Source organism: Pleurodeles waltl, chromosome 6 (assembly GCF_031143425.1).
Source record: "Pleurodeles waltl isolate 20211129_DDA chromosome 6, aPleWal1.hap1.20221129, whole genome shotgun sequence".
Taxonomy (NCBI): Eukaryota; Metazoa; Chordata; class Amphibia; order Caudata; family Salamandridae; genus Pleurodeles; species Pleurodeles waltl.
The window spans coordinates 1,060,591,124-1,060,663,212 of NC_090445.1; the positions used below are offsets into that span (position 1 = coordinate 1,060,591,124).

Genomic DNA, 72,089 nt, shown 5'->3' on the forward strand with positions numbered 1-72,089 from the left:
GCGTGGGCTGGTCCCAATGGCACGTATATCAGAGTTCAGGAAAAGTGGGGAAGGACGGACAATGCCTTAGTTAGGGCCTGATTTAGAGTTTGGCAGATGGGTTACTCCACCACAAATATGACAGATAACCCATCTGCCATTTTACAATCTCCATAGGCCATAATGGGATCATAATACAATGGATGGGATATCCGTCTCGTTTGTGATGAGTAACCCCCAGCGCCAAACTCCAAATCAGGCCCTTAATGTTTATTCCTCCAGATTGCAAGCTCCCATACTTATGGAGGCATCTTTCTCTGTACACATTTTAGGAGGGAATTTCAATGATGTCATGGCCTCCGACTTGGATAATTTTAGGGAAGTGGTAACATGGACCCATGGGTGGCTTTGGGGCTACATTGGGGCTCTCATACTTTTCCGGGGAGCATGCTTTTTTTTCTAGACTTGACTATGTCTTTGTGCCAGTGAGTGAAGTGGGGGTGGTCATCAGAGCAGAACATTTAGCACGGGGATTATCAGATCCTTCCCCGCTCTGGGTTTCCGTGGGGGGGGAGAGGCAATTAGGGGTTCAAGGGATGAAAGTTGAACGCCTGGGACCTGAGAGATGTAGATGTGGTGTGAGAAATACAAATTGACATGGAACTGTACTTCTCTGAAAACGTGGGCTCAGTGGAATCCGCCCTGGCACTCTGGGAGGCATATAAAGCAGTTCTTCAGAACCGACCACAGAAAATACACGCAAATATAAAAAGGCGCGAGGTGGAACAGATTGAGAAGCTAGAACACCAGTTGCAAACCCTGAAAGCTACACACTAGGGTCATCCTATACCGCAGATTCTCCTACAACATGAGGTGCTGAAAACAGAATACTAGGAACTAGCCCTGGTATAGGCGAGGCAGAATCAACTGGCCACCCATCACCATCTCTATGATACTGGTGATAAGATGGGCAAACTGCTGGTGTGGGTCAGCAAAAGAGAGTCAGAGCCTCGCTGGATGGGCACCATCATGGCAACCATGGGAGAGTCCTATACTACTGACACCCAAATAGTGGGGGAATTTGCCTGAAATGTGGAGTTCCACAGAGCGTGTTCGCTGGTGGGAGCTGCCCAAATCCAGGATTTTCTTGCAACATTGGCAATTCTGGTTCTCTCCATGGAAGACTGCGTGGATCTTGAAGGGGAAATAGACCTCTGCGAAGTACTGACTGCCATCATGATGCTTAAACCTGGGAAGACCCATGGGCCTAATGGTCTCATGGCTAAGTTTTTTAGGAGGTACGTGTGCACTTTAGGACCCCATCTCCTGAAACCGTTTCAGGAGGTGAGGGACCAAGGATGCTGCCACCGGACCTCCAGTGCAATATACAAGAAGGGCAAACCTGGAACCAGTTGTGATTCCTATTGCCCTATTTCCCTCTTAAATGTAGACACTAAGGTGCTGCCCATGATCCTGGTGACTAGGCTGATCAAAATTATAGCTAAACTGATACATGGAACCCAGTCAGTCTTCATGCCCCACAGATCAACTCCAACCTGTGATGGCTGCACAACTGGCTGGTAGAGGTGTGAGGTAGGGAGAGGCCCCATGTCTGTCTTTCGCTAGATGCGGAGAAAGCATTTTGTGGTATTCATCGACCTTATTTACGGCAAATGCTAGAGAAATTTAGTTTTGGTACTAGATAGAGGCAGTGAGTGGCATTACTATATCAAGCCCCAGCTGCCATGGTGACAGTGGATGGGGTCCTCTCGAAGATGTTCCCCATTGAGCGGGGGATAGGGAAAGGATGCCCCATGGTTATCCTCTCCTCTTTGTGGTCACGCTGGAACCATTATGATACATGATCTGTGCTCACCCTTCTATTCTGGGATTCAGAGTCTCGGAATCCAGCCCGTTGGAAGAGAAAATCTTTTTCTACACAGATGACATCTTCCTTTATGTCATGCAATGTCATACCACGATCCCAATAATATTCCAGACCATAGAGTCATTTGGTAGCTGCTCATGTTATAAAATAAATTGCTGGAAATCTGTGCTATTCCAGTCATATGGCCCCTCTGACACTGTTGCCTTGCTGGGTAGACTGCGACTTGAAACAGTGAGTTTCAAATACTTAGGTATTCATGTCATGTGTGATAAAGATTTATGTCTGGATTCAAACCTTCGGAAGGTGTACACTATCTTTCAGGGAGATGCAGAATGCTGGTATGGGGTGCTCCTGACTGCCACTATCTTTAAGATGACTACACTCCCCAAGCTATTATGTAGCCTTCAAAATATGTACTATACTATCCTAAGGGAGATGTTTAACAAAATAGACAGAGGCGTGAGGGTGCTACTGTAAAGTGGAAGGCCCCCGAGGGTGCACTGTGGACGCTCCAGCGGAAATCTTACATTAGGGCGATATCACTTCTGGATGTGCGGGCCTATTATTGGACTGCCCACCTGATATCCATTAATGACTGGATGTTTGCACCACAGGATAACCCAGCCTACATTTTGGAGAGCGCCCGCTACCGCCACGTTCTGCCCTACACTTTATATATGATGGTGCCATTTCAGGTAGGTTTCTGCCAGCAATGCAAGTGATGTTGGGAGTGTGGTTAAGAGTCCAAGACTATGGGTTTGGCGTCCAAGGAAACACCATTGTTAGAAAGGGGTATGATGAAAGAGTTGGGGAAATTACGAGTGTTTGAGCCCTGGAACTTGATCGGTAACTCTAAAATAGGTGATGAACAGGAAGATGGGGCCTTCATGCGCATCCCCTCTCAATGGCAGGAATGCCACCTTCACCAAAAACAGTACTTGAAATTTGTGCAACTCGGGCATGCATAGATGGCTGAGGGGTTAGATGTGGTAGACATACTTGACTATGCCCCACCTGAAGGTAGGTTGCATATGGAGGAATTAGGGAGTAAGGCCATCTCACACACTCACAAAATTATCAACAATACCATTCCTGAGATATTAGGGGCCTGATTTAGATCTCAGCAGAGGGAATACTCTGTCACAAACGTGACGGATATCCCGTCTGCTGTAGTACTATCCCTATAGGATATAAAGGGATTGTAATACAGCGGACGGGATAACCGTCACTTCTGTGATGGAGTATTTCCCTCCTCTGAGATCTAAATCAGGCCCTAGGTTAATTGTGACAGAAATGGGTAATGGATATTGAGGGGATTGATCACACTGATTGGGTGGCAGCATTAATGCAACCCCGGGAAGTAGCAATAAAGTCAAAGCTCTGACTAATGCAGTTTAAGGGGCTCCAGCGGATCTATTATGATCATGCCAGGCTGCATAGAATGGGGAGGGTGGCCTCCCTTGAGTGTTTGAGATGTATGGGGGCCAGAGACGACTTCTTGCACACACTTTGGAACTGTACCGTCATCCAGATTTATTGACCCAGAATTTCCATGAACAGGCTATCTTAGCGGTAGATATGCCAATTGACCTGACATATGTCCTTTTGGAAATACCAATGGAGATAGACGTCCCAAGAGCCCTACTCCTGTTCTGTGATCTGGGTTTTATTGTGGCGAAAAGAGATGTACCCAAATTTTGGGGTGGACATGAGGTTCCCATGCTGCTTGAATGGAATGCGGGTAGGGATATGTACATGGTCACTGAGTGAGTAACACTTATGAGATGGGAATGCCCCCGTAAATTTGGCAAAGTATGGGGACCCTGGCTATGCTACTATGATTTGGGGCCTGAGGCAGATGAAATTGACAATTTGCAACTGGGAAGCATGGATGCTTTGTCTGGTGTGCCTGGATAGAGATGCACCTCAGGATGAGTGCCCGGTGGTGTTTTTTTTCCTTGTTGTTGAGCACTCTATGTTGTGGTCACTGATGAGACAGCTGTCTTGGGATAATTTCCTCTCTCCTTCTCTCCACCAGGAAGGGCAGGGACACACCTTCCTGCACCACTGGGAAAGGGCATTAATGTAACATGTTTCATTGCTTCTGATGAAATGGACATTGCACACTCGCTACATTAAAATATATATCCTTTGGAAGCACTGTTTTGGATGATCTATGATGTTTTAATATTCTGTTATGTATGAAAAAGAAATAAAGATATATTATTAAAAGAGAATGCTCTTCTACAGCTTGCCAGGTAATGTGTTCTGCTTTCTTGAATCTGGAAATCCATGCCTCTAGAACTATTTGCTGCTTTCAACATCATGAAGCACATCTCTCTGATCAGCAGCCTGCAAGCTAGAGTGGTTAGTTAATTAGGGGTTTACCTTCTACTTCTTGGACCCCTAGCAATTGCAACACATTGGGAGATCTTTGTCCAGTCTGGTCAGCTTAGAAAACTTTGTTGCTCTTGAGGCCATACTGTCCCCTTCAACGTTGCATCTCTATATATGGAACCACTGGGGGACAGCCTTAGTAAATCTGGGGTCCAGTATCATCAATATGCTGATGATACCCAAGTTTATCACAAGATCTTGTCTACATAAGCTATCTCTCACCTCTGGAGACTGTACAGCAGTGGTTCCCAACCTTTTGACTCCTGAGGACCCCCAATAAATCATAACTGGAAGCCGGGGACCCCTAGCAATTTGTACGATTTAAATTTCAAACATTAAAACAGTAATTTGCAAAAAATATAACAAGTACACACCAAACAAATACTCAAATTACTATAGATAAAATTCTTTTATATTAAAAAAATATGCAAAAATCAAAACATTTTATTGGGAAGGTTGGTGCTGCATCTCTGCAACTACCTTTTCAATGTTTGGTTTTATTTAGGAAAAGTGAATCCTCAGGTCAGATTCTACATTTCCGGAGTGATTTCTGTTTTTATTTTTAACGTATGTAAGATCTGAGAAAGCTTTTTTCACATAACTAAGTGAATGGGAAAGGAAGTAAACCAGGAGGGCCTCTCAACTCTCCCTAGCCTTTCTGTCACATGTACTTGATTTGTTTTATAGCACCTCTCATACCACTGTAGGGTGTCAGGGCACTTTACAGGGGACTACAAGGTTTAGGGTTCACATGTCATCCACACTGGTAGGCATTTTCTACCACACTGGTAGGCATCTTCGTCTGGAGAAGCACAAACTTAGGATTCAAAACCCAGCACAGTGATTAGCGATGACATTAGCAATAAGAATGTATTTCTACACAAGCAAACCTTTTTTTGCAGCATAAGGAAAACAAAAGTCTAGGAAAAAATCAACGTTCTAATTTGTGCCATGCGGTTTGCATGCAGCTCTTTAATAGCAGTTCATAGCTCAATGTGCTAGATTACGATTAGGAACTGCACAGTAACGAAAGAATCTCGGGGACAAAAGCAGTAACCCACTGTGCCATGCACATAAAATACTGTTCTTTGCATGATACACGTTCTTTGCAGCAGGCATATTAACCATCTGCGCTACCTTTGAGTCAAAACTCCCACTAGACAAAACTCCCATCTCTCTCCAGCAGATACATTAATCACTTTAGTTAGCTTGACACTTTCCTTTTTGCAGTGCAAGGACCTTTGCAGTGCGCTTAAAACTGCTCAACAAAGGAAGTAATAAATATGAAAATACACACACTCTCAGAGTCCCCAGCTGATGAAGTGCCTTCCTCCCAGCCCAGGCCTGCGGACCCCCTGGGAATGTGTCACGGACCCCTGGGGGTCCCCGGACCACAGGTTGGGAACCACTGCTGTACAGAGTTTAATGGCTACTTTTAATCTAACCTCAACCCTCAAAAATGGGGTTCATACTAAACTCCCCCTTGACTGTGTTCTGAAACTCCCTACACCCTGTCAGGCCATGGCAACAACAATCCAAAAACAAGGTTTCCACGCTCTTATTCCGATTGCACAGGCTTATTCAGCTATGAATAATCATTAGTTGTATGTAGCTCAGTGGAACTTAAAGTTTTCAGGGAAGCAGTTAAAAATGTTTAACAGTATAATAAAAAGGTTCCAACAAAATAAATATCTTGCTGATGAGCGATGTATCATAATATAATTAGTGATTTTCACTACTTGCAGAAGTTAATTACAACTTCATGAGATCTGTACATACGGAGATCATGCTTACATTGTTCCTGAGCCTCATGTTAATCTAGGAGCCCATTATTCCCTCCAATATGAATAAGGGATCCTCTTGTTTACACCTCTGAATCTTAGACACAAGGGAGCATATTTACAAGAAATGACACACAGCTGTGCTAGCGCAGTTGTGCATCAAAAATGTAACGCTGGCAAACATCATTTCTTATCGCCATGCCTGTGCCGTATTTTCAAAACGGCACATCATGGCAGTAAGAAATAGCGTTAAAAAAATGACGCTAACCTTTGCGACATGTCGCAACAAAAATTATGCTAGCTCCGTAAAAGTGCCACTAGCATGATTTGCGGCACTTTTTATGCTAATCATGCTAGCATCACATTTTCCTTAAAAGCATTAAAAAAAACACCAGCAATGCCAAAGAGAAGCCACATGGTAGAAAAATTGAGACGTTAGAACAGGAGAGGGCCCAGAGAGACCCCAATCAGCTCAATACAAGCCAGGAGGGAAAGACAGACTCCCAGGACAAGGGGAAAAGAATGAGGAAGTGTTGTTTCAGTGAGGTGGAGAATCCGATCCTGATCACAGAGGTAACAGAGCACCAACACCAGCTCTTTGTCACCTCTAAAGTGCCAATAAGTAGAAAGGAGTTCATATTGCAGTCCATAGTTGATAAAGTCAACAGTGTGGCAGAGCTGAAGAACACTGTGACGGACTGTAAGAAGTGCTGGAATGATTACAAGTGCAGAACAATAGAGAAACTGGCCAGCAACCGAAAGGCAGCACTGCAGATTGGTGGTGGAAGTCCCTCACCCCAGGAGGAGCTGGATATGCAGGTGGAGATGGTGGCATTGGTCATTCCGGAGGAGTTGGTCACCGGAGTCCAGGGACAAGACACTGCGGCACATGATGAACAACAACCAACACAGGGTAAGTTGCAGTGGGGGGGGCAATGTAGTTGATAACCAATGGCACAAGGGCAAGGCACATAGAAGGCACTCTATGCATGCAAAAGGGCTGCATGGGGTCTCAATTATGGCAAAACACCAAACATATGTAATTCTGCACTGCCCCCCCCAACATATGCACAGACCACTTCACAACTGTCACACCACCCCTTCACCGTATCAACTGAACCATATGGCCATGTTGAACTCTCATTGGCCATCATGTACCAGGCCTATTGTGCAGGGTGGTCAGCAAGGGAAGGGACACACCTTCCTGCATCACTGGGAAAGGGCACTAATGTAACATGCACACAACATACAGGGCATTTCTGTCATTATCATCTGAGCTGTTGCAAAATTTGCTGTCATGTGCGTATGCAGGCACACCTTCACCATGCTGGAAGGGTGCCTGTGATTTGGGGATGATTATGTTGTGCTTCAAGGAACACCTTCCTGCACAACATCAGGCATAAGTGTTGTTTCTGTCTTTCTAAGGGTGATGCACAATGCAGCATATGGAGAAACATAACATTACTGGGCCAAACAAAGATTACACTCACCCCCATGTTACTACTACGCATACCCTGAGGTAGTGTATGAAACTGCATCATTCACATACATGAATATCTGGGAAAGCCTCAGAAGTTGGGTGGTTTACACATGTGTTTTGTGGGAACAGCCCCAGCAACACACATGGAATAACACCTGCATGCAGTGTGAGGTTTGAAAAGGGCACATAATACCAAGGCATAAAAAGTCATACAAGGTGCCTTCTTTGTTCTAGGAAATATGGACTGGCACTCTCATGCACAACAACACTCAGCCCGGCAACACAGGAACCCTTACACCCATGCTGCAAGGTGGCCTGTGCTGCAGGGATGAGTGTTGCTCTGCACGAAGGGACACCTTCCTGTACAATCCCATACACGAGGGTGGTTGCATCTTACTATGGGTGGTTCAGGAAACACCACACATTATAAGAGGTGACAAGGATAATGCAAGTGGATAGTTCTCACCCTTGCATCAACTGTTGCAACACATGTGGGTCGGCAGAAGATTGTGACACATACTAAAAGTGATAGATCAGTAACGCATGAAAGGGGTCCACATGCAGTAGCCCAAAAAAATAAAAACACACAGGATGGCTTAGATCAGACTAGGAAATGTGGACTGGCATATTGTGCCAATAGCGTGTTCCAAATAATTACACCCTGGTTGCACAATGTGCCACTAGGGGCCCATAAATAAGGGACCTGATGCGTGGCTCTGTGCCATGTAAGTGAGGTACCATGATTAACAATCTAATGACTCATGTGAACAGCTAACACAGATCAGCATTGACATATCTACATCTCCTTGCAGAGGATGATGCCATACCTCACGGCCAGCTGCCTGTCTCAGACTTTACCAATGATGGCGATGACCAGCTGCAAAGCATCAATTCTGACACTCTCCAGCAGATCCTGGGTGCCATCCAGACACCATCTTTGGTCACATGGAGGACACCAAGCGTTGCAGGGTCTCCAAATGAACCACCTAACAGACAACACACACCATCTGCCATCTCATCCACAGCCCTGGACTGAGAGGACCCAGACATCATCTTCCAAAATGCAGCAGTAGGAGCACAGTATGAGCTGGCACAGCAGGTGAAGATGGGGATGCAGACCATAGCGGGTAGTCTAGTGGGAGCCCATAGGTGCCTCAGTCTGAATAAGGACAACTCTGCTGCCAGCGGAGGCACCCACTCTCCATTACGTGGACTCAAGCAGGCCCTGGCTGACATAACTGGTGTCCTGAGGCAGAAGCTTGAACAATTTCCCACCCAAAGGGGCACCAGCATGATTGACAACAGGCTGTGGGCTATCCAAACTATTCTGGAGTCCATGCAGAGGATGCTTGGCTCCCTCAGTGATAACCTGGCTGCCTACCACCGTGATGTAGCTGCTGTGTTGCGAAACCAGCAGTATCTCCTTGCTGCAGTGATGCCTTTCATCTTTCCACTGATGGCAGCTGCTGGGACCTTTGAATCCACATTTCCAGCCCCTGATATGTGTGTGCCTCCCTCGACTTCAACACCAGCACCACCCCTGGCACAGGATTCACTGCACACATCAGAGGATGAAGATGTGGAACAAACATCATTCACCCGAAAAACCACCCGGTAGCTACAGTCTGTGCACATGGACAGTTTCTCTTTTGCTCTGTGCTGAAGATCATGCCAGTGTTACAACATATATCAACGTCCACTCTTCACTCTCCCAGTGTTGACCAATCACATATGTGAACCATCATTGCTGACAATTCCTATATATTGGCAATGTGATCTCCTCCTCACTAATGCACTCCTCTCCTACACATGTTTCATGACAGGTTGACCCCCCCGCCCCGGACTCTGTCTGGACTTCCATTGGTTTGGGATCTCTTGTGGGGTTAGTCTCCTGTGTACTGCACAGTACCACCAATATCATAATTTCACATCCTAATCAATTTACTCTAAACATCAGTTGTCTTGAATCGGTGTCTGAGGCAGGAAATGTGTGTACTTTATGCATTGTGTGAACTCTATACATTGAGGGGCCTTATGTACCGAAACAAATTGGGCAGCATGGTGCTGCAAGCAATATAACTGTACTGAACTGCGTCATAACTAAAACGCAGGTAAGTACTGTATGCAATAGGATAATGTCCGGCCATGTTTTTCTCTAGAGCTACTGCAGATACAGCTGTCTAGTGCTTGTGCAGGCACACTTTCACCATAATGCAAAGGTGTCTGTGTTGCAGGGATTGGATGTTTATGTGCAGGAAATCTTCCTCCGTGCACATATGCAAACAGTAAAAGCTCCTTGCTCCCTACTATGTAAGTGGTAAAATGAAGCACACAAAATATAAGCAAAAACCAGGCGAAAGATTAATCTATCTGCCTGTTGTGCCATGAAAACCACACCGCTGGGCTGACGTCATTGTTTTGGCACTCCCTCAGGTATACATTCCATTGTAAATCTGAGGCAGTACCATATGCAATGGGTGTTGCATGGCTAAGCTCACAGCAACCCCCATAGCTTGTCCCTCTTCCAAAGAAATCTGCTTTGGGGGGAGCCATGTATACAATGCAGTGTTCAACCACCCAAAGTGGCTTTATGCCACCTTGAAAATATGTGAAAATTGTCTGGAGTTGCAGATGTGACAGCATTGCCAACCTGAGAGGAAATTGACCATAAGGGATGCACCTAGTCACACATGTAAACTAACTACAACTTGCAAAGGCATGCGCCTAACATGACCTGTGCATACATGCTACCTCCTAAATAGTAAATCAGAATGGAGACCATATATCAGGAATAGTAAAATGATTTATTCAACTCCAAAACTAAGCCTAAAATTCCTAAACTACCTAAACTAACCTATACTACACTATTGTAGCCTAACTTATTCTTAAACCTAACTTAATTTATGTCTACTTATTCTAAATATATTATGCCACATGATAAACATCAACCCCACGCCCCCCTTAATATATATCTAACAACAAGGATAACAGTAACTAAAGGTAAGGATTGACTAACTAAACATATGACCTAAACAATTATATATTTGTAGTAAAGTTTTGTAAAATATTTCTTTTTTTTTTTTTTTTTTTTTTTTTTTTTTAGTATGCATACCCTAAACATTACCCGCCTCCCCAACCAAAAAAATAAAAGAGATATTCTACACACCCGACCCCTGAGAAAAAACTATCACTAAGTACTACAAACTAATCTACACTATGGTAAGTTACCAAATCCTAACTAACTAATTAACCCAGCTATATTCATTCACATTTCCAAATGGAAGGGACGTGCTCAGTCTGTGTCCAAGTGTGCCCTTAGTGCTTCATACTGTGTGCTTTCAGTTTGCATAGCAAAAAAAAAATCTGCCCATACTGGTGCTCCAACCAGGCAATACGGTACTTTTGATCAGCCAACTCAGTGTGAAACTCCTGCACGTAGTGCTGCAATTGTAGTCGTCACTGGACTAGTTGATGGAGCCCAGGTCGAAAGTCCTGCCTCAGGAGAAGTGGCACTGCCTGTAGTCACAGGCCTTGCTGCTGCGTAGGTGGCGGATGTTCCCTCCACTGCCCCGCCCCCATTTGATGGAAGGCCTTCCAGGCCCCTGAAGCATGCCCTTAATACTTGTTCAATGTGACGGTACCTCTCTGCCCTCTTTACAAATTGATTCCTCTGTAATGCATTCATATTTGCAGCTGCAACATGATTTGGAAATATCAGCCAATTGTATATTTTGGCAAGTGAACAACACATGTGCAGTGAATACACCATCTGCAGTTGTAACACATTGGCCAGCACAAATCACCATAAAATCCTGAAGAGCATGTCCTAAACCACATCTACACAGGGATCTTGGGATAGCACTGGCTAATGCTGCACATTGTGTGTCATTTGTTTTTACATCACATCCTGGACAACATCTGGATCAGCACGAGTAGATGATGCTGTGGTTTATGGTATGACATATGTCAATGTAGCAAGGTTATCCCGCTGGCCAAACATACATGATAAGATATGCGAGGATGACATAGGTTAGAAATGTTGCAAACTATGACTTAGATATTGAGGTGTCACACCACAATGGTGGTTGAAATGTGGGTATATCAAGTGTGGCATGTTGACAACTGGCCTACTAACTTTAGGTGACTGTGCACATGGTAATGCATCACACCATAAGCTGAGTTACTTAGTGCTACCTGTGACACACAGATTAGTTACATGTACAGTCAATAACATCTTGCAAACCTGCACATGTGTTGGGCCCTTAACTTCGGCCACATGTCCATACTGTCATCACTGTTAATGGACTCATGTACCATGTCCAATATTTCCTTGACCTTTGCTACACATGTTGCCACCAGTGCAATCATTTCATGGGATGCACATCCTACACACAACTGCAACCAAACAGTACATATCCTGGTTTAGCCTACTATGTTTGTGATAGAATACATGCACTTGGTACATGGTATTGCATCCAACATACAACTGCACACACAACACTTGCACGACACATTACACATACAGGATGCTACTCAATGGTTGCATCAAGGTAATCGAAGCTTGTCACCTCTCCGATAGTGTATGGTTGGGATCCACCTGCAAGAGGGAACATGAGACATGGCACTGTGAGTGTTGCACAATGAACACTATGGACAACTATTGCACATCAGACATCATCTGCCAATAACACTTGTATACCTATGTTGATTAATACTTAATAATGACATCATACTTGTCTCAGTGACAAACATTGGTAGGACAGGCTGACATGTACACATATGTGCTAGAGCCTAATATAAATGTCACAGCCACATTGTTAAGTAATTGCAGAAGACTTCCTACTGCAACATTTTTCAAAAATTGGTATTTGTGATGTCACTCTGCACATACATGATTCAAAGGACACACTCAGCTATGACTGCCTTTACACCTGTGTAATTTTTTACGTCAAATGTACATGACTATGCAACATACAACAGAAGTTAGGCACTTAGTGGACATGGACACATCTTCCTGGTAACCATGTACACAGTTGTGTCAGCGTTGGTGTACATCAGAATTTAGGGCCAGATGTAGGTAACATTTTGCATGGTGCAAACTACAAAAATCACAGTTTGCGCCATGCAAAATGCGCATCGCGATGCTCATTCACATTTTGCGAGTTGGTACAGACTCGCAAAATGTGAATGCGACTCGCAAATAGGAAGGGATGTCCCCTTCCTATTTGCGACTCACACCGCAATGCTAAATTGCTTTGTGACCGCAAACGCGGTCGCAAAGCAATTCGCAGTTACCACCAGTGTCACACTGGTGGTAACCAATTCGCAAAAGGGAAGGGGTCCCAAGGGAAGGGGTCCCTATGGGACCCCTTCCCCTTTGTGAATGTTGCCAAAAATGTTTTTTCAGAGCAGGCAGTGGTCCAATGGACAACTGCCTACTCTGAAAAAACGAAACCAAATGGTTTCGTTATTATTTTGTATTGCAACTCGTTTTCCTTTAAGGAAAACGGGCTGCAATACAAAAAAAAAACTGTTTTATTTAAAAAGGAGTCACAGACATGGAGGTCTGCTGTCTCCAGCAGACCACCATCCCTGTGAGTGCAGGAAATCGCTATGGGGTCGCAAAATGCGACCCACCTCATTAATATTAATGAGGTGGGTCTTTGCGACCCCATAACAATTCGCAGACGGTATCTGAGACACCGTTCTGCATCCGAATTTGCGATTCGGAAATTGCTACATCTGGCCCTTAGTCTCAAAACCTAGTGGACAAGGACAGGACTAAGCATTTTGTCTTCTTAATGGTGCAGTGTTGCCATTGCCTTGGTTGATTTTTTTGCGCCAACACAATATTTACAACCCTGCTCTTTGCTTAACTTTGTAAAGGAGGCCCTATGGTCAACAGACATGTACCTGCAATTCTAAAACAAGAGTCAACCACAAAGTTTGTGTACTCACCCACAGTTTCTTCAACCTCAATCCCAATATGGTCCAGAAGGTCCTGCTCCCCACTCAATATCTGCCCAGTGATTTTTGAGTTACTGGGTAGTCTGCTCCACCTTGAAGATCCAGTTCATCTGGGAGAGGACCTTCCCCTACCGCAGCTTCCTCGCCTTGGTGTTGTAGTCCTGGATCACTCGGCCACCCATGTCCACCATGATGGGCAGGTAATGGAGCACCAGCCAGATGAACCCGCCTAACTCTTCAGCTCTGAGGTGACGTGCTCTTTCCCTCCCTGACATACTGTCACAGGCACCCACTGTACCCTGAACCCAAAACAAAAAAATCACCCAAACAACCCCCAACTAGCCCAACTTACTATGCTACCCTGGAGACAGACACCCAACAATACAATAACAAAACAATACAAATGTCTAATAGACAGGACAATACAGAGGTCAGGGACACAAATTGGACACCAGACAGCATAAAAGCCACATCAAACACCACTCTTTGACACAGCACTCAAAAACACCTTATCTCACCAAGACAGACAAAAAGACAGTGGAAATAAAATAAATTGAAAGTAATTTTGCAGTTCCTGGTGTGCATAGTAGATCCATTACCTCACTTCTTTGTGATAATTTGTCACGTTTTTGATGATGCGCCATTTTGTTTGGTGCTGCGCGCCTCTGCATGTTTCTTAATGTCCCATGGCAACATGACATTAGGCAGCTCCAACGCATCGCATGGTATGCATCATTTTTGGTAGACGCAATGCCATCAAAAAACACGCATAGCAGCAAAGAGACTATTTTTTTGATGCAAAGCACGTTAAAAATACTAAAATGTATGGTGTCCTAGGGAAAATATATTTTTTTACATGTCATCAGTCCTGTGTAGTGTTGCGTTACCTGTGGGTAATTCAGATCAACACCCTGCTCTCTTTCCATGTGTTTAAGGTATGTCTTGTAAGTGTACATGTGTGATGGTACATGCCTTACAAGGACCATACAATACATGGGCCACATTTCCCATGAGTCATGTCAATGGCAACTTCATAGGGTGGCCTTATGTGCCAACAATGGGAAACATTTAAAAGGCCCTTGCACACCTTTGTGCATCCGTAGTGTCATACAATTTTACCCTACCATGGCACTAAACAGATATTCACAATAAGCCATATATGTACAAAGTGGCACAATGCTAGCATTGCGCCACTTTGGAAACCCATTGCGACACATCATACCTGTGGAAAGCATGATGTGTGCAAGATGAGCATACCCCTGCAGGGAGGCCCAATAGCTATTACACTGGGGAATTTACAAGATGTCCTTGCACCATTCTTGCATCATTTTCAACGGATGCTCACGGCAGGCGTTAGGCTGACACTAGTGCTATGTCCTATGGGTGTTCCTGAGCTTTTATCGCCTAGTGCAACAGTTTTTGGTGCCAGTCCAGCAAAGCACCACAACTGAGCCAATTTGTTTAGCACAGTTGTGCTAATGAGTGCCATGGAGTACTGTATTGTGAATACAGTGCTACCATGGTGTTGTTAGGGGATTCCAGGGCAAACTACTAAAACTTGCGCATCATAGCCAATTCTTCAGTTTCTTGTGAATATGCCTCTATGTGTAGTCACCTGAGACTACTAATCAGTTGACACCTAGGCTTTCCATGGACTAGCCATGGAATGTGGCCCTTACACCCACATGTAGGACTGCACACAAGTAAGGCTATATGTGCTTTGTCCCAATGTACAGACAGCAGGCTGTTACGCAAGGGGTGGTGGTTTTTAAATTGTATGGTGATAGCAAATATGGTGATCTAATTGAGGAGCCACTTGCTTGACAGGAGCTTCACTATTTCATACCTTCCTGTCTTCCCATGTGTACAATACGTTTTCTGTAAGTGTACGTATGTGGGGGTACATGCAATCTTGGGATCTGACTACACAGATTAGACATTTCCACAGTTTGTGTAGTCACACAGCTTATGATAACCTATTTATTCGACATGTTCACACACATAATACCCTTGCTAAGTATATTTCCTGGGATGCATCTGAATTTCCCTAGATTGTGGCCAGCTTACCCACCCCTATGACAGTGCATCTGTGGAACAGTCTAATGTGTGTCCAAAGTAGCAATCTTACACACAAGGGAGGGAGACTGAGGCATATAGGTATGCCATACTAGCCTCAGTTTGTATCACCCACACATCTATTGCATGGCACTCCTAAATTTGTAACCTAGAATTCTTCTCTTGAAAGAAATCTCTCTTGTTCTGATCCTTCCTATTCTGGGAATTCCAGAAATCCCAAAGATTTGGGCGAGGTGAGCTCACTCACTTAGGGGCATATTTATACTCTGTTTGCGCCGAATGTGCGTCAAAAATGTTGACGCACATTAGGCCCAAACCTTGCCCCATATTTAAACTATGACGCCCGACCCCGCGGATGTCAAAAAACCTCTGTGTGCGTCATTTTTTGGATGCAGGAAACCGTCTTGCCTTAATGACACGCAGGGTAGGCGTTCCTGTCCAAAAAATGACTTTAAGGCCTGTGCGCCTTGTTTATACTCCTGCGTCATTTTGAGGCACAGGAGGGGGCGGGCCTTAAAAAACAGCGCACAGGCTGATGTGCGCCGTTTTTTAACGCCTGGGTGAGGGCAGGCGTTAAGGGACCTGTGGGTTTACTTCCATGGTCTCAGACCATGGAAGCAGTCCACAGGTGCCCTTCCCTGCCCCCAGGGACACCCCCTGCCACCCCGCCCACCCCTGGAGTACACCCATGGATGGGGGGACCCATCCCAGGTAAGTACAGGTAAGTTGAGGTAAGTATTATTATTATTTTTTTAAGTGGCATAGGGGGGCCTAATGTAGGCCTCCCCTACATGCCACTGTGCCCAATGGCCATGCCCAGGGGACAGAAGTTCCCTGGGCATGGACGTTGGGCAAGGGGGCATGACTCCTGTCTTTGCTAAGACAGGAGTCATTTCAATGGGGGTTGTGCGTCATAAAATGGCGCAAGTCCGGTTTGAGCCATGATGTTTGACTCAAACCTGACTTGCACCATTTTTTGACGCACAACCGCCACGCCGGCTAACATCAATCTTTAAATATGGTGCCCGCATGGCGCGTAGGAATGGCGTTAGCCGGCGGTGCTGGTTTGCGTCAAATTGTATGAATCTGGGCCTTAATGTGACACGCTTCATCATCGGCCACCTCGTCCCACCCTGGTAAGATAATACTACCAGGGCGGGCTCAACCTCAAGTGGGGCTATCTTGAGGGAGTTCTTAGATATTATCTAACTGGACTAGAGACCAAGGTCCAGATGAAAACGTAAAAATATCTAGGGATAAACCACTAAAGTGTCCTTTTATTAAGGTGGTATCCTTGCTATTATTAAAACAACTCCATCAAGAAGCTTAAATACGGGTTCTAGTGGATATTATATCCATGTTTACCCCTTTGAATCCCCTTCTATCACACACTGTGCATGGCAGAGTTGCAATCAGACAGGGGTTGCAGGCTACACATCGGTGCACACTGAAGTGCAGGTTCGAAATCTTCTTCTTGAACACCAAAAATTGTTGTTCTTTGCCGATAGATGTACTCCCTCATCCTGTGCTTCCTTTCTAGTTGCTGTGGTGGTGATGGTGAGTGATGCGGTGGTGATGGCATAGCTGGTGGCATCGTCGCTGGCGTTGTCTGCGGGTTCCAAGTTGGATCAGTAACAGGTCCATTGTGTCCTGTAGGTTCTGTAGGTTGCCAGAGTGTTTTGTGTGTTCTCCTTATATACCTATGCCTGTACGTCATTTTAATGCCTGGTCTGACACCAGGTGTTAAAGTGTTAACTTAAATGCGAACTAGGGTAATTTCTTCTTAGCATGTGTCTTTTTTCATGAGGCATGTATATATGATACTAGCAGGCTAGGGTAATTTTTTGTGAGAGAACGCCTACCTTGCTTAACATTGTCGGTAAACGATGCAAGGTGAGACTGCGATCTTAAAAAATTATGCAAGCCTTGTAAAAGTGGCGCTAGACATGTCTAGTGCCACTTTGTAAATATGGCGCTGGGTTAGCACCACCGTTGTGCCAAGAAAAATGTCGCAGTGGTGGCACAAAATCCTTATAAATATGTCCCAAGGTTTCTCGGAAAGGGGGCTAGTAGACTTACTCTCAAGTGATTGTATTAAGATACACTAGTTCTTAGGATGGCTTTGATGATGAGAATGTATCTAAGGGGCTCCTGACTCATAGACGTAGGGATGCCGTCCTAAAATTAGCAGATCTGCAACTGGCAAAGCATTTGATGCAAATGAACAGCTATTTCCATGCTGATTAACTTCTGAACTTGGTGATCAAGGTTCAGCAACTTCCAGGTTTATCCATTTTGGATACCAGAAAAGTGGATAGTAGGTTCACAGCCTCTTTGAATAAAAGTAATGTGTCTAAGCAGCTACTGGTAATGTTTTGCTGCAGTGCTAAATTAGTGCTGATGTTAGCTCGTGGTTGGCAACAGTGCTCATTCCTGAGGGCCGAGGCTTACTTTTCATCAGTAGAAGTTAACCAAGTGCAAAAGAGAGAAAAGTGGAAAAGGGAGAAAGGAGGAGGAAGAGACTGATAGGAAAACAGTGAGAATGGAAGAAAGCACTGATGAAAAAGAACCCGTAAAGTTGAGATAAAGAGACAGGAACTGTAAGGTGACAGAAGATAAGTCCAAGAGGTGGCAACACATTTAAGCAACCCTGTATATTGCCAACAAACTTTCTGACGGGTTCCTAAGTAATACTTTCCACTGTGCTCCTATTTTCCATGTATTCTTTTTTAAACAAATTCAGCACTGGTTGTGTGTGATGTTGTGTGTCCCCAGTGAAAGAATTGTGCCATCTTTTTCTAGGTAAGGAAGTGGAGTGTAACTAATCTATGGGTATCCTCTCAATGGATATTTCCATTCGAAAAAGGAGATAACTATTGATTTACATAACATGGCCCTGATGAAGCGAATTCTTCTGCAAAACGTGTTGTTTTTTTTAATGATGGAAAGGGAGTATACTTACGAATTTATGAAATGAAGATGGAATTTGAAGCTTTTTAACTTGAAACTACCAATAAAGCATCTCCAGAAAATGTTCAAGTGTGAAACTGTCTACAAGATAATAACTGATAAATAATATTGATTGTATGAACTTTGATTTATTCTTGGTTGTCATATCTAATTACCTCCAATAATAGAGCTCTATATAGTCATTAATATTGCCTAGTCCCTTGTTATTTGTAACTAATTTACTCATAAACATTCCTTTGTTATGATAATGGAATGTTGCCTATCTTGTTTCATGGCCTCTCCCCATGCTCAATATTAGTAATAAATAGCATAATACACTGTATACCTCTGCATATACACACATTTAAGCATTGATTCAAAGATATGTCCAAAGGCTAAGTAGGTGGCAGGTGTCAAAACGCATATGGAAATCGGCCAACAAGGATTGAATTAAGGCCCATATTTATACTCTGTTTGCGCCGGATTTGCATCATTTTTTTTTTACGCAAATTCGCACAAACTTAACTCCATATTTATACTTTGGTGCTAGACCCATCCAGCGCCAAAGTTATGGAGTTTGAGTAATTTTTTGGACGTGGAAACCTACCTTGTGCTAATGACATGCAAGGTAGGCGTTTCCGTGCAAAAAATGACTCTAAGGCATGTGTGCCTTATTTATCCTCCGGCATCAAAATGACGCACAGGAGGAGGTAGGCCTTAAAACATGGCGCCCAGACGGATTTGCGGCGTTTTTTAACACTTGGGTCAGGGCAGGCATTAAGGGACCTGTGGGCTCATTTCCATGGTGGGAGACCATGGAAGCAGTCCACAGGTGCCCTTCCCTGCACCCAGGGACACCCCCTGCCACCCTAGCCCACCCCTGGAGGACACCCATGGATGGGGGGACCTATCCGGGGTGAGTGCAGGTAAGTGTATTTTTTTTTTTTTTTAAGTGGCATAGGGGACCTAACTTGGGCCCCCCTACATGCCACTGTGCCCAGTGGCCATGCCCAGGGGACAAAAGTCCCATGGGCATGGCCATTGGGCAGGGGGGCATGACTCCTGTCCTTGCTAAGACAGGAGTCATTTCCATGGGGGTTGTGGGTCAAACAATGGCGCAAGTCAGGTTAAAGCCAATATTTTTTACTCTAACCTGACTTGCACCATTCTTTGGCGCACAACCCCCAATCTTCCCTTCACCTCCGCTGCCCGGTTACTGTCATTTATTTTGACGCTAACCAGGCCGCAGCGCCGGCTAACATCAATCCATAAATAAGGTGCCTGGCTGGTGCGTTGGAATGGCGTTAGCCGGCGGTAAACTTTTTTACGCAAATCTGCTCTGGTGCTGATCTGCGTCAAAAAGTATAAATATGGGCCTAAGTATTTATTTAAAACATTGTACAAATGATTTCAGGTACACAGTTGAGATGTTTTTTTCAAGTCAGACGATTTACAAAAGGCTCAAAGGCCGCTTGTAAAGGTGAATTTCCCTCTTATTGGACTAGAACAGCTCCAAAGGTTCTTGTACCACCTGTTGTTTTCCACACCCATTTTCCATCTGGTGGACTTAAGCCAACTCTGTGGCAAGGTGGCCCTGCCTCCACACGCTCGAACAGATGTACCAGGTGTCCCATTTCCCGCAAATCAAGGTGGCCTTGTGGCAGCTTATGGACAAGCATACCTACCTGTTAAAAATTACCACTGTTTTATCAAAGTGTAAACAGAATTTGTATTGCAATTCACCTTTCTGCCAAGCTTAAAACTTATGACAGGATTATGACACGATTCAGTGAATTACCAATAGAGAGCAGGTGCAGTTCTCGGAGGATAGTAATGAATCAGCCTTAAAAATTAATTCACATGAAAAATATATTGGCAATAGTGTTTTGGTTTCGAGTCTACAGTCCCTGCGTGTGTGCACAATGGTGTGTTAAAAGCTTATAACACATGCTAGTAGGTTAATAGTTTCTAGGTGCAGCACATCGGTCTTTGGTATTTATATTATTGGTAAACTTTAGGAGTGCTACCGACCTCTGGCCAATTGAATATGTGGCTTTTCTCTACGTGAGTACTGATAAATCAATATTTGATACTAGGAAAATGCAACCAGAATGTTGGCCTCTTTAAAGAGTAAATCATCTCGGTTTTTAGAGTGGAGAGGTGTGTTGATGTTTTTCAGTCCTTGGCTTTTTCCTAGACGAATCACATCTAATGGGCTAAATATAAACTGCTATATGCCTTAGTGATGTGGAGGAATTCTTTTTAGAAAGCAAATCTCACATGTCTACTCTAACATTTCAGAAATAAGAACGAGAATAAAATTAAAGGGTTGATCTGATGGAAGCAGCTAACTCTAAAGATACCCAATCATTTTGTTGCATCCCAGCACCTTGGAGCCTGATTATACCCTGCCAAACAAAACTGACATTCGCTTTGTCCCTGGGATCCGGAGTCAACTTTTTTCTTTCTATAATGTGAGGAATGAGAGCAAGCCAGAGGGTGCACATAACAACTGGTTCGCCTCTTGGGTCACTATTGGCATTGCTGTCAGGATGGGGCGAGGGTTGGGGGGCGTTGAATCTTTCTAAATTCAGGTTGAAAACTGCCACTTGAAAAACACGCTTCGCAATGCACTGATTTACATCTAATGTGCTAAGGTGAAACACTTTTGCCTGTTAAAGAATTACACTTTTTTGAACTTCAAATGGACTCATTTTACATGTTTGTTGAAGGATGGCTTTAAAATGAAGATGCTCTTAAAGTTAAGTGACACAGGACATCTTCTATGTATATGTTTTTTACTTCAGTTTCCCTGCAAATACATGCTTGCTTGATATATTTAATATCTTTAGGAATGGGAATACTTTGTAAAGAAAACATCGCAGTGCTGCTGTCTAACATGTGTCGCATGTAAAGGTCAGGAGGGCCGCATGCCAAACTTTGAGGATCACTTCTCAAGGGTCTGAAATTTGGGGGTACACAAATAATAACAAACTAACTTTCTCAGATAATTGGTTCCTAAAACCCTCCACTCTCGTGCCTGCTCTGCTCCAATGTTGGTCGAGTTGGATGTTCAGTCCATGGAGTTGTATGATATTTAGACCCAGATTTCTATCTTTCATAGAACGGACGCCACGTGAAAAATTGTAACACTGCATTGCACATAGGGGTGGAAAATAATGTGGCACCAGAGTTATTAAGAGTCGTCTGGCATCATTGGCGGCACACGTGCTAAATCTGGCTGTTCTGCATAGTACTCAGCCTGACGCTGTTGGGCAAAGTCGAGCCGGCATTGTCTAGCTAGGATTTACCCTCCAGTACAACCTCCTAGGTGTAGACAGCAGCACAGGGGTCAGACATGTAAGATGTCTGCTTACAGCTAACACAGACCTGTTAAAGATGGATATGCCAGCCGATATATCACTTGATGCCTCCCTTGTTCTAAAATATTGGGATCTGCAGCAAAGCTAGATCACGCTATCTTAGTAGCTCTGACTTAGTGCCAAACCCGAAGGCTTTGTGCTGAACCTTTTCTGTCCTTCAAGTTGTTTGACTTTTGAGCAGATCCTTCTTTTGCTACCACAGATGTCAGATTGACAAACCTGAGATGATTTCTAAGCTCTTATGCCCAATATAACAACTCCAGTGGTAAAATGGGTTTTTCAAGCTTTTAAAAATTGGAAATTTGCAATTACCAAATTGCCTTTCGCATGTTCAAGTCTGACACTTACTCCCTCCTAATATTTGACATTTCCCGATGCATTCATTCTGCTTGGCATGCTTGGTGCAGATGCTAATAGTTTGCAATTTGAGATTGTATATTTTCAAATGTTTCATTGGCAGAGCTGAAATTGTTGTACTTAGTGCAACCTTATGCGCAGTATTGATGAATTTTTCTAGTGATGTCGTGCAACACTGTATTACTGGCCATTGATTTAATGTTTTATCATGCAATGAATGTACTGTTTTCACAACATGTACGTTTTTGGGGCAATTCTGTCTTCTGTCTAGTAGGTGATAGAAGGCTCCTGTCTCCATGGACATCCACTCGGCCTCTGGAATGGTCTCCTGTGGGTCAGATGGAAATTCAACTTGTATGGCAACTCAGTGTTTGGCATCCTTAGTGCAATCACAGATGTGGCACTGTATTACCTTATTTACCATTAAGCACCGTAGTGCCTTTTTTGCCATTCAGCTATTGATTCTGTGACATCATCACATGGATGTAACACTACAGTGCAGTCTGTTTTCAATGCATTTGTTATTCTTCCATGATTTGCTCATATGTGGATAGTGTTGAAAATCCGTCTGTGTGCGGGCCTGATCTTTGACCTCCATGGCATGATTGCATTTAAATTGCACTGCCGGTCAGTCTCGATGTCCATTTGACTCATGGCCTGGCTTTATGGTTTTATTTAGGTACCACTGCTGATCAGACCCCAGGGTCATCTGATCCTTGGCTTCCTATTGAATCAGTAGTCTCTCTTGAGGATGATGGTAGATTCAGTCTCCAGTTCCTTTCCATTGACTGGCCTCATTGGGGCTACCACCAGACTTGATAAAGTGAAGAGATCTAACGCCATCAATTAGATTTGAAAAGAATAAATACAATGTAAGCTCAGTGCTGTAACCTCAAAAGATTGACATCTATCCTTTTAACACGTCTTACCATCCATCCCTCGTTACCCTATGCTCCTGACACTACTACAAATGTATTTTTAAATATGAAACAGGAGTACCCCCAAATCTTGCAAGAATCTCTCTTTCTTCCATAATTAAAAAACAAAAAAACTATTTGTTTTATTGCGCATTTAGGAACCAAATAAACAAAACAGTTGATCAAAACCCAGTGGTTACATCTCAGCTTGTGCCCCTTTTCTCTCCTCCCTCACCCGCGACAAGTCACATTGGCTGATATACATTGTCTAACAGTTGCCCTCCACCCTACTCTTGTTTCTGGTGTTCCATAATTTGTCTCACCATCCTACTCAGTAATCAAGTCAATGCCTGTGGTAATCATGGAATATTGTAACGTTCTCGCCATAATCCCCCATTTTTTATTTTAGATGGCAGCGTCTAGATTTGTATATCGCCTCTTTAGTTAATAAGCTATAATCCATCCCCCACAGCCACTTCATCTTCGGTGGTGCCTCCTTGCACCTCCAGTAACCCACAATATCCCATTTTACCAGCATGCACTTGATTCCAACCAAAATCTTTTGTACCCTGTTCCTGTCTCACCCAGGGAACACACTAACATCGCTAGTTGGGTCTCTACTCTACAGCGTGTCCCACCACTGTTGCTAGCACGTGAAATATCCAGTCTTCAATAGGTCCATAATATCCAGCATTTCCACCCTATAGGCATTAGCATGTCCCTGGTATCGCCACATCTGGGGCATTCGGGGCAACCCGCAAGACCCATTGTCCACAATCTTGCTGGGGTGTGGTACATCCTGTGGAAATATTTGACCTGAATCAAGCATAGGGGTACTGCAATTACAAGCTCCTGAGCTGTCATTTTAGCCTCTGTCTACTACTCTTCCTCCAGAGGCCCCGAAGTCAGATTCCCATTGCTCCTGTATCCTAAGCAGTGGGTCTGGGGTGTTGCAGACCAGGGACCTACATAAACTGGACATTTCTTTCCCTCCTATAGCTGCCATCCTTAGTTTAGTTTCGAGAGGGCTGTACTCCGGCACTGTCTAAACCTGCTGTGTAAATTTGTCCAGTGCATGCCAGAACTGTAGGTAGAGGAAGAATTGTGATTCATGCAGATCGGATTTGCCTGTTAGTTGTTCATATGACAACATATGATCAGACCAGACCGCTAGGCATCCCCCAGTTTGGAGATTCCTGGCATATCCTATTTTCTGAACCCTATGAGTTTCATTGACTTGGAAAGCAAAGTGCCTGACCACATTGGTATCTCTCTGGTAAGCACCTTGTGCCACTTAATATGATGCAACTAAGGATGAGGACAGCTGCGATCTCCAGAAGGTCAAGGGGTAGTGCCTGCTCATACAGCCAGGACCTAGGGGCCTTCCCCGAAAGAGCAGTATGTTTGAGACTCATGCTCTGGTCACTCTGGTCCCCAAAACTCCAGTCATTGATGAGGAGCAACTGGGATGCCCAGTAGTATAGTTCCATGTCCAGCGCCCCCAGACCTCCATCATAGGGGGGTTGGATGCACTTCATGTGGGAGACTCTTGGTGCCGATCTACCCACACATAGGAATTAATGCCAGCCTATAGCTCACCAATCCAATTAAAAGAGTAGTTGTGTTGGGTATAGAGCAGATGTAGGAGTGCCACCACTTTGAAGAGAGCTATATGTCTCAGCATGTTCAGGGGAAGAGTGCTCAACTTGGTCGGTTGTCCCTTGACATTCCGGAGCAAAGGGATAATGTTACTTTCCCGACATGCCCTAAGGTTTTTGTTGACATGCATCCCCAAATATTTGAATGACCCATTTATGTGCCAGAGATTTTGGTCTTCTGGTAGTATCTCCAGGAAGGCACCAACCACTGGGATTATGGCCGATTTCTCCCAGTTAACTCTTAGGCCAGAGGCCTTCCCATATATCTCCAGCATTCACATCAGTTGAGGGATCAATTTTGGAATGCGATCTTCAGTGCCTCCCTCCCACTGAATTTCCCACACTTGGGTATCCCTCCTAATCCATTCTGACAGCAGTTCCATTACCAGGGCAAATAGAAGGGGTGAGATGGGACAACCCTGCTGGGTGCCTCTACTTTTGCTGAGTTGTCAGGACATTGAGACGTTGACTGGGACTCTCGCCCAGAGATCCATGTATAATAGTTTCACATAAGCTCGGAATATTGAGCCAAAGTGAATTCTCTCCAATACTGCATGGAGGAAAGACCATTCAACAGAGTTGAAGGACTTTTCAAAGTCCAGTTGCATGAGGGCTGTGGGATCGGAGACCAAGTTTAGGTGGGTCAAGACCGCGTGCAGCCGCCTGATGCAACGTCTGGTGCCCTTGGTGGTCATAAAACAGTTTTGGTCATAATGTATCAGGGACCATATCTTTGTGACCAGATGGTTTGCCAAGGTCTTTGCAAGCAGCTTGACCTCCATAGTGAGGAATAAGATTGGTCTGTATGATGTGCACTCCATGGGCGGCCTCTCCAGTTTGGGAATGACCACCATGGCAGCACCCCAGTTCCCAGATATCCAAAGGGAGCGGTGTCTAGCTTACAAACATCCTGATCATCATGAGAAGATGGAGGATTAAGGTCGAGGCATACTGTTGCATGAACTTTGCAGGGAGGCCGTTCAAACCTGGTGCCTTCCAGGTTTCATTCCTTGCAAGGCAGCAAAGTGCTCATTCTCAGTAAGAGATCTATCTTGGTCAACCCTGGCCTCTGAGGACAGCCGTGGCACCACTAGATCTTCAGCTATGGGATTGTGCTGCTCAGTCTAACCTGGTAGGGTCCATCTATATAGATGACCATAGTAAAGTGCTAAGGCACTGGCTTTTTCAGTTTCCTCTATAATTTCAAGAGTAATTTTTGCACTAGCTGTTTAAAACAGGGTGTAAGAAAATCTATATTTTTGCTGTGTTTAAGGCATTTACTTGCTATGGGCTTTTGTTGCTTTGACCTCTGAAGTGACTGTGACCTGCTGAGCTGATCTCAACCAGGTGTGCACTATTTAAATGGACATTTGTATTTCCAAATAGCCATAGCTGTCAGACGGGTGTATAATTTGTCAAAAGGAGGACATATTTCCCCAATTTCACCTAAAAAGTATCAGGTGATTGTATTTTTTTTTCCTAGCAGCCTGCTGCATGACATGTTGACTATTGTTAAGGGCGTGTAATCTTTCAGTCAGTAACGTTTGACAGGCAAGTGCTATCAAAACAAAATATGCAGTGTATGAATAATCTAACGTTCGATTTTTATTGCTTATAAGGTTTCTAATAGTTTGAGTGTATGGCATATATTCTGGGCCATTCCAGAGAGCTGACATGTGGGGAATTTGGCATTCTGTAGACCCCTATATCACCTCTCCTATTTCAGAAAGGGGCTTAACTGAGCCTTACAGGAGCTACCGGAGGCCTTGGCCCACTGGTGATTCAAGGAGGACATTTCATTTGAAGTTAGTGGGCTAAAATGATGTGGCTAGGATGGAGTTTGGAGAAAGGAAAGAGCACCACATAGCTGAGACAGGGAATTTCCATATTGTTTACAGAATGTGTGTAACTCTAGGACAATGTTGATGCCACAAAGCATGCTTTCAGGTTCCAGATATGTGAGCGTCCGCTATCCATAAGAAACGTAAATGTTCAGTAACAAGTCAACACAACAAAACACTTTATAGAAGGCCTACAAAAAGGGAGTCTCATCCAAAATGGTCAGTGGCTGACAGATTGCCTCAGTGTTAGAATCATCGTAACCCAATCAAGTGCATTTAATAAATTATTTTAATGCCCTCTAACTCAGATGTGAGCCAAAGAAGCAACAAATAGCATATGTGTACTGGTGGCTGGCACATGATTAAATATGTAAATTGTCTCACCAAAGCTTTTCAAGAAGGATCACATCTTGGAAACCCTTCCATTATGCATTGTTGCGAGGTGAGCATTTTCAACATTGGGAAAACCCTGGACTTGATAAGCACGGAACAGCTAGCTCCTGCCAAAATGGCGAAGTAAAAAGCAGTAAGCAGAAATCGTAGTTCCTAGAACTACTAAATCTAAAACTGATCGGTAGAGTATTGAAAAAAGAACACTGCAATTCGAAACACTTCAATGAAACTGCCATCCAAATTCAAAACGCTGCATAATGAAAGAAGATTGTGGGAGAGGAAAAAAGTACATTATGGCCCTCAACACGAGAGGCCCGGTTAACGTCAGTATGAGCGGTAACTCCTGTTACTGCACAAATCAAAAATATGGGTTTTCTGATAAATATCAGCAGGTCAAACCTACCGAAAGTTATTGTGGGAAAAATTACAATTCTTTTATCACAACATATGGATTTTGGTGTGTTCTTCCCCCAAAATTCACAATTTGGGGATATTTATTGCACCTGATCAATTCCAGCTCAGTGTAGTCATATTTATCAGGCATGATTCATATTGCATCAATTAGGGGGCCACTAGTAATGAGGGCTATGTAGAAGATATTAGAACTCCCCTGGACAAATTTGAATAACTCACCCAGATTTTCTGAACTTCAGACACAACATGACTAAGCTGGCTTTTAATACAAACTGGTACTGATCTTAAACACAAAAGCATAGAAAATAAGAAATAGCATTAGAAAGACCCCTATTACAGTAGGGACCCGTGTACATTGGCAAAGTCCTATCTCATATCAACTCACGTAACATAGTAGATAGAAGACCACAAAACAATCTCAAACCAAAGCCTCGTCTGCAACATCAAATCCTGTTGATGATTTGATTACTGACCCACTGCCCGTTCTTGACTATCAAAGACATTTATTCTGATAAAAACCATAAATTCATCATGTGACGTTACACAATAATGAACAATAATAGAAATAAAGGGCCAGTCGTAAAAAATGTGTCCACTATTTTTGCTCTGGTAGTTTCCATATTATAAGATAAGATCCCTTTACCAATGCCATATAATCTTAATTCATTGTCTTATGTCTTCTTCACCCCATGATCAGTTGCTGCTAATAAAAAGTAATTCACAGCAGTTATCACAATGGGGGACTACTGCATGAGTGAAAATAAAGTAAGCAGCTCTACAAGTCCTGAAACCCCAAGTTTGCATTAGGGATTTGGTGCTTTGTGGGCATCATTGTACCAATATCAAGTTTGACATATTGTGCTAAAAAAAAATCACAGCAAAAATATAGATGACTAAAACATCAGCAATATCATGATATATATATATAATATATATATATATATATGTATAGATTTTAATATACATAACCTTAACCTTGACAGTATAAGTAGATTCAAGGAACACAGATGATAAATTCAGATTATAAAATCTATCCTTACCAATATAGCCACACATTTTTTGTTATTGCCATTTTTCTATGATATTCTTTCAGCACGATTTTTCTGTAGTGGATATTTGACATACAATCTTAACCTAGGACTTAGACTTCTGTAAGAGGTCTCCAGGTGAACTACAGCAAAGATTGGAGATTTACGTGGAAAATTAAATAAAGCAAATTTTCATTGCTTAGTGGAACCTCGGAGTCCAAGTGGTAATAATGCAATTTCTCTGATTCCTTAGCTACCTTACTGGACAGTAGTGGTAAATCCGAGGACCAGATTTTCCTGTTCCATTAACAGCATACTGGTAGTGCAACCCTACCTTAAGACAAAACAAATAACAAAATCATTTTTCACTTGCAGAAGATATAATCCAATACCTGAATTCACTTCAAATGTTGTACAACGTTTAACTTAATCAATTTCACTGGTTCTTTGGTATCTTGACTGTATATTTATTACTGGTTTTAATTTCCCTCAGCACAGTATCTGGATCGGAGAATGATTTACCTCAACCTACACTTTATAATAGTGCCTTATCAGAAATGTCACCACGGCGAGGAAAATTCTTTTCAATAAAAACTTGCTGTAGTCATGTATATCCCCAACATAAAATTTGGTGAGGGCAGTGGGAGCATCCAAGAAAAAGACTGATCTATTTGCAACCATCAGTTCACATGCAAGAATTTCAGAAAGAGACTTCTAAAATGGACTAATTCTTAGGACTGATAATCCCAATAGAGCAGGTACCCAGAGTTACCAATCCCATCAGGAATACAAGATATGGTGTTTCATAAGTGAAATCTCAGTGTGAAACAATGGGAAAACGATGGGAAACAGTATGGAAACTGTGAGGATGTCAACTTGAGTGCAATACCTCATGGACTGAGTCACTAATTACATAGAAGCTGCTAAAAAAACAATTGCCGGAGACACATTCACGAGGCTTATCCTGCCAAACCCATTGGCAATCTTCCATACAAATGGCAAAATAGTGGTGTTGTATGGCCTGCCAACCCACATAGTCTAAAGGGGGCTAGCAAATCAAATAGGGAGGGTTTGAAAATCCATGGGGAACCGCAAGTCTCTGTGCTGCTTCTCTTGTCATTAAGTGCTTCAAGTCTATAGACTATAATATTAATTTACATTTACAGGAATGATGTATATCATTTTGAAATTCGCCAAGCAACCTGGAAAAGATGTAACTGAGGGTTCTCCCCAGATCACAAAACAGTGAGTGGACTTGCTGGACTTAAGTGAGAATTGACTTGTGTACTTACACCTTTGTGTGTATAGAGTAGATTTCCAGGCTGTTCCAGCGAACTTATCATATGGCCTTCTGTGGATCATCACAGATCATGATGTTTGTACTCCTCCAACACTACTCACTAAACTTAAAGCGTCTTGGGAGCAGTCCAGACCCACCACAGTACTGTAACACTGGTTATACCGAGACTCCTGAGAGAAACTATAAAAAGTGGCACGAGGGCTAATGTAAAACCCAACCATGTAAAGCCAGCAGAAAAAGTATTTCACTGGCCACACTGCTTCACCTGCAAGGATACAGGAAACAAAGGGCCCAAACCACTGACATAACAATTGGAAATCTCTACATGCACCTGATCCAATTGCTTAACAGCAAACGTCAGAGATACAGTCAAAGAACAATGCAGACTTGTAATGATGTTCCTTCCTCCAGAACGAGGATTATGGTACACTATGACCGTCCATTGGTTGACTATTGTATAAACCATGGCTAACTATGCTATGCCCATGAACATTAAGCATCTTCTTGGCCACATTTCCAAGCCCAAGGCAAGAAGATAGAGAACCCACATTCCCAAGTCATCAAAAGCCCTAGAGTTCCACAGCCCCCTTAGATGCGAAATGGACAAGTCTGTATGTGATATGAGAGAGAGAGATAGCTCCGTTTAGGTGCTGGCAGAATGTAGGGGCACATTTACAAAGAAGTGGCAGAAAGCAGCACAGCAGTCAAAGTTGCTGCTGTGCTGAATCACTGGAAAGAGCAGAACTGTGCCATATCTTCAAAGAAATGTCACAATTCTGTACTCTCTCATGGGATTGAGCATTTGTGGCTGCCTAGTGCCAATGCAGGCGCCCTTGCGCCATAGTGCAAGGATGTCTGCTTTAAACTCATTATGGGTTTTGGGCAGGAAGGAGTACCTTTCTGCACAAAAGCTATCCTTTGAGGCTATTTTCTCTTTGTATGTGTACTGCAGAATAGAGGAAATAACAAAGAGAAGTAAAAATATTTTCTATAGTTACACCAGCGTCAGACAGGCACACCATTTTGGCGAACACCCATGTGTACAGCTCTTCGTAGATATGGATTTGCATCAAAATTAATGCATGCATGCTAAGGAACACCCAAGCACCAACCGTGGAACACCTCCTTGATACAAAGCAAGGGCACTGCTTACTTTTTTTTTTTAACAAAGCAATGCAACTCGTCATTTGCAATTGGTTTGTACATGCAAAAATCTGTTTTGAGTTGGGTCTGCATAAAAAAACTGACACAAAGGGAGAGCGTTACAAACATTTTGCGCTGGGTTAGTGTCACAAATGAGACGCTAACCAGCACAAAATGTTCTTTACTTATTTACTTTCCAGTGCAAAACTTGTTTTGCGCTGGAAAGTACCCTAAAAGTAACGCAAAGCAGCAGGAAGCAGTGATTTGCGTTACTTAGGGCCAAGGGGGCATTACATGGGTGGAACATGGGCGTTCCCATGCAACCGCCGATGCCTTTTAACGCAATACCCTATTTACAAAAAATAGTAGGTAGAGTTTCACGTCAAACATTACTGCCTTTTAAAAGCAGGTATTAAAAGGAGAAATTTTCCGACTTTGCATGTGTACTGCACTGTGAAGCACACATACAATGTGGGAAAAGTTTTAGGCCCAGATTTAAGAAGCTCTAGCGCCGCATTAGCATCTTTTTTAGGCTTAAAAAATCACAGCAACATATGAACAAGGTTGCCCGATGCATGCTTTGCGTCACTTTGTAACCCCCTTGGGCCACATTATGCCTGCGCCAGGTGTAATGTATGCAAGGGGGGCGTTCCTTTGTTAGTGGGGGCCGAATAAATGGCGCAAAGAAATCTAAAAGATTTCTTTTTGTCATTTTTCACGGCATTTTTAACACCTGCACAGAGCAGGAATTAAAAGGAGGAACACCATTGTTTATAACGGGCCTCAATTCGCTTTGCAGGATTAGCATCAACATTTTTGACACTTATCCTGCAAAGCGCCAAGCTAGCGTCAAATAATTTGACGCTAGTTCCCTAACTACCGCCATGGTACGCCGTATCTTAAATATGAGGCACACATGATGGCATTGGGGGCTGCTAAGGGGAGCAGGAAAAGTGGTGCTGCTCTGAATGCAGCACCACTTTTCTTAAATCTGCTCCTTAAAGTGTGTCTAAGCATAGTATTTTGTATTGGAGGGTACCCTTCCAGCACAACACCTATGCTAGACTCTTGCACAGGCCCTTGCACAATGGTGTGAAGGAGTGTGTGTCGCGCATGGCAGCTGAAATCAGAGCTGGCGCTCAAGAGAGGGTAGGAGAGAGCCATGCCTCTGTAGATATGACACTCTCCTGCTCCCTCCCTGTCATGCAGAGCAGCACAGCATTTTTTGCTGCTGCACTGCATGACTATTTGGTGAATCTGGGCCAAAATCTTTGTGAATCTTGGCTGTAGTCTCAAGGGTCATGTGCACTTCACCTTAACATCTGCCCCTTCGATTTCAGCTGATCTTCCATAGCAAAGAGCTGCTCTCTTAAGCTTTCTAGCCATGTTGTATTGAAGAATGGTGAAATGATACCAATGGAACCCCTGTCTTAGGAAAGAGGATGCAGCGATTTTAGAATATGGCATAAAGTGATGCAAACCCTCCATTGCTGTTTCTGTACTGGTGGGCCGTTGTTATAGGAAGAGGACTATGGATGGAAAGGGAGGGCTGTTGTGAAAGCCTTCGATCACAGATGGTCGGTGGACGTCACCGTGTCCTTGGCTCCTGGTCCCTGATATAGTCGTGTATTCCCACACCTGTTCCTCACTGTGCTTGAATCGCTTCCAGCACTGGTGATTGCGGACAGTATTTAAGAGCCTCAGCCTCAGTCACCAGCACACTTCTGGAGACACCATGCAGCTTCTGATTACAGTTCTTCTGGCCGCAGGCGGTGAGTAGACCAGGCTGATGGAGTTTAGGAACCATACCATGTGCTCCTACTTGTTTCCCACTTATATTTTCTCAAAGGAGAAAAATGCATGGTCAAGTAAATGGATCAAATGGATCTACTTCGAATTTCAAGCGAATTTCTACTGAAGGACAGGCTCAAAGTACTATTTTCATTTACAAATCAGGGATGTGCAATTTACACACTGACTGATTTGAGAATGGGAATGGAATATAATTGTTGGTGTGACCTGTGTATCACATTGGAAATTTTCCCTTTTGGGGCAGGCACAAAAGAACTGCCTGATGAATGTTTATTAGGTATGTTTTAATTTCCGATCCTCTGTCATTGGCTGCGATTGCAGGGATGGAGGCCTGCATTAAACAGCAGACTTCGTCCCTGCATAAGCATTCCCAAATGGGAATCCTTTTTTAAAGCAGTATGCGTTTACTGGAGGATCAGGCACTGCTTTAAAGAAAAATGTGGAAAGACACTACGAGAAGCTGGCAGAGGTCAGCCTCAGGCTGTGACACGGTTCCCAAAGAGGAAGCTGCCCCAGTGCATCATTTCCCCCTTTGAAATCAGTTACAATCCAAATGCAGAGGTCAGTGATCGCTCAAGGGTCTGCAATCGCTTTTGCGGTCACAAACCATCGCTGCATCTCATTTCAGATCACAAACAGGAGAGGATGACCCTCCTGTTTGCTATTCGTAGAGTATCTCACATTTTACAAGTTGAAAAAAATGATCTGACTCACAAAAAAGCTTCGATACATTGTAAGATGGGGTTTGTCTTTATATGCCTCCTATTTTTGCACAGGGCAAAGCAATGCAGCGATTTGTGTTGTGATGCTTTACTCCAGATGTATGGAGCCACTCAGGGTCACACAATGCAGCCTTGCGTGGCTTCATGAATCTCTATTTTAAGTTTCACGAGCATAGCACAACGTGGCTCATAAATATGCCCGTATGTTTTACACTGGTCTTTGCACATGGTGAGCACCAGCACTCTTTTTTCACACTCGAGAGTGAAACATAGAAAAGGGACAAAGGCAGTGGAAGAGAAAGAAAGGAAAACAGAGACAAAGCAGAAGTGAAAAACAAAAAAATAAGAAAGAACAGGTGGGGTGATGGAACAATGAGGCATGAGTTGGTATCAAGACAAGGCAGCCTTGATATTCAGGAGTGAGGATGACGAACTCTGAACCCTTGCTTTTATTCATTTATTATTATTTTAACGAATGATGCACCTCTGTCATGCAGATGCCAGTTAATTATCTGCAATGAAGACAGTCCATTACATACACATGGTGGACCATGAGTAGGGACACCCGGAAATCTGCAATATGCACAGACTCCTATGTGCATGCTCATCGATTAGGTGAACCCCTAAAGCTATAACAATCTGCAGAAATATATTGGCATTAATCAAAAATGCATAATTTTTGTTGTGTTGCATGCCTAATATAGGGAGAGGCACTATCGAAGGGAAAAGCGTGACTGAAACACTTCTTCAAAAGATAGGTTTTTTTTGGTCGGGAGCCTGAGAAGCTCGAATAATTCAAACATTCCTGACTCTTCAGGCTTCACATTTACTCTCCAGATCATCGCCCGCACTGCAGCCTTGGCTAAAAGTTTCTTTAATGATCCGTAGAGCTATACACCTCTAATATAAAATGAAATATACCAAAGAAAAACAAATTAAATAGTAGCAGAGTCGAGAACTGGTATTTGTTGACAAATGTTGGTACTGCTGTCATCAAGGGAGAAAATTAAAATACCCCGACTTGAACTATACCTCTAATCCAGGCTTCTCCAACGAGTTGCTTGAGAGTAACTGGTAGCTCTCCAGCTCCCTGTAAGTAGCTCTCCTATTTGCATCTCATAAAATAGAAGCTTCTGCCTGATTGAATCAATATATGTGTATCAAAACTGAAATGAAGGTTCTCAAGACCAGACTCTATGTATTTTCATAACTCATAAGCTGATGTTTGGATAAAAATGGTTGAATTTCCAAAATATATTTAAAGCACAGATTTGGGGGAAAACTGTGTGTCACTGGAGAGACAAGTTACTAATAATATTATCTTGGTGCCAGGTGCATTGCATCTATGGCCTTTATTACCCATGTACAGGCATTCCAAATTGATAAAGCTGTTTTATATTACTTCAGACAGTCCTCCTTAATGCGCTGAGGTGATCAATGTTGGCAGTCATGCACAGCTTACTCACCAAATTTGAATATAAGTAGATCTTATTATAAAAAAATGTTGGCGACCACTGCGTCTTATCACACCAAGCATGTGAGGTGAAAAAACTCTTTAGGAAAGTTACCTTCATCTTTTAATCTGTCACTCATCTATCGATACATCCATACACTCATTCAGTCCCTTGTATCCATGTATCCATCCTGCCACCCATCCATCCTTTCACTCTTCCCCATCTGTCCATTATTCATCATTCTATTCATTCGCTCTTTAACCGATCAATACTGTCACACTTCCAGAAGTCTCTTAAGCTTCCTTCTATCCATTCTTTCACCTTTTCATTCATTCATTCCTTCACCATTTCACCTTTCCATCCTACCTTTCAAACTTTCTTCGTTATTTCCTTTCACATTTCCTTCCTTTCACTCTTCTTTATTCTCTCCTTCGTTCTTCCATCTTTCTATCTACCCATCTCTGCTCATGCTCACTTTTTCTATTTGTCCCCCTCTCTTTGTTTTCCTATATTTTCATAAGTTCATCACTATTCATTTTCTATTTCCTTTGCTGTGTATATCAGCCCACCTACCACATTGCCCTGCCATGATGTTGCCAACAGTATTATTTGTGAGTATTTTGGGCCATATTTATGAAGGCCCTAGCGCCACCTTGTGCCACATTAGCATCAGTTTTTTAATGCTAATGTGGCGCCAGGCATAATGTATGCCAGGGGGCCGTTCCGGCGTTATGAGGCCCAGAAAAATGGCGCAGTGAATCTATGAGGTTCCACTGCGCCATTTTTAGTGTCATTTTAAACACCTGCCTAAAGCAGGCATTAAAATGAGGCTCCCATTGTTTTCAATTGGCCTCCTTTCTCTTTGCAGGATTAGTGTAAAAAATGTGGGTGCTAATTCTGCAGTGGCAAAATTTCTGATGCTAGTTCGCTAACGTGCACCAGCGTGCCCTGTATCTTAAATACTGTGCACACACGGTGGCATTAGGTGCCAGTAGAGGGGCACAGAAAAAGTGACGCATCAGCTCTGGTGCACCACTTTTTCATAAATATGGGCCTTTGTCTCTAGACCTGTTGAGAGTAGAAGCCCATAAACAGCTAGTTATTGTTTACTGGGATCCAGTTCATTAGCCCCTTGGGGCTTAGTCACATATCCTATTTAATCTTCTTAAGTAGGCTGTTCCTATGCCACCAGCAGCCATTCTGTACAAGAGAAAACTCGGAAAATGAAATGGCAACTTATATTGCCTTTTGAATCTAGATAGGTCAGCGGGTTAGTTGCTCATTGCTTCCTGTGCGGGTTTGAGTTCTGGTGTGGGGTGTTTTTTGGCTGTTTGATGGCTGTTTAATGGTCTGTTGGTCTACCTTAGGCATCCATTCTGAACCTTTTTATCTGAAATTCTGAAATATGAATTATGGTCCTATTTTTACTTTGTCATATTTGTTCTCGAAAGACTCCAAAACCTATATTATTATTATTCCTTGTCATTATTTATCGTCAATTCTCCCCGCTACAGTATTACAGTGGGGGTCGAAATCACGTAGTAATGTTTCAAGTTCGTCCCCGTTCTGAAGTGCAACTAAAATTGCATTTTTCTTCCTAAACAAATGTCTGGCGAATTTTGTGAGCGGCGTAAAACGCGAGGACAGTGCAGTTTGTGCCTACCATATCTAATCTCACCTGCCTGCACCTACATCGGGACTAATCCTGCTCTTGTAATGAGGTTTTATTGCACATTTGTAAATATTTCTCCCAGCTCTTCTTGAAATCTTCCTCCCGTGCCATAATAATGCATGTTTGTTTTTTCATTAATGCTAGGCTTGACAGCTGTGATATTCACACGTAAAATCAGTTTTTCTACATTTCCCTAAAGCACGATGTAATTTCTTGATATTTTATCAACGTACTTGGTAAAATATTACTTTAGGAAATTCCTTATTCTCAAACAATTAACATTTCTCGACTCGTTATGTTATGCTGTTTATTCAGGATTTGAAAGGAGACAATTCTTCTCACGCTAATGCGATATTTTGTTAAAATATCTTGCCAGCTTCCAGAGGACTATTTTGTAAGCCCTTACCGATGTCTTCAAAATATTTAATTTGATCTAGAAATTACCTGTACTTCCACTCTGTCAACAAAACACTCTCAGTGACCTCACCCATCGCGTTAACGTTTGCTCTTTCTCCACAGCCTACGGGTGCGGAGTGCCCACATACTCGCCCAATTCCAGGGTGGTGAACGGCGAGAATGCCAGACCCTACAGCTGGCCCTGGCAGGTAAGAGACCCCGCCAAGTAGTAGGCGACAAATACTATTTATAAAACTATACTGCTTCTTTCAAATTACTGCTGAAGACTTTAATATCCAGTTTTGAACCAGAGCATGGGCTGTACAACAATTAGGGTGCTCTTTCCATGTCTGCGCCACAGAACCCTATCAACATGTGTCTGGTGCAAAGATGACCCGTGAGATCATCACAAATCAAGGTGCACTCTCAGGGATGAACCCTAACAGGCTGTCCCTACACTAGTGAGAGCGCACCAGTGCCTGTCACTGCCTCAGAACCCGCCTCCTTTGGAGGGGTCGGGGGGGGAACCCCTATTTAGGTGATCATTGGAGATGGCTGCCCTTACCATTGGATGGATACCTGGGTGAACCTGGGACCACTATGCCCACTCCTAAAAGTTGTTCTCAGTGGGTGCACTAACTGTACACCACATCCTATGTGGCATACAGTCATTGTTTCTCCTGACTGCTTCTTTGCCAATGTGCCCTCATCCATAAAACATCACAGGTGTGCATTGGCAAAGGCATTCCCTCATTGGAATGGAGGCATGGACCATGTAAGAAAGGGAATGTCCACATGGGATCACACCAGTGCACATTTTGCTCAAGTATAATCTATAAGGGTCCACACAAGCACTTGCGGCACATTCTGTAATTCCAAAGTACTCTGTCGCACAAAAAGAGGCAAAAACAGTTATTGCAGCCCCAGAACACTTTGTATAGCACATCCCTATATGTTTCCCCATAGCACTGAAGACTTTTTCTTCTCTTACACTGCTATGCAGGAATGTCACAAAACACGAGGACATAAAAACATACAGCTTCATCACACAAAAACCTCGTGGCATTATTATAAGAATTTATTTGTCAGTTTGAAATTACAGAAAGTTATCGACCATTATTATAAGGCTTTTGGTTGGTTGTAACTTGTTAGTGCTTTTTATTTTACTAAGCAATAACCTCAGTTCATTTTTACCACTTCCAATTGCTTCACTGCAAGACTGTAGCGTATTTCACTGAAATCAATTGTGTAGTTTTGTGAAAAACAACACGTACATGTTTTTTTTATTTTTAGAGACTAAAATAGCTAAGAATCAACAGACATTAAATTAAACACATTTCCAATGGTAACACTAAACAAACTTGATCATAGGGGCTACCCACTACCCAACACCCTTAACACAATACCCCAAACACTTAACGCTTAACCCAGTGTCTTAAATCCCTTACCTTTCACCCTTTAGCTCTTTGACCGTAACCATAATCTTATAAAATAAACGCTGACCAGTTAACTTTGTATGCATAACCCTATACCATTAACCCTCCTACTGAGTACATGCAACCCTAAAACATCCTAAACCATTAACACTTTACACTAATCCCTTAATTCTATACCCCAAATCTTAAATCTCAAACCCATACTGTTTATGCCTTACAGCCTTAACCTCCAACCCTTAAGCCTTTAACCCTATACCCTCAACCCCAACCTGTAACCCTATACCCCAAACCTGTAATCTTATGTTCTAACCTTTAATCTTTAGCTCTGAAGCCTATAACCACAACCTCTAACCGTTAACTTTACTCCTATACTCTATACCCCATTCCTCAAACACCTTATCTTATACCCATAACCCAGTATCCCAAACCCTTGGTTCTTGAACAATGTACCTTGAATTTTGTAACCTTAAACCATAAGTCTTAACTGCTTCACCCATTTTGCTGTGTTTCGAAACAAATATTTTGGGATGTGGTCATTTTTTTTTACAAATAATTTATTTTTGGAAGTAATAATTGAGACGTTATTTTTAGAAGGGTTATGTTCAAGGTTTTGATGCAGTACCTTTTGAACACAACAATAAATCCTGATCACTCTAAGCTATACTTTGAGAGCATCATTGCAGAATGTGATACCACTAACATAGGTCTCAGTATTTAGTATACCTTTATTGGATGGCACCATGTCATTCACAATGCTTAAAACACACTGCGCTTGCTAGAATGGTAATAGAGGTCATCATTACCTAAGACCTAGGTTAAATAACATTATTTTGAATTCGCTTCCTGTACGTTAAACCATCACATTCCTTTACAATATCAATAACATATTACCGTCTAAAATGTGGACAGTACGTTTTTTACTTTCATCAACATTACATTTTTGTGAAGAAGTTCTTTATGAAATATAGGAGGAGTGGTTTAGGAATATACGCTCCATTCTGTCTAAGCTGGGAGCTCACATCCACCTTTCTGCTGTGTCAATGTTCAGGCAGTAAATGACACAGCACACGAATTTGTGATTTAATTAATTCAAGGAGAAAAAGGGGCCCTGACTCTACAAAGATGATGTTCAATACACTGGATGTGCCATCTTTGCTTTAACAAAGGTGTGTGCCAGCCCGCTATTGCTCTGTTTGCATCCCAAATGATGCTTTCCACTAAAACTTCTATTTTGGTATTTGCCATAGACAATGTATCCGGCACCTATTAATATGTCAAGTGAATATTTGCCATTTACCTGCCATTGTATTTGATGTTAATTTTAAAACTCTTCGTTGCCCATGTGGCTAGCTCTGCACAACAGGACTATGCTGTAGAAATAAATAAATAACTGTCTAATTTTGCTTGCTAGAGAAAAGCTTCATAACAAGAACATTTTAATTGTCCAATTAATTAACAAGGAATGTTTCCAGTGGGTCCTGGAGGTGCTGTATTTAAAACCAATATTTGAAGAATGTGACGTATACTTTGGTAATAGTCCTACCTAATACGATACAAAAAGAACCCTCTCCATTGGGATCAGTGTCAGAAACATCTAAGTCCGCTTTCAGGAAAAATCCTGCAGTCTACTAAGCAATCTAAGGACCTCTGTTGTCAACACCCGTGTGTCATGTACTACAGTTGAGACTAAACTTTTGAGGGAGGCTCCATGAGTGGAAGATCAGAATGCTTGCCGTGTTTCCAATTAAAGCAACTCGTTCCCAAGTCACTGCTTTCAATTTTTTTAAGATTTCCAAAATGAGAAACCTAGCCTGAAGTCCTAGAGAATCTAAAGCCCAGATGGAATGGCAAAATTGTGACACTACAACTTATTTTACATTCTTAAAGCACAATGACCATCTAATCTTATCGCGGCCCAAGATCAAAATTGAGGTACAGTTAGGATTAATCATAGTATAAAAACATGTGATTTCACAACATTGCTCAAAATTGATGAATTTCATCTGAAAACCTATGACAGTCCTATACATCAATATTCTATTGTCAGCATCCATTAATTAATGTATGATCAGATTATTGATTTTGAGATTAAACATAATCACCTCTAGCAAGGCTGCTTGCAGATCAGGTAAGTAGCCCTGAATTAAACCATTAGGTGATCCATTTTAGGTGAGTGCTGTTCTATTTATCTGTACTATTGATATATCCAACCGAAGCAGTAATTTCACTAATGAAACTACCCCAAGGTCCATGCTCTGATTTTCCATTATGCCAAAATACTAATCGTCTGCTTCACCAAAAGCAGCCCCCAAATCCTCAGTGCAGCAAGAGTTGCTTGCTTTCTCTGCTTCTGGAACTTCAGGCTAAGTATATCAGTACAAAATATGTGATCTACCACTCATTCCTGGTTAGATCTTGCTGTTTGAAACACAGGGACAGATAATTCATATTTAACGTTGAAAATATTCCCCCCCAGGAAATAATGAACTCCATGTAAAGGAAGTACGCCCGCTCTTACCACGAATGGTCTTACAATTGACCATAGGCAGGAGTCAGCAATCTTACCATTAAGACTAATATACCTAAATAACTGAAAGTACAACTACAATTGTTCTTAATAATATAATACAAAATGTCATTGAGTTAGTCTTTCCTGTGTTACTAAAGAACTTATAAAAAGTTCCCCTGTAATTTTGATGAGGCTGGTAACAAACGTTCCTGGCTCTATGGTATTAGGAGAACCGTGAGAACACTTCAAATCTGTTTTGTTTCACCCAAGAGGCTGCTAAAAGCAGCCGCAATCTCAGGAGACGAAATATCTGTGTTAAAGTGTGGCAAAAATGAGGAATTACCATGTATGAGACCTGCAATTATTGCTTCACCTGCTAAATCCCCTTTTCACTGGAGTCACCTAGGGTTGACTGTGTGATCCCTGTTATTTCAGCTTCCTCTCAGAGTTCTATATGCCCCAGGTATCGGTAACCCCAGTGGTAGACTTAAAGTGGGGAAATCTGGTGCGCTCGTATTGGGAAGCTCAGTGTGTGGGATTCTACCAGGTCTTTTGAAATGACATGGCTAGCAATGCTTCTCATATTACCCAATTCTACATCGGCACTCAGTTCTCCAGCAAATTTCTCCCAGATGCCATCTGACTCAGGTTTTTCAGAAGCACTTTTAGCCTCTACCTACAAGTGTCTAAAACTTCTGTCATGCAGTTTACAGGTGAACTTAGTTTGAAGCAATAATTTGTCAATGTTAGAACAAGCTTCTTCCTACAGTGCTTGGGAGACAACTGTTTTAAATATGGAAGCTTGAAGCACACAAGAAATGATAACTCACTGTTTTGATACCTTATTCACACAATCCTTTGGTGTACTTGCCATAGTGTTGATTGTCTGACATATCTATTAGCTCATTTGAACAGAGCTCCGCTCTGTAGAGAGTGCACTTCCAGGCTAAAGTTGCTTCATGGTGGCATCAGTTCATATTGGACTGTTCATAGTTTGTTTTGGGCAGTCATTCTGGTAGCCCAGTGTTTTTTTATTGCATGTTGATTTAGACACCTAACCTTTATGATTTTCATCCTTACAGATTTCCCTACAGTATCTGAGCGGTGGTGCCTACCATCATACCTGTGGAGGGACCCTTGTGGCACCCAACTGGATCTTGACAGCTGGACATTGTGTCTCGTACGTTGATAATGCACCTATGAATAGCTTCCTATATCTTCATAAGGCATGGTTCATGTCATGTGCATGTGCAGCCGACCAGCTTACACCTCCCTAATCCAACCATTACATTTTATATGACTACGTCTGTTTGATATGATCTCATTCAGAGGGCCAGAGGAGCAGCTTTTGACCTTCCCAAAGGTGCCTGCTGCAGTAAAGTCCTCTTAGGAGGAAATTTGAAGTGATTGTCTCCTCAGAGTCCAATGCTATTCACCTTCAGGTACAGGGCTGAAATTGGTGACTCCTTCTGGAATTGAGATACCCACTAGCATACAAAGCTGGCATGGGTACTTTGGCTATAGAAAAGTCCTTCAGCTCTTCTGCGTAGATGTCGTTCAAGCATGGATTGGGCATGGGGCCACCAGGGATCACTGCATGGTTCTACTGTAATTCCCATTTGTTGAATTCCAGAAACAGACACATGACATGATGTTCAGATTCCTGTTGGTCATGCACGGTATGTCCATATTAGTAATGCAAATGGGCAGCAGCTACTTCCTATAATGGAGGAGTAGAATATAATAATTGCAGTTTATGCTTAGTCTGAGCACACCACCATCTCAGTCCCAGCTGGGGTCTGACATGCAATCAGAGGCACTGGAAAAAAATGCCATGGGGCACTCAACAACTATTTTGGGCAACAAATCATTGGCTGGATATGAGCCAACTGTAGGTCATTTCTAGGCTATTGTAATTATGAATTAATCTCTCTCTCAGGTCTGGGCGCACATACCAGGTAGTGGTCGGAGAGCACAATCGGGATGTGGAGGAGGGCCCTGAGCAGCGCATTGCGGTCAGCAAGATTGTTGTTCATCCTCAGTGGAACTCCAACTGCCTGTCTTGTGGGTAAGTGTTTCTGACTGGGAGGGTCTGCTTCACCAGCAGTGGGGCTAGAAGCGTGGTCAAAATGCTGCAGGGATAAGGGTCTGATGCAGTGTTTGGGAGCAGTCACCAGAAGTGGTTCTGCTCCACCTTCAGTAAGGCCATCTCCTCTTGAGAGCACTGTTAGTGCTGTGGTAAATGTTAAGTTATGCTATGTTAATAAAGTCTTGATTAGTTTGTAAAAAAAAGAAGAAAAAAAAAAAGTGCCAGGCCCACTTCAGGATCCCACTGCGCCTTACACCACCCATGGCCCCTGCCAGTACTGGCAATGATAGCACCAACACAATTCCAGGTCCCCACAGCTATAAGAAAAACTTGGACAGCAGGTCCAATGTATAAGGAATTAGTAAACAACCGTTGTTGTGCTCATCTCTAAATCAGACAAACAGCACCACCATGTTGCAGCCTGTCATAAGTGCTGGTGTTGCCAATTAAGTGCCTGTGCCAAGCACCAGAAACTACTGGTTAAAATTAAGCACTGTAACAGGGACTGCTCCACCTTCAGTGATGCCTTTGTACTTGTGGAGGAGATGTCAGTGCTGTGGTAAATGTTATGTTATAATATATTAACAGGGTCTGGTTGACCTATAGTGGAGTGAAGAGTACATCTCTTTGTGACGGTGCTGTCAGTGCTGTTGAAAATACTAGGTTATACTAAATTAACATGGTCTGTTTCACCTGCAGCAGAGAGTCATCTCCTCTTGTGGGTGCTGTCATTGCTGTAGTGAATCTTATATTGTGTTAACAGGGTGTGTTTGTCCTACAGTGGTGTTGTCTCTTCCTGAGGGTATTGTCAGTGACACGGGTGGTGGGGTCTGCAGCTGTGGTTTGAAGCCACTGCTAAACCAGAGGTTGCTTTGCTTACAATAGTTAGAGGTCGCTTGGTGGGGTTATTGCCTGTTTGGGGGTATTGACTGATTATTCAGGTGTGATGTTGCAACATTTCCTATGGGTCTTTTCTGATGCTCTTCCTGACAGCTCCACCTCCTCTTTGGGTAATAGCTGTTGCATTTCCTTTGGGAAAGTGGTTCCTCTCTCAGTAGCCTCTTTATCTGGGTTGAAGCTACATTTGACGTTTTTAGTTGCTGTCTCTTATGAACAGATGTTCGCTTTTGGTACTGTTTCCTTCTGCAGGGTGGTTTATCTCTCCCTTCCAATGATTCCTGTGCCTTTGGATAGTTGCTCCAACTCTCCAAAGTAGTTGTTGAGTCTTCTGTGAATAGTTGCTGCCTATATTCACCATACCCTCTGCCTCCTAAAGGCACTAGTTGCATCACCTATAGGCAATTACTGGCTCAGCTTTAGGCAGTTGTTGTCTCTTTTCTGGGTACTTGCTGCCTCTCCTCTCGGTAGTTGCTGCATGTCATATGGGTAGTTGCTGCCTCTTCTCTGAATAGCTGCCGCATATCCTATGGGTAGTTGCTGCTCCCCTTCTGGGAAAATGCTGCATTTCTTCTGGGTATTTGCTGCGTCTCCTTTGGGTAGTTGCTGCCTCTATTCTGTATAGGTTCTGTCTTACCTATGGGTAGTGACTGCCTACCCTCTGTCTTGTTTATACCTGTATTCTGTATGCTGCCTCTCCTCTATGTAGGTTCTGTCTCTCCTGTCGGTAGTTGCTATCTCCCATGGTGTTGCTGCCAGTCATGTGGGTAGTTACTGCCTCTCCTTTGTGTAGGTTCAGCCTCCTATATGGGTAGCGGCTGCCTCTCATATGCAGAGACGGTACATCTCCCTTTCCCTTGTGCGTTTGCATGTCTTCTCCTTCCTGTGTAAGCATTCTGGTGCCTACAGATAGTTGGTGCCTCTTCATCTCCTGTGGTTAGATTCTGCCTTTCTTGGCAGTATTTTTTTGTGTTTGTCTATACTTGTTGTATTGCAAGTTGCTTCATCTCATAAGTGGCATTGCTGTTGCATCTATTGGTAGTTGCGATCCCTCTTCTGGGTGGTTCTTGTTTCTCCTATTGTGAGTTACTGCCTTTGTATTGGGTTGTAGATGTTTCTCTTTGTGTTGGTGTTGTTTCTTCCTGTAGGTAAGTGCTGCCACTTCTATGGGAAATTGCTATGCACATTAGGTGTAACTATTGCTATTTCTGTGGGCAGAAACTGCAACTTCTGTGGTTTCTGTGCGGGTTGATGGCATTTTTCTGCTAGCTGTTGCTTCTCGTTTTTAACTGCCAAGTCCCTATCTCTTTAGAGAATTTGCATTCCTAAGTGGATGTGTCACCCCTGTTGTGAGTAGCTGCTTCCTCCTCCTTACCTTTGGGTAGTTGCTCCCCACCTTCTGGATAGTTTCTGACTCTTAGTGCTGGTTGCTATCCTTCGTATAGGTAGTTGTGGTCCCTCGTAGAGGAAGTTGTTGACTATCCTGTAGGTAGTTTGTGACCACCTGAGGGTATTTGCTTATGCTCAAACTTTCTACTCCCTTTAAGGAGAACTGCTGCGCCTTCTACAAGTAGCAGTTTTCTCTTCAGTGCTTACATAACTGTGCTTTTTAGGAGGCCATGACCTAAAAAGTTTGCAGAACAGACTGAGCCTACCGTTCTACCCGTGGCAGAAAGTTGAGTATCAATAGTTGGATCGTAGTACTGTATGATATTTTAGTGCTTAGAAGTACGGTATGAAGCTCTATAAAAAAAACAGAGGGCCTCATCTACAAGGAAATGGCACAGTGCGGTGCCGCAAACAATCTTGCTACGCCGAGCTGCGTCCTTTCCAAAATGCAAGGATGCGCCACATTTAAAAGAATACAGCGCATCCCTGTGTTTGCCCCTGCACCGGCGCTACATTAGCTGCCTTGCACCAACGCAGCCACCCTTGCATCATGGTTCAAGGATGGCTGTATTGTGGGACTGATTGTGTTTGTGCGGGAAGGGACACCTTCCTGCACAAAAACACTCTTTAATGGCGATTTGCTCCTTCTGTGAGTGCTGCAGAATGCAGAACACATAGAAAGATGAAATAAACGAGGAGAAATAAAAGTATTTCTCCTCGTTGCGCCACTCTAACGCCTCCATTAGGGAGGTGTTAGCTTTTGGCACTGCCTCAGGTTTTCGATTTGTCTTAAACCTGATGCAGTGTCAAAACGCAAGGGGTGTTGTGTGGGTACACCCACAGAAATACCCATTTCATACCCCTTAGCCGCAGAAAACTGCGTTGGGGTGCCCCATAACCACAAGGCCGCGTTAAACCAGGAAAAGTGGTTTAACGATGCCTTGTAGATATGGTGCACTGCACAGCGCCACCAGAGTGTCACAAAAAGTGACGCTCCCGTGGCACTAGGGCCTCGTAAATGAGGCCCAAAATATTGTAGTCCCTAGTCCTCCAGGGTACTATTTACTGTAACAAAGACTGGAGGGGACTTTATGCTGGATGAAATGGTACTGGAGTTTGCAACAAAAATAGAATCTGATAGAATTATTGTCTACTAAATATTGGCTTTAATAACAGAAATCCATTATCTTTCTGATTAATATTTAGGACACAATGGGGGTCATTCTGACCCTGGCGGTAAATACCGCCATGGCGGAGGTTGGCGGTAGCACCGCCAACAGGCTGGCGGTGCTCCGCCGGGCATTCTGACCGCAGCGGTACAGCCGCGGCCAGAGGCGGGAAGCCGGCGGTGTACCGCCGACTTTCCGCTGCCCATGGGAATCCGCCATGGCGGCGCAGCTTGCTGCGCCGCCATGGGGATTCTGACACCCCATACCGCCATCCTGTTCCTGGCGGTTCTCCCGCCAGGAACAGGATGGCGGTATGGGGTGTCGTGGGGCCCCTGGGGGACCCTGCAGTGCCCATGCCAAAGGCATGGGCACTGCAGGGGCCCCCGTAAGAGGGCCCCACAAAGAATTTCAGTGTCTGCTTTGCAGACACTGAATTCGCGACGGGTGCAACTGCACCCGTCGCACCTTCCCACTCCGCCGGCTCCATTCTGAGCCGGCTTCCTCGTGGGAAGGGTGTTTCCCGCTGGGCTGGCGGGCGGACTTTCGGCGGTCGCCCGCCAGCCCAGTGGGAAACCCAGAATGACCGCCGCGGTCTTTTGACCGCGGTACGGTCTTCTGGCAGTTCCCGCTTGGCGGGCGGCTACCGCCGCCCACCAAGCTTAGAATCAGGGCCAATGTTTCTGTGAGATGATTTTTTTACTAACGCTGTTCTGACATACAACTAAATGACGTGGTACAAGGATACTAAGGGAGTCCCACGTTGAGGCAAAACGATCTTGCATACTACAAGCAACTCTTAAGCTTCCCACGAAGGCGATGCTGTAATTCAGCAAACTTTAAACCAAGCCCATTCTACAGAGCAGTGTCCCTCCCCTCTGACAATGCTCTTCAGCACCTCGTCAGGACTATGAAGCGCTATATAAGTGCAATAACGGGACATAACAAAATTCTTTACCCCTGAATAACACCTGTATAAGAGGAAATATTTTTGGGAACTACATTCTGATATCCGAACGACTCTTTATAAATTGTTTGAATTATTTTAGTTTCATTTTATGGCGATACGGCGTCTGTAAATATTTCTTACTCCTTTTCACATAATCTTCTCTCCAGTTTCCTATCGCAAGAGAATCTTCCACGTCTTCCACGTCACCCATTTTGTGTTGGTACACAGAATGGGGAGGCACCTCGATTTTAAATGATTGCCTCTATAAATAAGGGGATATTGGGTGGAAACAAGCAAATTAGCTCTTTCCTTCACTCAGATCGCACCGGTGATTGGTGGGTTGTTCATTCCTCTTCTAGCAATGACCTCGCCATGATGAAGCTGTCCAAAAACGCTGTTCTGAATGACAAGGTGATGCTCGGGTGCCTAGCTCCAGCAGGAGAACTCCTCCCCAACAATTATTCCTGTTACATCAGCGGCTGGGGTCGCCTGTACAGTGAGTAGCTTCTCTGTGTCTTATCTTGTTGCTGTTTGGGATAGTGATGTGGTGTTCAGCTGTATGATGGTATCAGCAACTGAGAGAAATACAAAGGACTCATAGGCCCATATTTATACTTTTTCAGCGCCGCATTAGCGTCATTTTTTGACGCAAAAGTGGCGCAATTGTATTTTGTAAGTTTGCGCCGTTTTTGCATCAAAAAGCGGCGCAAACGCGGCGCTAAAAAAGTATAAATAAGGGCCCAAAGGCCATATTTATACTTTTCGACGCACAACTGCGCCAACGCAGTTGTGCGTCAAAAAATCTAACGCCGGCTAACGCCATTCTGAAGCGCCATGCGGGCGCCGTATTTATTCAATGACGTTAGCTGGCGGCGCTGCCTGGTGTGCGTCAAAAAAAATGACGTACACCAGGAAGCGCCGGCGTAGGGGAATATGGAGCTTGGGCGCCAAAAAATGGGAGGGCACCTCTGGGCTCCTTCCGAGCCCACAGGTCCCTTAACGCCTGCCCTGACCAGGCGCTAAAAAAACACGCAAAAGCGGCTGGACGTCATTTTTTTTTACCCGCCCACTCCCGGGCGTGATTTTTGCCCGGGAGTGTAAATACGGCGCACCTGCCTCGGAGTCAATTTTTTAGACGGGAACGCCTACCTTGCATATCATTAACGCAAAGTAGGTGTCCACACTAAAAAATGACGAAAACTCCATGGACTTTGGCGCTAGACGCGTCTAACGCCAAAGTATAAATATGGAGTTAGTTTTGCGTCGGAATTGCGTAAAAAAAAACGACGCAATTCCGGCGCAAACAGAGTATAAATATGCCCCCTAGTCTCTTAATGAGTATTGGAGCATAACACTCCGCTAACAAAAACTCAAATGTTAGGGGTTGCCTTTTGAGTTACAGAGATGTAATTAGTATCAAGGGATGTGCTGTTAGTATGATCTTAGGAAAGGCAGCCTGTGTCCACACACTTCCCCTTTATGACATTTAAGTACCAACACAGAGGCCACAATCACCCTTCAGGGACCTCGCACACTCCATTTGCAAACTCGTCTCACCTGCAGGAGGGACGAAAGGACGGAGGGGGACACGATTTGAGACGACAGAGGTGTGGCACTCATAGAATCATCCAAATCGGTCCTTCAGGACCAAGTACTCAGGGCCGTATTTATACTTTTTGGCGCACAACTGCGCCAACGCAGTTGTGCGTCAAAAAATTTAACGCCGGCTAACGCCATTCCAAAGCGCCATGCGGGCGCCTTATTTATGGAATGATGTTAGCTGGCGGAGCTGCCTGGTGTGCGTAAAAAAAAATGACTTACACCAGGCAGCGCCGGCGTAGGGGAAAATGGAGCTTGGGCGCCAAAAAATGGGGCAAGTCAGGCTGAGGCAAAAGTTTCGCCTCAACCCGATTTGCGCCATTTTTTTTTACTCCCAACCCCCATTTAAATGACTCCTGTCTTAGCAAAGACAGGAGTCATGCCCCCTTGCCCAATGGCCATGCCCAGGGGACTTATGTCCCCTGGGCATGGCCATTGGGCATAGTGGCATGTAGGGGGGCACAAATCAGGCCCCCCTCTGCCACCCAAAAATAAATAAAAAATACTTACCTGAACTTACCTTAAGTTCCCTGGGATGGGTCCCTCCATCCTTGGGCGTCCTCCTGGGGTGGGCAAGGGTGGCAGGGGGTGTCCCTGGGGGCATGGGAGGGCACCTCTGGGCTCCTTCCGAGCCCACAGGTCCCTTAACGCCTGCCCTGACCAGGCGTTAAAAAATGACGCTAAAGCGGCTGGACGTTATGTTTTTTGACCCGCCCACTCCCGGGCGTCATTTTTGCCCGGGAGTGTAAATACGGCGCACATGCCTCAGAGTCATTTTTTAGATGGGAACGCCTACCTTGCATATCATTAACGCAAGGAAGGTGTCCACGCTAAAAAATGACGCTAACTCCTAGATCTTTGGCGCTAGACGGGTCTAACGCCAAAGTATAAATATGGAGTTCGTTTTGCGTCGGATTTGCGTAAAAAAAAACGACGCAAACCCGGCGCAAACCGAGTATAAATATGCCCCTCAGTCAGGCCATGAGGCCACGGTTGATAGTTCTGATGTAGGATTCGCCACATTCTGCTTCGACCCACTGAGAGCCACTGTTCTGGGACCTGCCGACTGCTTGAGGCACGGGGTGCCACTGCTAGGTCATTGCAGCACAGCCAGATAGTCCCAGAATTTACCGCGTCAGGGGAGGAGACTCGCAGCCCTGACTGTCAGTACCACCATGGCCCTCACTCTGGGCCAGTGACTATCTTGCACTTGAAAGGTCCCTTCTGAGGAGCAACCAGTCCATCTCAGCAGAGCCCCCACAATGCAGTTACAAGGCCAGGACCGGGCCCAGGACGTGGCTGGAGCCACGGTGTCTCACCCCTGGGGTACATGCAGCCAGACCCAGCACCGGAATATTGCTTCTAACGTGTCTCTCATTCTCCCGTTAGATCATGATGCTGTGTTTTTTAAGTATGTGCCGGCTGAATAAAGGATTAGTGCAGGATTTCAGTGCACGAGTCTGTGCCGTAGCAGGAAAGTATCATTCTTGACTGGTCAGGTCATGCCCCAAAATTAGTACCACATTCATTAATTTGCAGTTGCTCTGCAACACATATTGAAAGTACAGCTCCAAAATTGGGATTCATCCAACTCCGTGTGATTCTCAGGGGTACTAATGCATCATGATGACTGGTTGCTGATTGGTTTATGATCTGCCTTGCCTTCAGGAATATATAATGATATCTTTTACCCGCTCACTCTGGCCAATCACGTAACGTTGTGAGTCAAGATTCCTCTTTTTTTATTGCAGCTGGTGGGCCTCTCCCAGGCACACTGCAACAGGCACTGCTTCCCGCAGTCGACCATGCTCACTGCACTCAGAGGGATTGGTGGGGCACCACTGTCAAGACCAACATGGTGTGCGCTGGTGGTGATGTCAAAGCCGGCTGCAACGTAAGTTCTTATGCAAAGAATGTGAACGCATGCCTCTTGGTGTGTGAGTTGTATGCATGCTAATCAAGTGTTAGGCCTAGATTCTTAATATAGCTTTCTGATATCCTCAGAGTGGTAGGGTGTGTTCATGTAAAAAGACCTTTAGCCTCAATCCAATCTAAGGGGAAATCTTGTAAGATGCAGGTAACGATTTCTTTCTTGACCCTGACAAAATGAGGACAAAGCTGGTGTGGGACATGAGTGCTCATACTCACAAACATTTTCCCAGGGACCAGAACGTTTGGTCTCTAGTGGGATCAAGGGCTGCACTGATGATAGAAGGATGGCAGCCAGGTGCTTATAAGGTGGGCATAGGGGAAGTGGAGCAAGTACACCTTGTGGCTGAATTGTGCAATGTGAAATCAGAAAACCTGGGATCAATCCCAGCTTCCACACTTGACCCAATTTTGTGATCCTAGGCAATTGTTTTATTTCGTTTTGCCTCCTTTTTCTTTATTATCACTATCACATATTAAAGGACCTGGAAATACGAGGCTTCAGGATGTGTGCTATACAAAACCTTCTCCTGTGTTTGATATAGTAAACGATTATATTTTCCATGTATAACACCAACCCCGGACACCCAGAGGGTGCACATAACGACTGACTTGCCTCCTAGCTCACTATTGGCATTCTTGTCATGTTGGGGAAGCACGAATGTGCTTAAATTCATGCTTGAAAGCTATCACTTTAAAAAAAATCTCAATGCATTCACACAATCTGATGTACTAATATAAAGCGATGCTGCATGTTAATTAAATAAACTTTTGGAATTTGGAAGAGACTTCATCATATTTTTAAACGTTTGTTGCAAAATTTCTTTCAAAATGAAGGTGATCCTCAAGATAAGTGGGGCAGGGCAACTTAGTTACTTACTTACTTCCGTTCTTGAACTTCAGTTAACCTGTAAATACATGCTTGCCCGTTTATTTAGCATTTTTCTGAATATTAGTACTCAGTCAAGTAAACAGCAGCTCAGTGCTGCTGTTGACCAGGAGGCATATATACAGGTCTAGAGGGCCGCACTTTTAATAATATATTACAAATATTGGCTTCCTTCATTTGTAACCAAACTTCGAGTGCTGGGCTAGAGACAGAGGGCACATTATGGTTTGCTACTCTTTTGCAATTGAATTCCCTCTATTTCTTTGCTTTGTAATATAGTCTAGAATTCAGTTTCTTTCAAACGTTTTAATACTATGCCACCCGCTCACGTCATAGAAATTCATTGGGCCCCCCAGAAAGGCAAACATATTTTCTGATAATTAATTTATGCAATTTTCAGCTCTAAACATATCTAGCATTTCAAACACTGGAGTTATTTCCAGTTATCCCTTTTGAAAATAGAATCAATTGCATGATTGCCAACATGCAAGTGGCAGTGTAGTCTTCGTAAAAGTATCCACAGTATGATCCTTTATTAGAAATGTTGATGGGTCTCTGTGGTTATTTGGTGCCCCCCCCCATGCCTCTCTTTTTTTACACCTACTTCCAGCTAGGGAATGACTGAAAAAAATACCGATGGGCAATGAGAAAGGGACTTACTGCCACTCTGTTTTCTTTGGCTAAAAATGCAGCACTATTTTGTCTCTATTCTCTAGCGCATAATAAATGTTGTTCTTGGCCAGAGCCTGGCGCCCCACCTGACATCAATTTAGGCATCCCAGGAGTGCCAACCCCCAGTTTGAAGACCTCTAGGCTGGAAAGTGTAGTTCCTCAAATGCATTTATGCTACAGATGTGTTAGCTTGTTTATATTTTTTGTATGCTCCCAGAGGTGGTGGATAAGTGCCTATAATGGAAGGCACGTTGTTACCTGAATGAGCTCCTCTACACTCTTTAGTGTGCGTGTGTATGTGGTGTACTATCAGGGGATTTCTATTTGTGTACTACTGTGCTTCTTGGTGAATTGGTGTTGTCTGTGATATGGCGCAAGGTCTGAATTATTGGCTGTTCTGTCTTTTCACTTCTGGATGTGACCCTGTTACGCATTGTGTCCGCCTCCCGAAAAAAGCAGGTAGTGTGGTATTGTTGGGAGATTGGGTAGAAATTAAATTAATTTCGAGGATTCCACCAAATTCCTGTCTTTCACCAACACCTTTCTCACGCTGTTTCAGGGTGACTCTGGTGGACCCCTGAATTGCCAGGGATCAGATGGAGTGTGGTACGTCCATGGTGTGACCAGTTTTGTGTCCTCAGCTGGGTGCAATGCCTTGAAGAAGCCCACAGTCTTCAGCCGAGTCTCCAACTACAACACGTGGATCACCAACGTAAGTCTTGTCTCAATGATCACAGAGGGCACAGCTTTCATTTGAAAGTGAAAAAAAAAACCCTATCAAAGGCAAGGGGCCTTCACCAGGAGGAGCAGTGATACATGGTTGTGACAGTGTAGAGGGTGGATGCCCTCTAACAAGACCTACTAGGCTTGGGAACTAGAATGTGAAAATAGGGTGCTTCTGTGGAAGATACTGGAATATGGAGCCCCACCGTAGGGTGTTCCTAAAGGTGCAAACATGCCGCACTTAGTGGTTAAAGGTTACCCTGTAAGAATAAAGCTATTGGACAACTGGACAGAGCTCTTGGCATTGAATCTGCAAGAAGAAACACAATGCTTGACCATCATATCTTGCACACTGCATAACCCCAATTAACCAATGATACAATACCACCTGTGAAGAATAAACACAGCTAGAAGAGCTCTCCTCACAACCTGTTGATGATCACATGGGGATGATGCTATTCTGTAGATTAAGTGCGAAATGAATCATGCAGCAGCAGTATGCATGTCACCAGAAGGGAACAAAGCTGACAAATCACACTGTGTGCTGATGGAAAAGCCTGCAGTGGCAGGACACGATGGGGCAATGAGCTCAGTCCCCTGGGTGACAATGAAACAGAGCTTGGGACAGGCCCAGTCATTTGACATATGCCTTTGGCGAACAGACTAATTTCCTGGTCTGACAGGAGGGCTCGATATTATACAATTGGGCCCCAACACCACAGCAACCATCATCCTTGGCAGAAACTTACTGCGATGATTAATTTTAATCACAAAAGTCATATAGTAGCAAATAGTGATGCTTCCAAGTAGAAGACTCATAATAATAGATTTTATATGAACAGTTCAGTGTGCGACCTAGACCTTTCCCTTCCCTCCATTCTCGCTAGCCCAGGGGACTTTAGTTTGTTTACCAGCAGCTATGGGTGACCTAAACCATTAGACACTAAGGGCCAGATTTAAGAAAAGTGGCGCTGCACCCAGTGCAGCGCCACTTTCCTTGCGCCTCTTAGCGCCCCCATAACACCACGATTTGTGCGCTGTATCTAAGATACGGTGCACCATGGCGGTAGCTGGGGAATTAGCAGCAACATTAAATCTTAAGGCCATATTTACCAGGCCCCTTGGCACAGGGTGGTGCAGCAGGTGCCTTGCTGTGCTGCCCTGCGCCACCGGGAAAGGGCAGAAATGTGCCGTATCTACAAGATACAGTGCATTTCTGTCCTCTGCCCCTGTGCCGGTTCACATATTGCTGCCATGCGTCAGTGCAGGCACTCTTGCACCATGGTGCAAGAGTGCCTGCATTGTGGGGATGATCATTTTTGCGCAGCTAGGGACACCTTCGTGCACAAAAACAATCAATGGAGGCATTTTCCTCCTATGTCTGCTGCAGAGTGCTGCGCACACAGAAAGAGGAAAAAACAGGGAGAAATAATGATATTTCTCCAACGTTGCGTAACTGTAATGCCATCCTTGGGATGGCGTAGGCTTTTGATGCATTCCCAGATTTGCACAACCTTGTAAATCTGGGAATGTGTCCAAATCCATGGATGTTGCATGGGAACACCCAAGCACCACCCATAGAAACGCAAAGTAAGGCAACAAAGTGACTGGCACTACATTGCCTTACTCCATATATACAAGGCCATGAAAAGCCACACAGAGTGGCTTTGCGTGGCCTTGTAAATATGGGTCATCAGCCTGCGCCACTGGTGCATCACTAAAAGCGACACTACAGTGCCACAGGCTGCTTGTAAATATGGGCCTGCCTATGTAGCTTTACTCAGGAGACAGGTCGATTGAGGCCTCTCATCCAGAGGACCAGTGCTAGTGGGATGGCTGGTCCAGTGAGCTGGGAATGGGGGTTGCCTGGCAGCTGAGATATGTTTACTTGTAAGGAGATATGTAGTCTGTGTAGCTGGCAAATATTATATTCCAGCTACACTGGTTGTATAAAGGTTTATATTTCAAAAAGCATTTATCAAACCAGGACACATAACATGTTTTCATCTATGGTTTTGAATAGTGACATGCTACCTGAAACCACAAAGAGGGGCAGATTTCCTAACATTTCACGCAAGGCAGCAAGGCAACTTGCTGTGTTGCATTGCGTGAAAGAGGGAGACTTTTGAACTGTTAGATATTTACAAAGATATGGGGCATTTCTGCTGCCTCCTTTTGCTGGAACACTGTGTGCTGCCTACCGTCAGCACAAGCACTCTTGCACCACTGTGGAAGGGTGCCTGTGATACAGGCAGGATTACCTTTGTTCAGGAAGGGCCACCTTCCTGCACAAAAACAATTGTTAAAGGCATTTAATTTTTTCTGTGTGTGATGCTGAATGTATCACGCGTAAAAAAAGGAAGTACTGAGTAGAAATATAGATATTTCTCCTTGTTCCGCCTGGGTTTGGGAGGTGTACCATTTTGATGGATTTCCAGGTTTACAACTTTTTGTAGAATGTGCAAAAAAAAACATTGGTAGTTGTGTGGGAACACCGATACTCCACCCTTGGAACACCTTCCTTCTGCAAGGCAGTGAAATGCACTGTTTTGCACTATTTTGGATTTACTAAACCACACAGCCACGCACAGTAGCTTTGCATGGCTTACTAAAACCTAGTTAAGGGTTTGCATTATCCTTGCGTCACCTTGCGTGACGCAAGGACAATTCAAGCCCTTAGTGAGTCTGCCCCTAAATCTCCATTCCCCCAGTGTTCCCATGCACTGTTCTGCACATCCTCAGTCATACTGTTTACCCAATTGATCACTCTTTTACCTTCTTTGGCAACCCGACGCATCCCCCTTCAGCACCACTAGCTCCTCCAGGACTACCCATGCAATGTTCTATCAAATGTCATGATTAATGTGGGCCACTACTTGTGGCAGCCAGGACCTGCTACATGCCTGTGTATATATCAGGCTCTTCCTCTCTTATCATAAGCTACAATTGTCCCATTGTCTCAGTGTGCAACAAGTAAAGTAAAATGCATGTGAGAAGACAGGACACTAATGTACAATAAAATCTAAACCTAATGCTTAACTACAAGGGCTCCAACTACAGCCTTCAATAAGTGCAGTGGGTTTCATAGAGTTGGAGGAGAACAGTTTTACTTATGAGCAGGGCCAATGGAATTACGCGATCCTGCGGCATTTACTGCATGATTATCGACTCGCTGCATTTGCCATAATCCATCATCTGCGGCATAATCTGTAGATTTCAACAAAACATGTGTTTGTAGCTCAAACAGATCAAAAGTTACTAAAATCATGGCTATCCATCGTGCCATACAGCGGTAGTTACTATGCAAAGGTTCATAACTCATCATTCAGTTACTTCCACTGTATTTGGATTTTAAAGTGGTACTAATGAGGTGAAACCTTTACTCAGTGTTAACATACGAAAAAGTTACAAAATTATTTAGTAATACTATCACAGAATGTGCTGCGTTAGGTCATGTAATTTGCATTTTATTGATGCATAATTTTGCAAACCTTGCACATTATTTGGTCCTTCCTGCCACATCATTCATTTCAGTTTCCCTGCTTATGAGTACAAGGTAACCTGGAGTTAGACCTTTTTACACGTGTGGGTGCTAATAAATCCCTGTGTTTCTCCTTACTTTCAGACCATTGCTACATACTAAAAATGAGATGTGCACCCAGAGGAGAAGCCTGCCAAGTGTTTCCAAACTGTCCTCTGCCTGCTGAAAGTTGTTTGCATATGCAGCATATCAATCTGGAGAGAAAAAAGCAGACTACAACTCCCCGCATTCAGTGGTGAACAAAGTTTAAAAAAACGATAGGATGGCTCATTGTACCGCTTGCGGGCGCGTAGCCTGTCTACAACTTGTGTCATCATACCCAGCCCACACAAAAATAAAGCTATAAGTTTCTGAGTCCGCATTACTGTTTATTTATTGAGCACATGTATGTTTATGGGTGCATTGCTGTTCTTTTTGTTTGCTACAATCTGTGCCTCCCTCGAGGCTTGTGTGCATCTCCTGGTGTATCTCCTGCTCTTCCTGTTTCATGTTTGCTCTTTGGTTTGACTTGTATCAGGGGTGGAGGTCAAAGTCCATGGTCTAGCAGATGCAGTGATTAGTAGAAGGGTAACCATTGGATAATATTTGCGCCCAACCCCGAAAGGCCTTCAATGCCACTTCACCGAGAAGGCTTGAACAAATGTTGGAGAGCCTTAATGTAGAGCTAGTGTCATGTTATGTTATGTTATTGCTTTCTTTATAGCACAATCATTTTCTATGGCCCCTCAGTACTGTTGAGTATTACTAGTCTGGAGATGGATTATTCCAGAATGGATGGTGCACTGCTGGGTGACTGGCTTTCATAACACTCAGCTTCAACCTGTGTCAGTGTGTTCGTACCTCTTGTCAAACTGCACTGACTGATGCTGAGAAGGGTTATGTAGTGTGTTTGTCATAGTGCCATCTCCTAAGGGTTAATTAGCAGTGATGTTTGTTTGATCTCATTCGTCATTCGTTACCTGTACCCTTGATGGCTAACATCTGGTTACGGGCTAGCATTCTATTTAGCAGGTAGGTCCTCTTGCCAGTCTCCAATGCCTGTTGGTGTCCTTCAATGAGGCTGCTTGTGTGTCATGTCAATCGTTGGGGTTGAGCGTCTGGGCGTTCCCGTGTTCATAAATCCCTTGCTTCTATTCTGACTGATTTTGTTTGGGATTGAGTTTGTGTGTGCGCTTCCTCCAAGCAGCAAGAAACAGAATGTGTGATGCCTCTCTCTAAAGAAGCTTCCCAGATATTTTGGTGATGTACAATGTGCTTGGTAAGCAATGCTCGGAACTTACTGAATGATAGGTGACAGAATGCTTGTTACTGCAACACGCTTATTAAAACGTGAATTGCAAATCAGTCTTGCTTTGCCAATGCTTGTTGTTTGCTATTATTGGCTTTGCCAGTGCATGTACAATTGCGCTAGCATTGGTGAAGACAGTAGCAGCTGTTACCTCTCTTGGTATGGGCTTTTCTAAAATTCTATGGTGGCCTCCACGTATAGAGATAACTTGGTGGCCATCTTCGAATTATAGAATATAACATTCAACAGTCATTATTTTCAATAGTCCCAAAATTGCTGTTACGTTGCATGTTAATTCAACTCTGGGCCATCTTGGAAATATAAAATAACCTTTGAAGAGGGCCAAACATTGGGCCATATTTACAGGGCCCCTGCGTCACCGGAGCAAGTGCAGTACCATATCAACAAGGCCACGTAAAGCCACCCTGTGTGGCTTTTCATGGCCTTGAAGATAAGGCGTGAGACAACGCAGCACATGTCGCTGCATTAGTGAGGCGTGCCATGGGTGTTACAGTGGGTGTTTCAAAGTAACACCCATGGCATTTGACACATTCCCAGATTTACGAGAAATCGTAAACCTGGGAATGCGTCAAACGTCTGCACCTCCCCAGGGGAGGCGTAAGGGAGGTGCAACGGGGAGAAACAACATTATTTCTCCCTGTTTTTTTTTCTTTCTATGTGTGCTGTATTCTGCAGCACACACAAGAAGAAACACCTCTTGTGATTGTTTTTGTGCAGGAAGGTGTCCCTTCCTGCACAAAAACAATCTTCCCTACAACGCAGACACCCTTGCACTATGGTGAAAGAGTGCCTGCATTGGCACATGGCAGCCATTTGTGCACCAGCACAGGGGGAGAGGACAGAACTGCACTGTATCTTGTAGATAGGGCGCATTTCTGCCCTTTCCCGGTGGTGTAGGGCAGCGCACAAGGGACTAGTTGCGCCGCTGTTCTTCAGGGGCCTTGTAAATATGGCCCATTCTTTTCTACAAGACTGTCTTAAAAGTGTAGAAAATGCCTTTCCAAGATAGCCTGTACTGCTCCTGACTTTGCCAATGATGGCTTAATTTTACAAGCACTGTCAAAGCCAATAGCGGTGAGGGGGGCGAGACTAGGAAAGGAAAGGATACACAGCGAGCTGCAGCAGTGCTGATTAATGGAGGGTGAATGAGCTAGGAATGTTGGAGAAGTGGGTGGGTCAGGGGACAAAGGCCCACATTTATACTTTTTGACGCAAACCAGCGCCGGCGCTGGTTTGCGTCAAAATGTTTCCCGCCGGCTAACGCCATTCCTATGCGCCATGAGGGTGCCTTATTTAAGGAAGGACGTTAGCCAGTGCTGCGGACTGGTCAGAGTAAAAAAAAAAGACTCAAACCAGGCAGTGCTGGCGTAGGGGAAAATGGGGGTTGTGCGTCAAAAAATGGTGCAAGTCAGGTTTGAGGCAAAAATCATGCCTCAAACCGGACTTGCGCCATTTTTTTAACGCACAACCCCTATTGAAATTACTCATGTCTTAGCAAAGACAGGATTCATGCCCCCTTGCCCAATGGCCATGCCCAGGGGACTTCTGTCCCCTGGGCATGGCCATTGGGCACAGTGGCATGTAGGGGGGCCCAAATTAGCCCCCCATGCCACTTTAAAAAAATAATAAAAAATGCTTACCTCAACTTACCTGTACTTACTTGGGATGGGTCCCCTCATCAATGGGTGTCCTCCATGTGTGGGCGAGGGTGTCCCTGGGGGCATGGAAGGGCACCTCTGGACTGCTTCCATGGTCTGAGACCATGGAAGTGAGCCCACAGGTCCCTTAACGCCTGCCCTCACCCAGGCGTTAAAAAATGGCGCACATCAGGCTGTGCACCGTTTATAAGGCCCGCCCCCTCCTATGCGTCACAATGACGCAGGAGTATAAATAAGGCGCACAGGCCTTAAAGTAATTTTTTGGGCGGGAACGCCTACCTTGCATGTCATTAACGCAAGGCAGTTTCCCGCATCCAAAAATGGCGTACACTGAGGTTTTTTTACGTCCGCGTGGTCAGGCGTCAAAGTATAAATATGGGACAAGGTTTGCGCCGAATGTGCGTCAACATTTTTGACGCACATTCGGCGCAAAAGTGTCTTAGGCAGTGCTTTAAATGGGCCGGTACTGTCCGGTACTGAGTACCAGCACTTTTTTATGTTGATAGGGACAGTACCTGCACTTCTCAAGAAAAACGCAATACTTTTAATTGGAGAGTACCGGCACTTCTCAGAAACAAGCAGGTACTCTGGTACAGAGTACCTGCACTTCCATTTTTCCATTTCAAGCATTGGTTTTAGGGAAAGATCACACGAGGAAGAGATAGAGCGAAAGGAGGAGGAGATGGACTCCCATGGACTACTAAATCACAAATGCTAAAATAAATTAAGAAAAAATAGTTGTCTGACATCAGCAGTGTAAACATGCACTAGGCCCATATTTATACTTTTTTAGCGCCCCATTTGCGCCGGTTTTTGACGCAAAAACGGCGCAAACTTGCAAAATCCAATTGTATTTTGCAAGTTTGCGCCATTTTTGCGTCAAAAAGCGGCGCAAATGCGGCGCTAAAAATGTATAAATATGGGCCTAAGCCCTTTAAAATTGAGGGTAAAACCTGAACGCTCCAGACAAGAATATGGGGAAATCCATCGAACCAGCAGCAGGTATTTGAAATAGACAAACTAGTTATCCAGAGGACCCAAATCCCAGCCTAAGTAAACATTCAAGTATTGGCTACAATGCTTTCTGTATTAAGAACACAAAAAGGGGGTGGGAGGGATGCAAAGGAATATCCTGGAGACATCAATAACTCCGGGAATTGAAAGAAAATGATATCATTTAAAAACAAAAGCTTGATGCACACTGTAACAGGAGATAAATGAAACAAAATGAAGTCATATGAAACTTCCTAAGTTTAAAGCTAAACATCATGTGGCACTTTCAAAGAATTGAAGAGGGGAGGGGATTGTGAAAGCAAATTTGATAACTTTAAAGCGGCTTTAGAATGTCACACAAATTTTAGAGACAGCAATATCATTGATGGGATGCATGTAGAAAAATAGCACCTATAGAGAAACGAGTGATATCTCACTACTGAATATATAAATAATTCCATCCAAGCTGACACTACAAGTCAACAGGCAGTCAATCGATACACAGGGTTGTCTGTGCAACTCTATCTATGGAGCTCTACCTTTCGATAATACCCCACACTCCCCTGCCATTCGCCTCCACCAACACCATCAGAAAATAGCACTCACCTAAAGCACACAGGAGCCTTCAAGTGCACCTGAATGTACAAGAGAGCAGCATAAGTCTATCCTCATTTTCTATTACACTTCCTCCTGTGGTCCGATGTGCGCCTCCTGGGATTCCATGACAGGACAATCCCACTGGTGGCTCCAGCCCAGTGCTTAATATGTACTTGTTTTTTCCGGTGCAGAGCACCGGCACTTATTTTGGAGGGCCGTCGCTTAGTTTTCTGCCTCAAGCATTTATTGCGAGCAAAAGACACATATGGGAAAGATGGAGGAAGAGAAAAACTAAAAAGCATCATGAAGGGAGAAAGCAGAAAGCTGCAAGAGTGAGCTGAAGGGGCAGGGAATGGCTGCAAATGGATTCAGGATTACACTGCCTCAGTCTTCCATGCTCGCACATTTAACTGCAGCAACTGCATGTTTAAGAGGAGTGCTTTGAGCACTGGCACATTTTTATTTACAAATTAAGCACTGCTCCAGCTGTACCCTGGGCTGTCTGACCCTTGCCCATCTGTCTTCTTTTTGCTGTCCTTACCAAGGGCCAAAGTAAATCAGAATAAAGCAGTTAGGGAGTATTATGACAAATGTGCTATGAGGGAGTGTAAAATATAATGAGATTATGAATTCTATTTTGAGAAATGGAGATGGTATGTGTGCATCAGAGACATAGGTCCAGATTTACAAGATTCTGCTGCATCAGTACTGATGCACCAGATTTCTTGCGCCCCCAATCCATCACTTAACAACATGGGTGCACTGTATTTACAATACGATGCACCACGGCGCTAGTTAGGCCAATAGTGTCAAATTATTTGATGCTATTGTGGTGCTGTGCTGACACTAGTGGTGCAAAGTGCAAGGATGCCCATTGATTTGGGTGCTTTGGGCAGGCGTTAAAAATTACGCCAATAATGGTGCAATGAAATCTTGTAGATTTCATTGCATCATTTTGCTGGGCCTCCTAATGCTGGAACGCCCCCCTTGCATACATTATGCCTGGCGCAGGCATAATGTGGCACAAGCAAGGGGTCGCAAAGTGGTGCAATATATGCATTGCACCACTTTGTAAACATAGCACAGAGATTTTTATCTTATTGAGCCACATTAGCATAAAAAAATGACGCTAATGTGGCGCAAGGAGGCGCTAGGGCCTTGTAAATCTGGCCCATAGTTTTGTGTGAGAAGTGATAAAGAAAGATTGAGCAAATCAAATATTCATAGAAAGAAATGGAGAGAGATTGAGGAGGCAAGCACCATCCATCCTATCGTCAGGGCATGCTTTCATCATTAATAGGTGCTGGCGGTGGAATTAAAGGGCATATTTATGACCCCGTTGCACTGCCATTGCGTCACTTCTTGTGAGGCAACAGCAGAGCATTTCTTCCAACCATATACATATATATACAGTCACGCAAAGCCACTTTGTGTGACTTTGAATGGCCTCATAGCCATGGAGTAAGGCAAGGCATCGCAAATCATTGCATTGCCTTTACTCTGCACAAGGGAAGTATTCCATGAGCATTGCGGTGGGTATTCTCACACAACCCCCATGGATTTTGATGCATCCCCAGATTTATCAATCCTGGTAAGGATGTGCCAAAACCTTATACCTCCTCAGGTGAGGGACAACGAGGAGAAGTTTCTTTATTTTTCCTCCTTTTTTCCTCTTTCTATGTGTGCTGCATTCTGCAGCATACGTAGAAAGAGGAAAATGCCTCCAAGGATTGTTTTTGTGCAGTAATGTGCCCCTTCCTGCACAAAAACAATCCTGCATGCAACCCGGACACCCTTGCAACCCATTGTGCACCAGGAAAGGACAGGAATGCGTCACATTCCTTAAATACAGAACAATCCTGCCCTTTCCAAGTGATGCAGTGCACTGAAGCAAAGTGAGTTGCTGCACTGCACTGCACCACGTTTTTGTAAATCTGGCCCTAAGTGTGTTAATGAAAGAGAACATCCTTCGCAGTTCCCTGAATATTCAGGGGCATATTTATAAGACTGTGACACAGAACTGCGCATCCATTTACCTTGCTGTGCTGCGTCACATGGAAAGGGTGGGAATGTGCTGTATTTAAAAGAACGCAGCACGTTCCTGTCTTTGTCCCTTTGCTCGTGTTTTTTGGCTGCCTACCACCAATGCAGGCACCCTTGCACCATGGTGCAAGTGTGCCGACTTTGTAAGGAGGGTTGTTTTTGTGCTGGAAGGGCACCTCCCTTAGGCATTTTCCTCCTTCTATGTGTGCTGCAGAATAGGGCAGAGAAACACAACTCAGTGATTTGCACTGCACAGTGTTACTCCAGATTTATGGAGTCACTCAGGGCCATGCAGGGTGGCCTTTCGTGGCTCTATAAATCACATTTTGGGCTTGCGTCGCTCATGCACCACATTGCGTGGTACAAGATTGACGCAACTCCAGATTTAAATATGCCCTTTAGTCTTCTAGCTCTGTCTACTGTCCTTCCCTCAAGCCAACCTCAACCTTCTGCCCTCTCAGGAAATAAGGTGCAAAATTATCTACAAGACTGCCCATTTGAGACAAGGTGAGAGGGGAACCAGCCCTCAGATGTCCATGACATGGAGTGTAAACCCTCTGCTACACTCTTCTGGAGAGTACCAAGAGCGTGGGCAACGCCTAACTAGCCACACAGCGTGATTTGTGATGCTGCCCTGAGGCAGAAGCAACCACCTTACAGCTGGCAGGCACAAAAGACGTCAGCATTGCTGTCAGGGCCCAATTGTGCCATGGCTGTGGGTATCTCGCACGCTATATCCCTGCCTACCCCAAGTTACTCTTTCTGGGCACATGACCTCGTTAAAACAGGCTTATATCATGCTACCACATCGTCGATCCCTTGATTCCAGCATGGCTTGCTTCAAAAGTACCAAGAAATTCCCGTCCTGATCTTAAGTTTCATCGAAGACTACTATCACCACGTGCACATTGGCAGATCTTAAAATAATTTCCCGTTTCCACATTCTGGTTGCTAAGCCTGTGTCAGAATCTTTTTATAGATCCATTTACTCTGATGGGACACACGTAAAATACTGTGTACTGCTCACAGCCTCCTAAAAACACACCACCAAGCACTCATACTGACCCTCTTAACAACAGAAAGTGATCCTGAAACCTGTGTGTTTTAAATAGCGATTTCAACCTGGTCTGGACTCCTAGCCCAGCACGATGTTCCAGACGTCTCCATCACGGCCTTCTCCCATTCCACATCTGTCGACCAGCGAGCCCACTGGGACACCAAGGCACAAAAGGGTACTCACCCCATCGTGCCTTGGGGACAGCTGCCTTATTCTCCTGGCAACCAGTAGGTCACTTCTTCTCGCACAGAAGGCAATCACCTAAGTACTTCTGAAGTGAGAAGCATTGTAACAGTGTTTCAGTAATAATTGTTACTCTAAAGGAGGCAACGTAAAACAATCTTTGCAGCCAGGAGAGGATCCGCTCCCTACTACAGAGGAAAAACCACCAAAATACTATTGCTGAGTGTTTCATTAGTTTGACTCCTTCTGAAAAAGCATCTACCTTGCTTATTATTACAGATTATCAGTAGCACTAATTCTCAGTCACTTTACTGACCGCAGGTCTCCTGAAACACTTAGGCCCATATTTATACTTTTTGACGCAAACCAGCGCCAGCACTGGTTTGCGTCAAAAAATTTACCGCCAGCTAACGACATTCCAATGTACCAGGCGGGCAACTTATTTATGGATTGACGTACGCCGGCGCTGCGGCCTGGTTAGAGTAAAAAAAAATTACTCTAACCGGGCAACGCAGGCGTAGGGAAGAATGGGGGTTCTGCATCAAAAAATGGTGCAAGTCAGGTTAGAGTAAAAAATCATGGCTCTAACCAGACTTGCGCCATTTTTCAACGCACAACCCCCATTGAAATGACTCTTGTCTTAGGAAAGACAGGAGTCATGCCCCCCTGCCCAATGGCCATGCCCAGGGGACTTCTGTCCCCTGGGCATGGTCATTGGGCACAGTGGCATGTAGGGGGGGGGGGCAAGTTGGGCCCCCCATGCCACTTAAAAACTAAATAAAAAAAAACACTTACCTCTACTTACCTGGGATGGGTCCCCCATCCATGGGTGTCCTCCAGGGGTGGGCGAGGGTGGCAGGGGTGTCCCTGGGTGCAGGGAAGGGCACCTGTGGACTGCTTCCATGGTCAGAGACCATGGAAATGAGCCCACAGGTCCCTTAACGCCTGCCCTCACCCAGGTGTTAAAAAACAGCGCTGATCAGGCTGAGCGCCATTTTTTAAGGCCCGCCGCCTCCTGTGCGTCAAAATGACGCCGGAGTATAAATAGGGCGCACATGCCTTAAAGTCATTTTTGGACGGGAACGCCTACCTTGCATGTCATTAACGCAAGGCGGTTTCACACATCCAAAAAATTACGTACACTGCTGAATTTTGACGTTCGCGGGGTCGGGTGTCAAAGTATAAATATGGTGTTAGGTTTGCACTGAATTTGCGTCAAAAATTTTGACACATATTCGGAGCAGAGTATAAATATGCCCCTTAATGCTCTTATCAGTCATTTATTTATTTGCATTTATTTAGTATGACCATGATGACATTTTGAATAGGGGTGGCCAGAAAGTTCAGTTCGACCCACAGAACTGACATTAATTTGGCCACTCCAGGTTACCCTTTAATACAGAATTCTGGCCGAATTCTGCCAATCACCATGTGTTGGAATTTCTCTCCTGAGAGGCTCCAGAATCTGCAAGCTGGCAAGAGCGAGATTTGGCATCTCCTAGCGTGATTTTCTAACGCAGGTGATTGCCGACGTTTGACAGCAGTCACGGTAAAAGGACTGCTCAGCCACTCTAGTAGATTTTCTACTTGAGCAACAGCAAAATCAACTTGAATGGCTGTATGCTCTTGCTCAATGAAAGGTGCTGTTTGTGCTGATTTTCAGCACTGCTCAGGCTACTGGCGCTATATTGCAGAACAAGCTACATATTTTCCACTTGTTGGCGGAATTCTGGGGAATCTAGCAGAGTTTTTCTGCAACTCCATTGAATTTCACTGAGTCAAAAACTGCAAGTTTCTTTCACCCCTAATTTTGAACAGAAATGCCATACATAAGAGCATAAGCAGTAGACTGCATGAACTGTAGGTATTGAAGGGAACATAAAATGGAATAGTCTTTTGAAACATTTGTACATAGATGCTGATTTGTGAGAAATGATCAGCAAAACAAAACAACAGTTAGACAAGGTCACATTGTACATCCCCAAGGTGGACTCGTTGCATCTTGGATGTAATGTGTGTCTTCTTATTTATTTCCTCTCCAGTTCCTAGACATTTTTAGACTGGTTTTAAGATCATTAAGTCTGGGGCAGGTATGCATGTCTGGAGGGAGGGCATTTCAGTGATGGACCTAGCAGATGAAGAGAATGGAATATAGGAGATTAGGTGGGACCTGAAACCTTTAGTATGAGGAACACAGATTTCTAGAGAGAGTATAGCAGTGATGATGTCATTGAACAAATATGTGAAAGTACCATTAATTGCTTACTCAACAGCTTATTAAGAGTCCTGTTTTTAGCAGAGAGACTCCCATCTTTATGATGAAAAGAAGTGGTGGATATGTGTCTAGGCAGGTTTGATAATATCCTGGTTGAGAAACTTAGGGCCAGGTTTAAAAGGCCCTAGTGGCACTGGAGCGTCACTTTTAGTGATGTTCCGGTCGTTTACAAGGTGGCGCTAAGTGTAAATGTGGGCTCCTCAAATGCAGTTTTCTGCATCAAAGGGGTGTGCAGTAGGTGTTGCTATGGGCATACCACCGCAACACCCATTGCTTTTAATGCTGCCACATGTCTACTAGAAGGAGTAAACCTGTGGCAGCACCAAAAGCTAATGCCAGGGGTGGTGTTAGCATGGAACAACGAGAAGGTGTCCCTTCCTGCACATAAACAATCATTAAAAAATGACAATTTGGTACTTCTGTGTGTGCCAAATTGCCATTGTAGATTGTTTATGTGCAGGAAGGGACACTCTCCTGCACATAAACAATCACTCTTCTCAACGCAGGCACCCTTGCACTACGGTGCAACGATGCCTGCGTTGGCTCAGGCTGCTTAATTTAGCACCAGTGCATGGGAAACGCCGGGGTGCGCCGTATTCTTATAAATACAGCACATCCCTGTGTTTCAAAACTGGCGCAGCGAGGCGCTGCTATTTTTCTTGTAGATCTGTCCCATAGCATCTTGCCTAGTGGGGTAAAGGAATACTGAGTGAGGACCATTGGCAGACTGTTGCAATACCCTAGTTTGCTAAATACTAGGGAGCTGATTTGTGTCTTAGCAGCTTGGAACGGGAGGCATGATTGTATTTGTCATATTTTCTTGACTTTGTAACGTGCCCCTGTGGCAATGGTGGTAATGAATTCTTCCATGCATATTGAAGGATTGAACAGTTCACTTAGATTTCTAACTGAGGAGCAAACGCCAGGTTGACGGAAGGCATGTGGTTAGAGGTTGAAGATGTACCAGGAATAGAGAATGAAGAAAAGTAGAGGACTTTTGTATTGGAAGAGTTGAGTATAAGTGCCTGGAAGGCCATTCTCGAATTACAGCAAGACAGTCAGATGTGTCAATGGAGATGGGCAGCAAAGGCGGGGATAAGGAAGCAGGGTTGGTTTGAGAAACCAAAAGAGGAGATGATGGGGGTCATTCTTACTTTGGCGGGCGGCGGAGGCCGCCCGCCAAAGTAACCCCGTCAGAACACCGCACCGCGGTCGAAAGACCGCTGCGGTGATTCTGAGATTTGCCCTGGGCTGGCGGGCGGCCGCCAAAAGGCCGCCCGCCAGCCCAGGGCAAATCAACCTTCCCACGAGGACGCCGGCTCAGAATTGAGCCGGCGTAGTGGGAAGGTGCGACGGGTGCAGTGGCACCCGTCGCGTATTTCAGTGTCTGCATAGCAGACACTGAAATACTTTGCGGGGCCCTCTTACGGGGGCCCCGCGGCACCCCCTACCGCCATCCTGTTCATGGCGGGTTTCCCGCCATGAACAGGATGGCGGTAGGGGGTGTCTGAATCCCCATGGCGGCGGAGCGCGCTCCGCCGCCATGGAGGATTCAGAAGGGCAGCGGTAAACCGGCGGGTGACCGCCGGTTTACCCTTTCTGACTGCGGCTGAACCGCCGCGTCAGAATGCCCTTCGGAGCACCGCCGGTCTGTCGGCGGTGCTCCCGTGGCCGGTGACCCTGGCGGTCACCGGCCGCCAGGTTCAGAATCAGGCCCGATGTCTCCAAGTGAGGCAGTGTAGTTAGAGAATACAAGAGCTCTTAGAAATGACATTTGAAGAACACCTGTGCGAAGAGGCGTTGGTGGAGAATATATTGGAGTCCCTCTCCACTGAGAATGAATGATCAGATAGGAAGGAGGGAAATCAATGATGAGATGTGTTGTTGATTCCAATAGTTTAGAGAAAACTGTGGTTTGCGGTGAATGTCAGGTTATCACCTGCAGAAATGCTATCTGTCATAAATACTGTGCCCAAAACATCCTGTACAAAAATACTATCCCACTGGATGTAGATGTTCTATCATTCACTTCAATGTGTTGATATTTATGTGAACTATATTTAGGATGCAATTTTTATTTTATATGATATTTTGACAACAATGTTCTGATACCCTATTATGGAGTGAGTCACAGTATTAAAAGCTGCAGATAGGTCAAGAATGAAGAAACACAATAGGTCATTGTGTTGAGCATAGAAGGGAAGTTGGCAATGTGGGATAACTCTTCTTCCGGTGCATCAAGGGTACCAAAGGTAGATTGGAATGGGTTGAAAAGATTGTTAAGTTTGTGCCATTCCCATTGGAGCAGTGGTGGCCCGTCCTTTAGGGCGGAGGGGCCACGCCCCCCACCCCATGAAGAGTGTCTGTCAGGCTGAACAAAGGTCAGCCTGACAGACACTCTTCATGTTCAGGTCAGGCAGCCAGGAGCAGACATGCGCGATTTGCGCAGACTCCTGGCTGCCTGAGCTGAACTTTGCTGGGCTGAGGAGATCACAGCTCCTATGGGCGTGACCTCCTCGGCCCAGCAAAGGTGCCTTGAGGCCCTGCCCTGGGTGACAAGGAAAGCGTCACCAATTGACACTCTCCCTGGGCGCTTCAGTTTAAGCCCTGAAGCGCCCAGGGCGAGTGTCAATCAGTGACACTTCGTCACAGAGTAGGGTGGGGTCAGCAGTCTCACTGACCCCATCCCACTCTGTGACGAGGCTGGGACTGCTGCCTTCCCTCATTGGGTGACCTGACGGCAGAAGTCCCAACCCTCCTGGGACCTAGAGGCTAAAGGTATGTGTGTGTGTGTGTATGTATGTGTGTTATGTTTTACATTGAATGTTTGGTGCATGCGTGCATGTTTGAGTGTTATGAGTGTTAATGGATGTGCGTGCGTGTGTGTGAAAGAATGAATGTGTGTGATCTTGTAAAATGAATGTTTGGTGCCTGCGTGCATGTTTGAATGGAATGAGTGTTGTTAATGGATGTGCGTGCGTGCGTGAAAGAATGAATGTGTGTGATCTTGTAACATGAATGTTTGGTGCGTTTGTGCATGTTTGAATGGAATGAGTGTTGTTAATGGATGAGCGTGCGTGTCTGTGTGTGAAAGAATGAGTCTGTGTGTGTGTGTTTGTGTGTGTGTGTGTGTGTGTGCCCTGCCCGCCCCCCTCCCAAAGCTGCCGGCCGCCACTGCATTGGAGTTCTCTTATCTTGGTTTTAGTGAGAGGATGTTGAGTGTGTTACAGGGTTGACAACGTGTAGTCGCTGTAGAGAATATGTACACAGGATAATGTGCATCAAAAAGCTGTTGGAGTGTTTAGTTGAAAACATTGAAGGCTGTGGTGTGCAGCAGTGGTGTAGGGTCATTGTAAATTTGCTGTAAAAAGGCAGGTAGAGTTGTGCTTGACATTCTTAAGACCGGCTGTATTGTACTTACACCAATAAAAATGTGTTTATCAAAAAAGAAGGCAGATAAAGAGTGTGGGCTATGTTTTCTTTTTGAGATAGTAGCGATAGTTGAAGAGCTTATGGGGAGTATGGTTATTCATCATATTGGGAATTAGGCCAGTGGGAGAGGGATTGATTGTCGGCTAGGAGAAGGATAGCTTGTCAGATATAGAGAGTAGGTCAAGTGACGAAAATGTCTGAAGTGTAGGAAAAGCTAAGGCCCTGATTTATACTTTTAGGGGCAAATCTGCACTAACGCAGTTTTGCACCAAAAAGTTTAGCACCAGCTTGCACCATTTCTGTGCACCAGCCAGGCACCATATTTATGGGATGTTGCAAGCCGGCGCAAAGGGTAAGCTAGTGTAAAACAAAATGTCGTTAGCCAGGTGGGGCTGGCGGTATGGAAGAAGGGGGTTTTGCACCAAAAAATTAAGTTAGGTAGGCTAGAGTAAACAAATAAATGACTCTAACCTGTCTAGAGTCATTTTCTGACGCTAAACCATCCATACCACATGACTCCTGTCTTAGAAAAGACAGGAGTCATGCCCACCACCCCAATGGCCAGCACAGGGGACCAGGGTCCCCTGGTCATGGCCATTGCACCCTGTGCCATGTATGGGGGCCCATTTCAGGGACCCCTATGGGACTTTAAAAAATAAAATAAAATACCTGTACTTACCTGGGATGGGGTCCCCCATCCTCCGCTGTTCTTCTGGTGTGGATGGGGGTGTCCCTGGCACCTGGGGAGGGCACCTTTGAGCTTATTCCATGGTGTTCCACCATGGAAATAGGCCCACAGGTCACCTAACACCTGCCCTGACCCAGGCATTAAAAAATGGGGCAAAGCACCATTTTTGCATGGGAGTACAAATATGACGTTAAGGCCATAGAGTCATTTTTTGCACGGGAACACCTACCTTGCATCTCATTAAGGCAAGGTAGGTTTCCATGTCCAAAAAATGATTTAACTCCATAAATTTAGAGCTTGACTGGTCTAGCGCCAAAGTATAAATATGGAGTTAGTTTTGCACTAAATTAGAGTAACGAAAAATGGCGCTAATTCGGTGAAAACAGAGTATAAATATGCCACTCAGTATCGCAAGTGTATGCTCTTGTACATTCTTTCTAAGAATTTCATTCAATTTCCATACATCTTAGGCACTGTGATACAGACTAATTTCAGGTATCATTGATAAGGCACCTCTGCAACGCCAGTTACATGCACCTTGCATTTGAATTAATATGACTGTGCTAAGATGGCATACTCAGGTAAAAGTAACTTTTGTCTATTGTTGTGAAGGAAGCCTTTAAATAAATAAATAATAAATACTTTAAATAAAGTATTTGAAAGCCAAAACACATGAATGAATCAACAATCAAAATGGCTGTTTTATCTTTTTACAGTTACACCACCTTATCGGCCCCCTTTGACTATGTCTTTCAAGCAAACCAGTGGCTCATTATCATGAATGAGGTAGCCTACCCTCGTTTTGGTTATTCACTGGAAAGATTGATAGCCATCTCTTAATTATCTTTCTACCCTTACTATCTGCTCTACATCGCCTTATGAGTTATGAAACAACATGGGGCACCCTGTATTCCTAGGAACCTGGGTAAATAGTATTGTATAAGCAACAATGAATCCTTTAGCATCATTCAGTGTACAATCAACAACTTCCACATATGTTTATGCTGTGGAATAAATCATGCATTGGAAATAACTGCACCAACTTGCTGCCAGCAATAT

The 72,089-nt window shown here is 44.2% G+C and overlaps 1 protein-coding gene across 1 annotated transcript; it reads left to right on the forward strand.

Moving 5' to 3' along the window:
* Window positions 1-32,592: 32,592 nt before the first annotated feature.
* LOC138300536 (proproteinase E-like) lies at window positions 32,593-57,149 on the forward strand. Its single transcript, XM_069240022.1, has 8 exons — window positions 32,593-32,723; window positions 37,131-37,216; window positions 42,035-42,132; window positions 42,892-43,020; window positions 47,802-47,938; window positions 50,793-50,935; window positions 53,091-53,243; window positions 56,880-57,149. The coding sequence occupies exons 1-8, from the start codon at window positions 32,687-32,689 to the stop codon at window positions 56,895-56,897; spliced, it is 801 nt and encodes a 266-aa protein (XP_069096123.1). The 5' UTR covers window positions 32,593-32,686; the 3' UTR covers window positions 56,898-57,149.
* The last annotated feature ends 14,940 nt before the right edge of the window (window positions 57,150-72,089 follow it).

Bases quoted from the DNA above. Each gene is read 5' to 3' on its own strand.
- LOC138300536 (XM_069240022.1), top strand. From the start codon at position 32,687: ATGCAGCTTCTGATTACAGTTCTTCTGGCCGCAGGCG. The intron at 37,217-42,034 runs GTAAGAGACCCC...TCATCCTTACAG, and splicing joins CCTACAGCTGGCCCTGGCAG to ATTTCCCTACAGTATCTGAG. The intron at 50,936-53,090 runs GTAAGTTCTTAT...ACGCTGTTTCAG, and splicing joins ATGTCAAAGCCGGCTGCAAC to GGTGACTCTGGTGGACCCCT.